Source organism: Triticum aestivum, chromosome 2A (assembly GCF_018294505.1).
Source record: "Triticum aestivum cultivar Chinese Spring chromosome 2A, IWGSC CS RefSeq v2.1, whole genome shotgun sequence".
NCBI lineage: Eukaryota > Viridiplantae > Streptophyta > Magnoliopsida > Poales > Poaceae > Triticum > Triticum aestivum.
The window spans coordinates 269,510,880-269,582,968 of record NC_057797.1 but is presented as its reverse complement, the minus strand read 5'-3'; positions in this window follow the sequence as shown (position 1 = coordinate 269,582,968).

The window sequence follows — 72,089 nt, the reverse complement described above, 5'->3', positions numbered from 1 at the left end:
GATACTTATTTGTGTTTAAATATGTTCAAACTTGTTTAAATCATAACAGTAATATTTTTTTATAAGACAGTAATAATTTTTTAAAAAATATCATCAAACAGTAATGCCGGTGGAGCGGGGAGGGTGCGCGGGGTGCGGGGGTCGGCGGCGGTTGAGTAGGGAGGGTGCGGGGGTCGGCGGCGGCGGTTGAGTAGGGGAATCGAGGGTGCGGGGGGTCGGCGGCGGCGGCCGGTGGACCGGGGGGTGCTCGGCGGCGAGGGGGACCGGATCTGGCGAGGTGGGATAGCGATCGAGATGGAGGGGGATCGAGATCGAGTGTCCATGAAATTTAAAAATATTCATGATAGTTCAAAAAGTGCCCATGAAATACAATCGAGAAATGAAGGCTACGATTTAAATACAATCGATCTTAGCTAGCTATCTGTTCACAATCTTCTTGCCCTTCTTTTTCGCAAATGGAGTTCTTCTGTGGAACGGACGTCCTTTAGGTAGGGTGGTCCTGCTTCTTCTTGTGGTGTATGCTGCTACTTCATCATCGTCGTCATGTTCGATCCTCGGGTCGCCGTACTTGTCGAAGTCTTGCTCATTGGCTACTCCATCCATTCCGATGATCTTCCTTTTGCCTCTCCTCACGACAACACGACTGGGCTTTGACGGGTCGGTAATGAAGAAGCATTGGTCCACTTGGGAAGCCAGTACCCATGGCTCATTTTTCGCGGTGACGTTTGCGCCCGCGGTCTTGGATTTGGCTTCGGGTATAACCATGGTGGTGAAATACCGGTCTTCTTTTAGGACGCTCTTCGCCCATCTGACACGGAACATCGGGACCTTCTCTCCAGCGTAGCTCAGCTCCCAGATCTCCTCGATCCTTCCGTAGTATCTGTCCTTGTCGTTACCGGTGTAGGATTCCATCGTTACCCCGGAGTTCTGATAACCATCGCTCTTCATGTCCTTGGCCTCGGTGTAGAATGTGTAGCCGTTGATATCGTACGCCTCATAGGTCATCAGGTTGTGCTCGGCGCCCTGTGACAAGGCGAATATGAGTTGTTCTTCCGCGGAAGAATCCTCATGTAAAGGGTACGACAGAAGCTTCTGCTTGAACCAACGCGTGAAACATGAGTTGTGCTCTTTGAGTATATCTCCGTCCGTCCTCTGTTGGCCTCGGTCATTGTACGTCTTCTTAATAAAGGTTTTGTGCTCTACCACCCAAGGATCGACCACGTCTATGTGTTGTAGCGCGACTAGGTTTGCTCTTTCAAAGTCGGCGAGTCGACCCTCGAAGTCGACATGCATTTCGCGGCGACCCTCACGGTGACCCCATCCAGCGAGCCTGCCGAGGTGCCTGTTGACGGGCAGACCAACGGGGTTCTCGATGCCTAGATAATTCGTGCAGTAGGAGATGCACTCTTTGGTCAGAAAGCCCCTGGCTATGCTTCCCTCTGGACGTGACATGTTGCGAACGTATCCTTTGATGACACCATTCATCCTTTCGAACGGCATCATGCTGTGCAGGAACGTCGGCCCGAGTTGGATGATATCGTCCATGATATGGACCAGCAGATGCACCATAACGTCGAAGAATGCGGGCGGGAAGTACATCTCAAGCTCGCATAGTATCACCACGATCTCTTCCTGTAGCCTTCTGAGTTGCCTCACGCCAACAGACTTCCGAGAGATGACGTCGAAAAAGTTGCATAGGCCAAATAGCGTTTCACGGACGTGCGCGTCCATGATCCCACGGATTGCAACTGGAAGTATCTGCGTCATCAGCACGTGACAGTCGTGAGACTTCATCCCGCTGAACTTCTGCTTCGCTGGGTCTAGGTATCTGCTTATCTTCCCCGCGTAACCGTAAGGAAGTTTTACTCCTAGGAGGCAGGTGAAAAACTGCTCGATCTCCTCCTGACTTAGAGTGAAGCACGCGGGAGGGTAGTCATTTCCGGTCTTCTTGGCCTTTTTGCCTTTGCGACGACTTTCCGTGTCCTGCTTCGCCTCATCATCATCATCATCATCATCATCATATATAGCGTGAAGCTCCTGCCTGATGCCCATTGATTTCAAGTCTGCCCTTGCTTTCGGCCCATCTTTGGTCCTCTCTGGCATGTTGAGCAGGGTACCAAGCAGACTCTCGCACACGTTCTTCGTGATATGCATTACATCAAGGCTGTGAGGCACACGGTGGATCTTCCAGTACGGCAAGTCCCAGAAAACAGACCTCGTTTTCCATACCTTCACCAGCGGCTCTGGCGCCTTTCGCTTCTTTCCCGGCTCTGGCGCCTTTTGCTTCTTTCCCGGCAGTGGGCAATCTTTCCAATTTTTCAACAGCTCGTCTATTTCCTCGCCGCTCCTCGTACGCGGGCGTCCTCGGGGTTCGGTTTCACCATCGAACAGATCCTTGCGTTTTCTCCACGGGTCATCGTCGCGAAGCCACCTTCGATGTCCCATGAACACGGTTTTCGAAGACCCGGGATCTCTATCTAGCTGGCGATACGTTGTGTCATCCATGCACCTGACGCATCCAGAAAATCCGTGGACCACCTGCCCCGCGACATATCCGTAACCGAGATAGTCGTGCACCGTCGTGAGCAGCACGGCTCCCATAGGGAAATATTCTTTCTCTGCGGCGTCCCACGTATTGGCTGGCGTTTTCCACAGCGTGTCAAGCTCCTCTTTCAGCAGCCCCAGATACAGATTGATGTCATTCCCTGGTTGTTTCGGTCCTTCAATTAGCATACTCATGTGAATGTACTTCCTCTTCATGCACAACCAGGGGGAAGGTTGTACATCCACACAAACACAGGCCAGGTGCTATGTGTGCTTCTCTGGCTGCCAAACGGATTGACTCCATCGGTGCTCGCGCCCAGCACGATGTTCCTTGGATCGTTCCCAATTTCTAGGTCTTTGAAGTTCAACGCTTGCCACTGGCTCGCATCCTTAGGGTGACTCAGCATCTTGTCTTTTTTATCTATCTACGGATCATTTGCGTCATCTTCTCGCTTCTTCTCCTCCCTATCCGCGTGCCAACATAGGAGCTTTGCTACCTTAGGGTCCGCGAAATACCGCTGCAGACGAGGAGTGATCGGAAAGTACCACACCACTTTTCGAGGAGCTTTCTTCCTCTTCTTGTATCGAGTGACGCCGCACACCGGACATATGGTAGACTCCGCGTGCTCGTCCCGATAAATGATGCAATTCTTCATGCACACATGGTATTTCACGTGCGGTAAATCCAGAGGACACACGATTTTCTTCGCCTCCTCCAAACTGGTCGGGCACTTGTTCCCCTTGGGAAGACGTTCGTGCCAGAATGACATGTTCTCGTCGAAGCATGCGTCGGTCATTTTGTGTTTTACCTTCATCTCCAGAGCCATGAGCGTTACTTTCAGGCGGGTATCCTCGGGCCTGCATCCTTCATACAATGGAGTAACCGCGTCTAACTCAAGTTGATCCATCTTGGCTTTCTCTCGGGCGGCAGCTCTTGCGTTATCCGTCTGCTTGAGAAGCAGCTCTTGAATATGAGGGTCCTGCACCCAGCCCATCGATGGTCCAGCGTCGTCTGCTCCGCCGGCATCATCATCTTCATGATCATGCCCGTCGTCTGCTCCGGCATCTTCCTCATCATCATGTCCTGCATCTTCTACATGATGACTGTGTACAGCATCACCGTCGTGATCATCTCCTGGGGATTCTTCGTCTTCTCGCCCGCCCGAGCCGCGGTGGTTGTCTTGCTGCCCTTCCTCATTTCTTGCCCGGCCCCCATGGACGACTTCGTAGTCATCTTCATCACCTTGCCACCGATAGCCATCCATGAAACCACGCAAGAGCAGGTGGTCCCGCACCTGCCCGGATTCCGGGTCCGCAATAAGGCTCTTCAGCTTGCATCTTCGACACGGACATCTTATCTCCGTCTCGTTCTTTTGAAGCATCTCGGCCTTCGCGGACCTCAAAAACCTATTCACGATGCCTTCGGTCATCATGCGGACCATGGTCGCCTGCGGGGTAGAGCAAAACGATATTTTAGAACCAAGAAAAAATTTGGCATGACTTTCCCTAAAAATAGGACCAAAAAGAATGCTTAATGCCAAAATTCTCGCCGAAACGGAAATGAATCAACATTCCGGCAAAATATTGGCAACTATCGCATTTCAAATACCGGTACACCTCCAAACACAAACACATATGCAACACCACAAACATATGCAACACCACGAACATACATAGATCTAGCTAGGCCATAAAAAGTGCATGTGCACATTGTTGTAGGGAGAACAACATAAATATAGCTTCCCCCCTTACTTACCTATCAAAACAAGGTAATTTAACCACTTAAATTGAATGAATCTATGGTGGAAATGAGGTGAAAAAGAGGAGGCACCCGAGACAAGGAGGAGGTGGAGAGAATGAAGTGGGGAGAAAGTGAGTGTGGGTAGGAGAGGCTGTCCAAAATATCTTGTTGCGGCCCACTTACTAATGGCGCACCAACTCTAAATGCGCCATTAGTAATCCAGGTTACTAATGGCGCACCTTCTGGTGGTGCGCCATTAGTAGTTTTGCAAAAGAAAAAAAAGAAAACATACTAATGGCGCACTGTTCCACAGTGCGCCATTAGTAGTTTTGCAAAAAAAGGAATAAAAAATATAATAAAAAAACAACATTAGTGGCGCACTTTCCGACCGGTGCGCCATTACTAGTTACAACTAGTAATGGCGCACTGTATCTGGATGCGCCATTACTATGTTTGGACAGGCGCACTAGTTCAAACTTTTTTTTGATACTAATGGCGCACCCTGGGCCAGGTGCGCCATTAGTAGTTTCAACTCTAATTATGTATCAGAAGGTGGTGCGCCATTAGTATATACTAATGGCGCACCGCTTGTCTGGTGCCCCATTAGTGTCAATCCCATCTATAGCCCTTTTTCTAGTAGTGCATCACACTTATCTAGACAAAATAGATGATGTGGCATGCAATTAATGAAGAAAGAGAGGCATGTGGTAACATAGCTAGTTACTGTAACATCACACATATCAAAAAAGATGAGTCTACAACCTAATAAATGGAGTGATGCATAACACAACACATATGTTACTACCCACTCTAGAGGTAGTAACATAGACTAGTAACATGTGCATGTTACTACTCTAAGTTACTCCACACTGTGACTAGTCTAAGTCGAGGCGTGGATACCAAGGAGGGCCTGGTTGTGTCTATACTTGGACAACTCACCGACTGTAGGCGCAACAGGCAGATGAAGCTCGTGTCGTGTTCGTGCCGTGTGCGGCCCGCACATTAACCAAAACCTCGCACCTCCATCTTAGCCTCCGCGTTTTAAACTTCTCAATCTCAAGGCTAAGGAGCAACATGAAACCTATGATAGAGCCAATCGGAGGGTTGAGAACACTACAATTCATAGCTACATATCCGTGTGTGAGAGAGGACGACTGCGTGCGTGCACCTCTTCTCTTCCTGTATAACGTACTAAACTCAGAGTACAAGTGTATGTGGGTGGCATTGACCTAGGGAGCTAGAGATGGTGCGTGCGAGAAGTCCCGAGAGATAGGTGTGTGCGTGGGAAAGAGGGAGAGAGATGATATGTGTCGATGTAATGGGTGTGAAAAAAAGACTAGTCTATAGCTCGCCACGAGGCTATTGCTGTCGAACACCCCAATAACCGTAAGATATGTATTCGACGGTGCTAGTTATTGCACATACACGGCACTAGAAAAAGAAGTAGTACCATGGCATATGCTATAGCATGGCCGAGAACATGTGCCCACGTTACGCCATCCGGGAATAGTGCCGCACTTCGAAACTAGAATCGTCAATAAATTTTGAGCTTGTGTCTCATCACATTCCAAATTACTACCACGCTATATTTAATTGCAAACCTATTCACACCGATCACAACCTAAACGGTTTCCCACTTAGGAGCGTATTAGTAGTACTCGGTAATAAATACTACTATGCCAAGATGACTGCACATTCCTCCTCAACTCCTCATCCACAAAAAACAATCAAGTCATTCAACATCGTTCCTTTGCGTCTGCCATAGCTAGTGTGAGTTCTGGGTCGAGAGATTTCCACCAGGGAGAGGCGAGCATGGAAGAGGAAGCACGAGAGATGTCCTGCCTCACCGCAAAAGTAGTCGACATGTCCAGCCAAGAAGCAGTAGCAGCACAGAGGTCCCGCCGTGCCGCCGAAGCAGCACAGAGGTCCTACTGTGCCATCGATGTAGCAGATTGGTCCGGCCGCACCGCAGAAGTAGCAGAGATGTCCCTCCGTGCCACCGAAGCAGCACGGAGGTCCGGCCGCGCCGCGGCGGCCTTTGAAAATTTCTCGCCGGCAGGCGAGGACTCTTATAGGCGCATGCATGCGATCGTCCATAGCAGATGGATCAGATATCCGGCTGGGCGAGGTTGCAGGATGAGGCTACCGGCGTCATCCGACAACTAGGGGAGGGAAATGTGAAGCTCCGAGCCAAGCACGACCTGTTGAGGGCAAAGATCACGGGAAATGCGAAGCAGGCGGAGGAGACCGCTGCCTTCTTGCAAAGGACGGGCGTCATCATCAAGAAACTTATGGACGAGAATGCGATGCTCTGCATCCAGCACGAAAGGCTGGTGGAGGAAGCACAGGATGCTACCAAGCAGCGTATTAAGGACAAGAAACTGATGTAAGAGAACATCGCTGCTTGCCGTGAGAACTAGTCTCCGCGACCTGCAGCGCATAAAGAAAGTAGAGATCAGCGAGCCAGATCGTTGTATGTGTCTTCCTTCTTCTTTTGCCCTTGTGTATTTTAGACGTGTCCGCATGTGGCTTTTTTAATTATCTTCCTAATTATGTAACACAAGTATTATCCACTCTCGTCGTCCTTATATATATATATTCATCAATCTTGCCATAAGTCGAAGTAGATGCTATATAGGTCCGTCGGATCTTACATCAAGATCCGTGCAAAATTTTCTTCTAAGATTTTCTTTTTCCTCTCTTAAATCTCAATCGAGAGAGACATAGCCACACCATTAAACAGAGGCCCGGGCGCCATTAATGGAGACCTTGGGAGAGAGGTGCACGACAGATGGAGGTCAAAGGGCTCTCCTCCCGATAAGCACGCGCAGGGGTCTGATCGCACGCCTCCCGTACTCAAATAGCTACCCTGCACGTCGCCTCCTAGCTAATAAAAAAAGGGGACGCGTGGTGGCATGTAAATGGTAAATAGAACGCCCACAGTTTCGATAATACTTGTGTTTCCGATTGTAACGTGACAACACTTGTTCCAAAATGACTTTGTTGGTTGTTAATGTGTGCGCCTTCGCAAATCGGATAGCAAAATTACCACAACATGTTGGTGCCATGTCATGACACCAAGCCAAGTTTCATGATTTTCATGCGTGTTTTGGATTTAGAGAAATTAAAAGACCAAGTTTCTCAATGTTTCCAGCCGAGCCACGACGCCCAGATGTTTGAACTTCATTCCCATTTCTTGCATGGGACCTAGAAATTTACCCGAGGACACACATGTGATTTTTCAACCAGCTTTGGTGCACTGGAGCATGTGCTTGTATTTAAAATTTGAATTATGCACACAAAGGTGACACGTTCCCTCTCAGAACCACGAGGCTTCTTGAGAGAAGCTCGAGTTTGCCAGAAACTTATACCAAAACTTGTTCCTATTCTGTCATTTTTTTACCACAACATGGTAGTACCATGACATGACACCATGCCAAGTTTCATGATTTTCAGGCGTGTTTTGGATTTACAAGAATTTTAAAACCAAGTTTCTCAATGTTCTTGGCCGAGCCACATTGCCCAGAGGTTTGAATTTCATTCCCATTTCTTGTATGGGGCCTAGAAATTCACCCGAGGACACACATGTGATTATTCAACCATCTTTGGTGCACGGGAGCATGTGCTTGTAGTTCAAATTTGAATTATGCACATCAAATGACCAGAAACTCAATTAATGTATAAAAAAGGCCAAACGAACCTGGAATAATTCCAAAATTTGAAAGGGCACTCATGTAGTTCTATGTTGCCTCTATAAAGAAACTCAACGGGGCAGCGTATATTGTTTCGCACTCAAAGGTGACACGTTCCCTCTCAGAACTACGAGCCTTCTTGAGAGAAGCTGTGGTTTGCAAGAAGCTTATACCAAAAACTTGTTCCTATTAGGCCAATTTTTTACCACAACATGGTAGCACCATGACATGACACCGTGGCAAGTTTCATGATTTTCAGGCGTGTTTTGGATTTACAAGAATTTTTAAACCAAGTTTCTCAATGTTCTCGGTCGAGGCACGATGAACAGATGTTTGAATTTCATTCCAATTTCTTGCATGGGACCTAGAAATTCACCCGAGGACACACATGTGATTTTTCAACCAACTTTGGTTCATGGGAGCATGTGCTTGTAGTTCAAATTTGAATTATGCACATTAAATGACCAGAAACTCAACTAATGTATAAAAAGGCCAAACATGTGACAACCTAGTTTTCGCCCTCCTTTATTTGCGTGATTTTCAGTGGATTGATTTTGAAATTTGGGGTTTTTGAATCCTTTCATATGGACTTAAACACTTGGGTACCCCTTGGCTTTCACCCAAGTGTCCCATTTCCCTCTCTAACCATCGTTACCCTCTGGTTCATCTCAAAATAATATTTGGAATATTTTTCCTTAATGAAAAATATTCATTTCCCTCTCTTAAACCCTAGCTAGATCAATGTGCTCCAAAGCAACCCCAATTTTTCTTGCCCACAAAAATCTGAGAAAATTCACAAATATTCGTGGTACCCTAGGGCACCTTCCTGAGCAAAAGTACTACATGACTTTTTGGAATATTTTTGCTACAGCAACTACCATTTTACTTGCTCCTTTGGGCCTGATTTTTCTTGTGCATCATCACCTTAGTAGATGATTGCTACCCTCCAAAACATAGCTCCCAACTCCCATCCGTTTGACCACAGTAAGCTCTCAAAGTTACCGATCAGAAACTTACTAGGCTTGTGAAATCTTTTCTACTACGTCATGATCCAAACCAAACCGTGGTAACATTCAAAACTACCACGAACAACATGCCAGACATGAAGTTTGGGCTTTGGTCGGCATAAGCTCAGAGTTCACGCGGTGACTGTGTTCATCCAGGTATGCTGGCATGTGGCCGACACACTTTGCGACGCGCCCGAGCCTCTATTGATCGCGTGCTCGCTTCCCCACCTGCCTAAGCGTGCCAAACCTCGCCACCATCTTCGTCTTAGCCCCATTAACTCTCCCCTTGCACTCGCCGACGCTGGAGCTCGCCACAACGAGCACGGGCACAGTCCGACCAACGAAATAGTGCGGTGCGCACTATGCTCGTTGTCAGCCCAGTGCCCAGGTGCTCGTCCCCGTTCGCCCAGAGCCTCCGCGTGAGCTCCGTCTCCTTCTCCCTCTCTCACCGACGCCACTCATCGCCGGGCGCCGTGTCCAGGTGTCCACCGGTGGATCGCGAACCCCCCTCGATGCTCGGCTATAAATAGAGCCACCCCAGCCTCCTCGAGCATCATCCACCACTCCCACACACTGCACAACCTAGTAGAGGACCGTAGCACGGTCGGGCAGGCCGCAGGGAACCGTCCCCGAGCTCGAGCTCGCCGGCGATGCCCTTGGGTCGTCCCCGTAGCTCCGGCCCCTCCCAGGCCTGGGCAACCCTTCCAGGGCCTCCGCCACTCTGCGGTGGTGCCATTCCACTCAGTTGGAGCCCTTGGAGTCGCATCTGCTCGCCGTCGTCTTCGTCTCCGGCGAGCTCCTCTTCCTGTCTCCACTAGAGAGGAAGATTCTTACACCGTCCGACTACCCCTAGCTACTCTACGGGTACGGGCAGGTGTGCCTCATTCTCCTGTCTCGATCCCTCCCTCTCGTTTTGTCTAAGGAGACCTCGTCGCTGGCGTTTGCTCCGGTGAAGCCGTGCCGCCCCCTGTCTCGTTTCCCGTCTCCCCCTCATCTGACTAGCGGGGCCCGCTAGTCAGCAACTCAGTACTCGTGCGAAGCGATACGAGTGGTGGTGCCCCGAGGCTTTACGCCTTGGACGTCACCCCCTTCCAGTCTGTTTATTTAAATTCAAATTCATATTTATCTAGAGAGCTTGAAACAACTATAAATTTTCAACCATAAGTCCAAATGAATTGATTCTTTTTGCATTGTGTTCTTTGCAAAGAAATCTAGCAGCTCACCAAAAATGGGATTTTCCCCTGCTGTCTAGATTTTATGGTGATTTTCAGAAGGGTTCTTGATGATTTCTTTTTGTGTTTGTAATTGTTTTCAGAGCAGTGAAGCTTATCTTGAGGATCACCAGGAGGTTTGTGAACCTCATCTGCACTAAGGCAAGACACAACAACATTTTCATGGTGCCACTGCAATATTTGTGATTTTCCTACTTGAATGAATGATTTAATCCATGCATATAGATCATTTTTGTGTTATTCATATTCTGTTAAGTGCTTGTTCAAGTTAATATGCTTGTGTTACAGAAAGTTTAGAGCTAACTAAGTTAACAAAAGAGACTAGAATTAATTTTTGCTATGGTAGAAATAATATGGTTATGTATATAAGTAATTAATTGAAGTTATTTTTCTTGCATGAGAAAAATGATAAAACATGTTAGAGAAGATTCTGTTTAATGTGAGGTTTAATCTTGACCATAGGAGTGTCAAGAGTTGTTGATGGTTAAGCTTAGTGTGGATATAGTTGACTCAGTCTTTTCCATTAATATGTGATGCATATGTTATTGTTGCACTTCATGGCATACTATGACACCGGTTAGTTTCAATTTAAGTTGAACCTGATAATAATACAACTTGAATATATCATTGACCGGGTCATGGTGCCACTGAATCGAGTTTTTCCCAGTGCAACCACATTTGCCTGTATGTGAAGGCCTTTATTCAGTCCGTTGTCATGCCTCTGGTCAGTGCCTCCAAGTAGGGAAGGTTATGGGCGTGCGGTACCCTGGCCCGGTAAGCAGACATAACCTTGTGTGCCCATTGTTGAGTTTTTTGGTACCGGTCCCCGTGAGGGACGTTTTGGCCACGATGGTGGTCGTTGTGTCTTTGGTAGACACGGGGCCACCTAGGACTAGGCCCGTTAGGAGTGGGTCGGAGTGGCCGAGAGAGTGTCATGGCAATGGAGTGGTTTCGTCGGAATGCCGTTTGTCCACCCGAATGGGAGTACGAGGCCATGGGTTCCGTGGTGTGGGTATAGTGCGCTACCTCTGTAGAGTGTATTAATCTATTGATAGCCGAGTCCACGGTTATGGACACGCTCGAAAGTAGGTCACACCATGGTTCAACATTTAATAATAATTGCACACTAAGTTATGAACTCTGCACTGTTGATGATGGCGGGAAGGCCATCGGGTTGGACAGGACCAAGTGTTGGTCGTGGTTGTGATCGCCGGAAGGATCACTATTTTAGACCTAGTATGGCTTGAGGTTGTGATCGCCGGAATGATCACGAGATATTCATGGTTAAGATTTTGAGGTTGGTACGGTGGTGATCCAAGAAGTGATCACCGTTGGTAAGAGGATTTTTTTCTCACAAGGATATGATCACAGCATGTTGAATATATTGTTGCATTATTAATAATTGGTTAAATATCATGATATTGTTTGTCATTATGTTTATGTCTATTGTGAGCTTGCAAGTACATTCAATGTACTGACCTGGCGTGTCATGCCAGCTTTCAGGAAAAGCCTTGTTGGAGAGGAATGCTGTCCGAGTCTAGATTGTGTCCACATCGGTGTCCCTGTGCTATGGAGCTTCCGCTACGACGTTGTTCCGCTGCCGTGTAGTTGTTATGATCGAGGCCTTTATGTTCACTAAACAATGTACATATTGTTCAGCCGCACCGTGTGTGCCACTTGCCCTCGCTACCTGTTGTAATGTAAACTTTGATCCACTAGCATCAATAAAGCAGTTGTTTTCTATAACAAGATGTTATGTGTTGCTAGAAGACATGGTCTCTCGGCTGGCAATGCATGGTAAACCGGTTGCTCTGAGCCGGGGTGCCACATAAGGAACCCCGAATAATTCCAAAATTTAACAGGGCACTCATATAGTTCTATGTTGCCTTTGTAAATAAACTCAAGGGGGGAAGCATATATTGTTTCGCACTCAAAGGTGACATGTTCCCTCTCAGAACCACGAGCCTTCTTGAGAGAAGCTCCGGTATGCAAGAAGCTTATACCAACATTTCTTCCAATTCGACCAATTTTTTTACCACGGCATGGTAGTATGATAACATGAAACCATGCCAAGTTTCATAATTTTCAGGCGTGTTTTGCATTTACATGAATTTAAAACCAAGTTTCTCAATGTTCTCGGCCGAGTCACGACGCCAAGATGTTTGAATTTCATTCCCATTTCTTGCATGGGACCTAGAAATTCACCCAAGGACACACATGTGATTTTTCAACGAACTTTGGTGCACCGGAACATGTGATTGCAGTTCAAATTTGGATTATGCATATTAAATGTCCAAAAACTCAATTAATGTATAAAAGAGGCCAAATGAACCCGGAATAATTCCAAAATTTAAAGGGGCACTCATATAGTTCTATGTTGCCTCTGTAAAGAAAATCAGGGGGAGGCAGCGTATATCATTTTGCATACAAAGGTGATACGTTCCCTTTCGGAACCACGAGCCTTGCTGAGATAATCTTCGGTTTTGCAAGAAGCTTATACCAAAACTTGTCCCAATTCGCCAAAAAATATACATATGAAAACATGGTTTAGATTATCCTGAACATCTCGCTACCTAGACTAATGTACTCAGATTTGAATTCAACATAAAATGGATACAAATATTTGAATTGGAGATCGTATGGTACATGTAGTTCATAGTGAAATATGATTACTGTTATATGCATGTATTTTGTTATCAAGATAATATTTAAATTATTGTATAACTTGACAACAATCGTATTCAAGTAAGGAAAATTGATTCAAATTTAGTCCATATGGTAGACGACAATATATATGTTCATAGGGCGGAGTAAAATGTTCATATATGATGGAAGATCAAAATGTAGGACTACATCCATTATAAACCACAAGGTCACCTAACGATATATTCTAATTCAACATAACGTGAATTCAAAAATTGAAATTCGAGATCCTGGCATTTGTAATCATATAAAAATGGACATGACTCTTTCTTTTGGTGCGAATTGATTTGTTTTTTGTTGTTGTTGAGGGATGTGCAAATCGATTTGGTACTGTACAGGGTAATCTTGTTCTCTCAAATTTTTTTACATTTTTCTTGTAGTTTTTTCAATGACATCTATAGCAATTTATTAAAAGGGGACATGACTCTCTTGTGTCTTGTATGAATTTTTTTGTACACGTTAAGTTTGTTCTTCCCAACAAGGAATCCGCGCCTTGTTATCCCGAAATTTTCAAGCTTGAATTTCTTTTGTCTCATCTGCTTTGAAACTCCCGCCTCTTCAACCCACGCCGCGCCTTGTTATCCTGAAATTTCGACCCGCACGAAAACTCCCTCCTCATCCAAAATCGGTCCCGCAGCCCAGACACGTGAAATCCCCCTTCTACCCCTAAGACGGAAATGCCAGCTCGACGTCGCGGTGGCAAAACCGGTGGGGGTAAGCTGGCAACTAACCCTAAATTTCAGGCAAGTACGCCCCTAAGCCATGGCTCCCCTACCTTCCCCTTCGCCCCCTATTCGTACACCGAGGCCGCCAAAACCCGCGAAACCCCACGCTCCTTCGTCAGCCTCTCGACCGCCGCCCAGCCGAAGACTCTTCCCCGACGACGTCGTCCACCGCAACATCTCGCCATCCCTCATTGACCGCACCGGATGAGGATCCGTCATCGATCTCGTCGTCCTGCAGGATCAGCTGCCCCGTCCTCCACCTCCAAGGAGCTGACCCGATGTTCGCCTCGTCTAGCGCGCCACCTCAATCCCCACAGCGCCGTCTTGACCTACCCCACCGGAACCACAGCACCCTCACCAATTCATCCGATGAAGCCGAGGCCCACTCGGCGCCAGCAAGGAGGTTCTGCACTCACCACTGCATTTTATCTTTTATTCAATCTGACGAGGCTGCCGGTTCTTGATACCGAGTAGCCATGGCGGGTCTCCATCGACGGCGCCGTTGCTACATCTTGAGCATGCGTTGGTTTTCCCTTGAAGAGGAAAGGGTGATGCAGCAAAGCAGCATAAGTATTTCCCTCAGTTTTTGAGAACCAAGGTATCAATCCAGTAGGAGACCACTCGTGAGTCACCTCGTACCTACACAAACAAATAAGAACCTCGCAACAAACGCAATAAAGGGGTTGTCAATCCCTTCACGACCACTTGCAAGAGTGAGATTTAATAGAGATGATAATAATAGTATAAATATTTTTTTGTATTTTTATGATATAAATTGAAAGTAAAGATTGCGAAATAAAATAGATTGGAAACTTATATCATGGAAAATAGACTCGGGAGCCATAGGTTTCATCAGTGGCTTCTCTCAAGATAGCATAAGTATTACGGTGGGTGAACAAATTACTGTCGACCAATTGATAGAATTGAGCATAGTTATGAGAATATCTAGGTATGATCATGTATATAGGCATCACGTCCGTGACAAGTAGACGGACTCCTTCCTGCATCTACTACTATTACTCCACACATCGACCGCTATCCAGCATGCATCTAGAGTATTAAGTTCACAAGAACGAAGTAAGGCTTTATGCAAGATGACATGATGTAGAGGGATAAACTCATGCAATATGATATAATCCCCATCTTTTTATCCTCGATGACAACAATACAATATGTGTCATTTCCCCTACTTTCACTGGGATCAAGCACCGCAAGATTGAACCCAAAGCTAAGCACTTCTCCCATTGCAAGAAAGGTCAATCTAGTAGGCCAAACCAAACTGATAATGCGAAGAGACTTGCAAAGATAACCAATCATACATAAAAGAATTCATAGAAGATTCAAATATTGTTCATAGATAATCTTGATCATAAACCCACAATTCATCAGATCTCGAGAAACACACCACAAAAAGAGTTACATCAAATAGATGTCCTAGAGAATCAAGGAGAACTTTGTACTGAGATCTAAAGAGAGAGAAGAAGCCATCTAGCTAATAAGTGTGGACCCGAAGGTCTGAGGTAAACTACTCACACATCATCAGAGAGGCTATGGTGTTGATGTAGAAGCCCTCCGTGACCAATGCCCCCTCCGGCGGACACCGGAAAAGGCCCCAAGATGGGATATCATGGGTAAAGAAGGTTGCGGTGGTGGAATTAGCTTTTCGTGGTGCCCTCTAATGTTTTCAGGGTATGTAGGTATATATAGGAGGAAGAAGTAGGTCGGTGGAGCCACGAGGGGCCCACGAGGGTGGAGGGCGCGCCCGGGGGGGGGGGGGGGTAGGCGCTCCCCGGCCTCGTGGCTTCCTCGTTGGTTGCTTGACGTCCACTCCAAGTCCTCCGGATCACGTTTGTTCCAAAAATCACGCTCCCAAAGGTTTCATTCCGTTTGGAGTCTGTTTGATATTCTTTTTCTACGAAACACTAAAATAGGCAAAAAAGAACAATTTGGGCTGGGCCTCCGGTTAATAGGTTCGTCCCAAAACAATATAAAAGTATATAAATAAGCCTATTAAACATCCAAAACAGAATATATAATAGCATGGAACATTAATAAATTATAGATCGTTGGAGACGTATCAAGAATCCCCAAGCTTAATTCTTGCTCGTCCTCGAGTAGGTAAATGACAAAAATAGAATTTTTGATGTGGAATGCTTCCTAACATATTTTTCAATGCAATTTTCTTTATTGTGGAATTAATGTTCAGATCCTAAAGATTCAAGATAAAAGTTTAATATTGACATAAAAATGATAATACTTCAAGCATACTAACTAAGCAATCATGTCTTCTCAAAATAACATGGCCAAAGAAAGTTATCCCTACAAAATCCTTTAGTCTGGCTATGCTCTATCTTCATCACACAAAATATTAAATCATGCACAACCCTAATGACAAGCCAAGCAATTGTTTCATACTTTTTATGTTCTCAAACTTTTCCAACTTTCACGCAATACATGAGCGTGAGCCATGGACATAGCACTATAGGTGGAATAGAATAGTGGTTGTGGAGAAGACAAAAAGGAGAAGATAGTCTCACATCAACTAGGCGTATCGACGGGCTATGGAGATGCCCATCAATAGATATCAATGCGAGTGAGTAGGGATTGCCATGCAACAGATGCACTAGAGCTACAAGTGTATGAAAGCTCAACAAAAGAAACTAAGTGGGTGTGCATCCAACTTGCTTGCTCACGAAAACCTAGGGCAATTTGAGAAAACCCATCATTGGAATATACAAGCCAAGTTCTATAATGTAAAATTCCCACTAGTTTATGAAAGTGAGAACATAGGAGACTATCTATTATGAAGATCATGGTGCTACTTTGTAGCACAAGTGTGGTAAAAGGATAGTAGCATTGTCCCTTATCTCTTTTTCTCTCATTTTTTTATTTGGGCCTTTTTTTTCTTTTGGCCTCTTTTTTTCGTCCGGAGTCTCATCCTGACTTGTGGGGGAATCATACTCTCCATCATCCTTTCCTCACTGAGACAATGCTCTAATAATGATGATCATCACACTTGTTTTTACTTATGACTCAAGAATTAAAACTCAATACTTAGAACAAAATATGAATCTATGTGAATGCCTCCGGTGGTGTACCAGGGTATGCAATGAATCAAGAGTGACATGTATGAAAAAATTATGACAGGTGGCTTGACCACAAATACTATGTCAACTACATGATCATGCATGGCGATATGACAATGATGAAGCATGTCATAACAAACGGAACGATGGAATGTTGCATGGAAATATATCTCAGAATGGCTATGGAAATGCCATAATAGGAAGGTATGGTGGTTGTTTTGAGGAAGGTATATGGCGGGTGTATGATACCGGCGAAAATTGCGCGGTAATAGAGAGGCTAGCAAATGTGGAAGGGTGAGAGTGCGTATAGTCCATGGACTCAACATTAGTCATAAAGAACTCACATACTTATTGCAAAAATCTATTAGTTATCAAAACAAAGTACTACGCGCATGCTCCTAGGGGGATAGATTGGTAGGAAAAGACCATCGCTCGTCCCCACCTGCCACTCATAAGGAAGACAATCAACAAATAAATCATGCTCCGACTTCATCACATAATGGTTCACCATACATGCATGCTACGGGAATCACAAACTTCAACACAAGTATTTCTCAAATTCACAACTACTCAACTAGCATGACTCTAATATCACCATCTCCATATCTCAAAACAATTATCAAGTATCAAACTTCTCATAGTATTCAATGCACTTATATGAAAGTTTTTATTATTCCTGAAAGCAAATTACCATGCTGTTCTAAAGGACTCTCAAAATAATATAAGTGAAGCATGGGAGATCAATTATTTCTATAAATTAAAACCACCATCGTGCTCTAAAATATATAAGTGAAGCACTAGAACAAAAACTATATAGCTCAAAAGATATAAGTGAAGCACATAGAGTATTCTAATAAATTCCGATTCATATGTGTCTCTCTAAAAAGGTGTGTACAGCAAGGATGATTGTGATAAACTAAAAAGCAAAGACTCAAATCGTACAAGACGCTCCAAGGAAAACACATATCATGTGGTGAATAAAAATATAGCTCGAAGTAAAGTTGCCGATGAACGAAGACAAAAGAGAGGATGCCTTCCGGGGCATCCCCAAGCTTAAGATTTCTGGTTTCCTTGGATTTTACCTTGGGGTGCCTTGGGTATCCCCGAGCTTAGGCTCTTGCCACTCCTTGTTCCATCATCCATCAAATCTTTACCTAAAACATGAAAACTTCACAACACAAAACTTAACAGAAAAATCTCGTGAGGTCCGTTAGCGAAAGAAAACAAAACACTACTTGAAGGTACTGTAATGAACTCATTATTTATTTATATTGGTGTTGAATATACTGTATTCCAACTTCTCTATGGTTCATAAACTCTATTACTATCCATAGATTCATCAAAATAAGCAAACAACACACGAAAAACAGAATCTGTCAAAAACAGAACAGCCTCTAGTAATCTGTAGGTTTCGACTACTTCTGGAACCCCAAAAATTCTAAAATAAATTTCTGGTCTTGATGAATTTATCTATTGATCATCTTCAAAAATAATTTACTAAATATCACTCTCCAATGAAAAATGGCAGTAATTCTTGCGAGCAGTAAAGTTTCTGTTTTTACAGCACGATCAAAAAGACTTTCCCCAAGTCTTGCCAACGGTTCTGCTTGGCACAAACACTAATTAAACACAAAAAACACAACCAAAACACAGGATATATGAATTATTTATTACTAAACAGAATAAAAAAGCAAAAAATAAAAATAAAATTGGGTTGCCTCCCAACAAGCGCTATTGTTTAACGCCACTAGCTAGGCATAAAAGCGAGAATAGATCTAGGTATTGCCATCTTTGGTAGGGAATCCACAAGTGGCTCTCATAATAGATTCATATGGTAATTTTATTTTATTTCTAGGGAAGTGTTCCATTCCTTTCCTTAATGGAAATTGGAATCTAATATTCCCTTCCTTCATATCAATAATTGCACCAATCGTTCTAAGGAAAGGTCTACCAAGAATAATAGGACATGAAGGATTGCAATCTATATGAAGAACAATGAAATCTATGGGCGCACAATTCCTATTTCCAACAATAATAACATCATTAATTTTTCCCATAGGTTTCTTAATGGTGGAATCTGCAAGGTGCAAGTTTAGAGAACAATCATCAAATTCACGGAAACCTAGCAAATCACACAAAGTTTTTGGGATCATGGAAACACTAGCACCCAAATCACACAAAGCATAGCATTCATGATATTTAATTTTAATTTTAATTGTAAGTTCCCACTCATCATAAAGTTTTCTAGGGATAGAAACTTCCAACTCAAGTTTTTCTTTGTAAGATTGCATTAAAGCATAAATGATATGTTTAGTAATACTTTATTTTGACTATAAGCATGAGGAGAATTTAGCACAGATTGCAACAAGGAAATACAATCTATCAAAGACCAATTATCATAATTAAATTCCATTAAATCCAAGATAGTGGGTTCGCTGCTATCTAAAGTTTTAATCTCTTCAATCCCACTTTTACCAATTTTAGCATCAAGATCTAAAAACTCCGCATTTTTGGGACGCCATCTAACTAAAGTGGACTCATCTCCAGTCCCATCATTATCAAGATTCATATTACAAAACAAGGATTTGATAGGGGACACATCAATCACTTTTATATCTTCATCCTTATTATCATGAAAACTAGAAGAACACACTTTCACAAAGCAAGCCTTTTTTGCACGCATCCTAGCGGTTTTTTACTTTCACTCATCAATGGAAATTCTCATGGCTTTGAGAGACTCATTGAAATCATGCTTAGGTGGAATAGATCCAAGTTTCAAAGAATCAACATCAAGAGAAATTCTATCCACGTTCCTAACCAACTCATCAATCTTAAGCAATTTTTCTTCAATCAAAGCATTGAAACTCTTTCGTGAACTAATAAATTCTTTAATACTATATTCAAAATCAGAGGGCATCTTATTATAATTTCCATAAGAATTGTTGTAGGAATTACCATAATTATTAGAGGAATTACTAGGAAACGACCTAGAATTAAAATTACCTCTATATGCGTTGTTACCAAAATTGTTCTTACCAACAAAATTCACATCCATAGATTCATTATTATTCTCAATTAATGTAGAAAAAGGCATATCATTGGGATCAGTAGGAGTACTCTTATTCAAAAACAATTTCATTAGTTCATCCATCTTTCCACTCAAAACATTAATCTCTTCAATTGGATGCACCTTTTTACTAGTAGATCTTTCAGTGTGCCATTGAGAATAATTAACCATAATATTATCTAGGAGTTTGGTAGCTTCTCCTAAAGTTATTTGCATAAAAGTGTCTCCCGGGGCCGAATCTAGAAGATTTCTAGAAGCAAAATTCAATCCGGCATAAAAAATTTGTATAATCATTGATAAATTCAAACCATGTGTAGGGCAATTATGTATTATTAATTTCATCCTCTCCCAAGATTGTGCAACATGCTCATGATCAAGTTGCTTAAAATTCATAATATCGTTTCTAAGAGAGATGATCTTAGCGGGAGGAAAATACTTAGACATAAAAGCATCTTTGCACTTATTCCATGAATCGATACTATTTTTAGGCAAAGACGAAAACCAAGCTTTAGCACGATCTCTAAGCGAAAACGAGAATAGCTTAAGTTTAAGAATATCATTATCCACATCTTTCTTCTTTTGCATATCACAGAAATCAACAAGGTTGTTTATATGGGTAGCGGCATCTTCACTAGGAAGGCCAGAAAATAGATCTTTCATCACAAGATTCATCAAAGCAGTATTAATTTCACAAGATTCAGCATCGGTAAGAGGAGCAATCGGAGTGCTAATAAAATCATTATTGTTGGTATTGGCAAAGTCACACAATTTAGTATTATCTTGAGCCATCGTGACAAGAAAGCAAGCCAGCACACAAGCAAACAAGCGAAGAAAAAGTGAACGGAAAGAGAGGGCGAATAAAACGACAAGGGTGAAGTGGGGGAAAGGAAAACAAGAGGGAAAATGGCAAATAATGTAATGTGAAGGATAAGAGTTGTGATGGGTACTTGGTATGTCTTGACTTGGCGTATATCTCCCCGGCAACGGCGCCAGAAATCCTACTTGCTACCTCTTGAGCATGTGTTGGTTTTCCCTTCAAGAGGAAAGGGTGATGCAACAAAGCAGTGTAAGTATTTCCCTCAGTTTTTGAGAACCAAGGTATCAATCTAGTAGGAGACCACGTGCGAGTCACCTCGTACCTACACAAACAAATAAGAACCTTGCAACCAGCGTGATAGAGGGGTTGTCAGTACCTTCACGGCCACTAGCGAGAGTGAGATCTGATAGAGATGATAATAATAAGATAAATATTTTTGGTATTTTTATGATATAACTTGAAAGTAAATATTGCAAAATAAAATAGATTGGAAACTTATCTGATGGAAAATAGACCCGGGAGCCATAGGTTTCACTAGTGGCTTCTCTCAAGATAGCATAAGTATTACGGTGGGTGAACAAATTACTGTCGAGCAATTGATAGAATTGAGCATAGTTATGAGAATATCTAGGTATGATCATGTATATAAGCATCACGTCCATGACAAGTAGACCAACTCCTGCCTGCGTCCACTACTATTACTCCACACATTGACCGCTATGTAGAATGCATTTAGAGTATTAAGTTCATAAGAACGGAGTAACTCTTTAAGCAAGATGACATGATGTAGACGGATAAACTCATGCAATATGATATAAACCCCATCTTTTTATCCTCGATGGCAACAATACAATACGTGTCATTTCCCCTACTGTCACTGGGATCGAGCACCGCAAGATTGAAGCCAAAGCTAAGCACTTCTCCCATTGCAAGAAAGATCAATCTAGTAGGCCAAACCAAACTGATAATTCGAAGAGACTTGCAAAGATAACCAATCATACATAAAAGAATTCAGAGAAGATTCAAATATTGTTCATAGATAATCTTGATCGTAAACCCACAATTCATCGGATCTCGAGAAACACACCACAAAAAGAGTTACATCGAATAGATCTCCAAGAGAATCAAGGAGAACTTTCTATTGAGATCCAAATAGAGAGAAGAAGCCATGTAGCAAATAACTATAGACCCGAAGGTCTGAGGTAAACTACTCACACATCATCGGAGAGGCTATGGTGTTGATGTAGAAGCCCTCCGTGATCAATGCCCCCTGCCGCGGAGCGCCGAAAAAGGCCCCAAGATGGGATCTCACGGGTACAGAAGGTTGCGCCGTGGAATTAGGTCTTCGTGGTTCCCTCTGATGTTGTCAGGGTACGTAGGTATATATAGGAGGAAGAAGTAGGTCGGTGGAGCCACGAGAGGCCCACGAGGGTGGAGGGCACGCCCCCTGCCTCGTGGCTTCCTCGTTGGTTGCTTGACGTCCACTCCAAGTCCTCTGGATCACATTTGTTCGAAAAATCACGCCCCCGAAGGCTTCATTCCATTTGGACTCTGTTTGATATTCTTTTTCTGCGAAACACTAAAATAGGCAAAAAACAGCAATTTGGGCTGGGCCTCCGGTTAATAGGTTAGTCCCAAAAATAGTATAAAAGTGTATAAATAAGCCCATTTAACATCCAAAAGAGAAAATATAATAGCATGGAACAATAAAAAAACTATAGATACGTTGGAGACGTATCAGCCGTCGCCGGCCTCTTCATCCACGGCGTCTCTCCCCCATGTCGTTGCTTCCTCGGTGGCGACTTCCACACTGGAACTAGTTGTAGCTGCTCTGGCTCTCGCTCGCACTGCTGCTGCTCCGGCTCTCTCTTGCCTTTTGGCTCTTTTCTTGCTGTTAGTCGCGCTGCTGCACTGCTCTTGCTTTCATTCATGTTGTTGCTCTTCTTTGCTATTGTTGTCGGTCGCGCTGCTGCTCCGCTCTTGCTCTTGTTCGTGCTGCTGCTATGTTCTTGCTCTCGCTCGTGTTGCTGCTGCTGCTGCACGACCTCCGGCAGCTACAGGAGTTGCTGCTTTAGCACTCACTCATGGTGCTGCTGCACGACTTCCTCTCTGCTAGTCTGTTCCCTGCTAGAGCATCTGCTGATTTAGATCACTGCTTCTCTGCTACTAGTGCTCGAACGCACTAAACATCTATTGCAATGCTTTGCTAGTCGTTCAATAAGTTTCGACAGTAAAATTTAGTTTCGACTCTAAAGTTCATTTTCTTCAGTTAAGTTCAGAGTGAACAGCATTTACAGCATCTGTCGGAGCGGTCGTGGCACGATTGATGTGTTTTACATCTAGCACTTTTTGGTGCTGTATTTTACATCATCTATTGCAGATGATATTAGAATCCCACTTCAGATTAACGTTGTCTGTCTTGTCCTTCTTTAGCGTCGCCACCGTACACCTCATCAGAGCTGCTCCAACGACGGAACCATCCATCACAGCGGAGCAGTACCCTCGGCGTCATTTCCAGAGGCCTCAAATCTTCTTCCCCTCCTCCGACAGTCACACCAGCATCACCATCCTCCACGTCCAACCCAATGATGTTGAGGTCGACAAGGCTATGCCAAAGAGGTTGTACACTTGTTGCATCACTTTGTTACTCAGCATTCATGTCAATCCCTCAGGGATCCTTTGCTATGGAACTAGTATGGTACTACTATTCGTGCATTTGGTTAGAAGGAGTGGAGCAATGCAAAACTGGAGGATTTTTTCCTTTGGTGTCTCTTTCAAAGAAAATACGTAGGAATTTTACCACTTGGACATCCTTTTCAAATTAATATGCATGAAGAACATGACTAATTGCATTACTAGCATAATAAGATTCTTATTTTTTCATTTTCACGTGGTTTGACTTTAATTTGACCATGTTTCTCCACTCATGTGTTCTTCCAATTCATGTGAACCAAACACCCAGGTTGACAGAAATCCTATGTTTCCAAATACTCTGTTTTGCACGTGCATTCCTATCCTATTCCTGTGTTTTTCCTGTCCCTGTGTTTATAGAACCCTCCAATTCCAAGGAGCCCTTATAGATTTACTACATTTTCAGATAAGCGTCAAAGAAAACTATGTGTGTTATGTCCAGCTCTTACCGTGCCATCATCCACCCCACCCGAGGTGCACCATCAACAAAAGCATTCACTACAATAGAGATCCCCCCTGTAGACTTTCTTTCACCGCCTCAGATCATCTTCCCCATTGCCGGCAGCCACGCCAACTGCATTACCATCATCGACTGAGCAGATGAACCCGAGGACTACATAGTTCCGGAAGAGAGGTCGAATTCTTTTGTGTTTGCTTACGTTATACATCATTCATTATTACCTGCTACTTTATCATTCAAACTTGAGTTTAAAATGACCATGGGTCTCATATTGAGGCAGCAACGAATAGTATCTGTCTACTATCTGGTTCATCTGGGGTCTTCTATGTGGTTCATGTTGGGTGGGCAACAAACAGTAGATGATCCATTCTCTATCTTTTTAAAACTGAAGCTATAATCTACCTGCTATAATTAGTTTTGGATCTATCCACTCGTTTGCTACCATCAGTCTTGATTTCTGCTTGCATCCCTTAGGCCTTACAAAATCTAACTATTTTTTATTATGCATATCAGCTATTGTACACAATCGTACTGATCATGTAGAGAAAAAGAGAAGACCATTGCGTGGGAATATAATGTCATGTAGACGCCACGGCACGGTGGGCGAAGTGCCCCCCTCCCGCCATTCCAGATTGTATTCCAGAGGAGGATAACTGTTCTGATGGGGATTCAGAGGGAGCCGACCACTCCTATTTACCACCCGAGGTGTTTGCTCTAACCTGGCATGCTGATGTTGGTCATACCATGCATATGGTGCCTCGCATTGCTTACATTATACATCTTATATGTCATCAGCTGTGACGCCCCCAATTTGTCCATACACTAATCATACACGCAAATGTGTACGACCAAGATCAAGGACTCACGGGAAGATATTGCAACACAACTCTAGACATAAATAAAATAATACAAGCTTTATATTACAAGTCAGGGGCCTCGAGGGCTCGAATACAAAAGATCGAATGCACAAGAGTCAGCGGAAGCAATAATATCTGAGTACAGACATAAGTTAAAAAAGTATGCCTTAATAAGGCTAGCAGAAAAGTAGCAACGAGCGAAAAGGCAAGGCCTCGTGCCTCGGACCTCCTAACTACTCCTCGAAGCCAAACTCCATTGAGAACCATCCTTGGAATCCTCTGGCTCCTGGACTCCATCATATGGTCGCAACTACCCGGTATAGAAAGGGGAAAGGGGGGGAGCAAAGCAACCGTGAGTACTCATCCAAAGTACTCGCAAGCAAGGAGCTACACTACATATGCATTGGTATCAATGAAAGGGCTAGTATATGTGGACGGAACTATAGAATGCCAAAATAATAGGGGGTGTAGCTAGTCCTATCAAAGACTACGCTTCTGGCAGCCTCCATCTTGAAGCAGGAGAAGAGAGTAGATCGTAAGTAAACCAAGTATCATCGCATAGCATAATCCTACCCGGCGATCCTCCCCTCGTCGCCCTGTGAGAGAGCGATCACCGGGTTCTATCTGGCACTTGGAAGGGTGTATTTTATTAAGTATCCGGTTCTAGTTGTCTTAAGATCAAGGTACAACTCCGGGTCGTCCTTTTACCGAGGGACACGGCTATTCGAATAGATAAACTTCCCTGCAGGGGTGCACAACATTTCCCAACACGCTCGATCCCCTTTGGCCAGACACACTTTCCTGGGTCATGCCCAGCCTCGGAAGATCAACACGTCGCAGCCCCACCTAGGCACAACAGAGAGGTCAGCACGCCGGTCTGAATCGTAAGCGCGCAGGGGTCTGGCCCATCGCCCATTGCACACCTGCACATTGCGTACGCGGCCGGTGAGCAGACCTAGCAACCTCCATTACAAAGGAAGTTGCATTACGCGGTCCAACCCAGCGCGCGCCACTCAGTCGCTGGCGTCACGAAGGCTTCGGCTCATACCACAACGTCGAGTACCCATAATTGTTCCTGTGTAGTTGGCTAGTGCATATAGGCCATTGGCCAGACTCAGATCAAATACCAAGATCTCGTTAAGCGTGTTATCTTGAAGTAACCGCGAACACCGACCAGGGCCAGGCCCACCTCTCTCCTGGGTGGTCTCAACCTGCCCTATCGCTCCGCCACAAAGATCCACACAGAGGGCCGTCGGGAAAGTATGTCCTTCAGCCCCCAATTTGTGAATCAACCGCGGGTACTCAACGAGCCGACACGACTTTAGTCACAATATTTATCATGTGTATTATGTATAATATATACCCGTGATCAACACCCGACGTGATCACGGCCCGATAGTATAGCATGGTAGACTGACAAGATTATAGGGCCACTGATGATAAACTAGCATCCTATACTAAGCATTTAGGATTGTAGGTAACATATGAACAACTGTAGCAACAATGACAGGCTATGCATCAGAATATGATTAACGGAAAGCAGTAACATGCTACACTACTCTAATGCAAGCAGTAAAGAGAAGAATAGGCGATATCTGGTGATTAGGGGGGCTTGCCTGGTTACTCTGGCAAGTAGGTGTCGTCAACAACGTAGTCGATCGGGGCACCACCAGCAGCGTCAGTCTCGTAGTCTACCGGAGAGAACAGGGTGAAGAAATAATGAATACAATGCAAACAGATGCATATCGATGCATGAAATGACAATGAGCGTTACTAGGTGTGCCCTAATGCGGTGTTTCACGTTTTCGAACAAATGAATCGGAGGGGGAAAGTTGCATGTTCGTTATGCTAGGGATGTGTGGCGGACGAACGGGCTACGTATCCGGATTCGTCTCGTTGTTTTGAGCAACTTTCATCTACAAAGTTTTTCCATCCGAGCTATGATTTATTTTATATTAATTTTAAAAGATATAATCATTTTTTAGAATTTATTAATTATTTTAATTCAACATTATCCAGAATAGTGTTTGCTGACATCAGCTTGACATCAGCAGTCAACAGAGGTGTTGACTAGGTCAAACTGACAAGTGGGTCCCACTAGTCATAGACTGTTGACTAACTATTTGTTAACATTTAATTAGCAGGTTAATTAGTTAACTAAACAATGTTAATTAAGATAATTTATTTATTAATTAATTGTTATTTATTTATTTATTGAATTCTTTTATTTTTTTAAACAAACGTTCTGGGGCCATGGGCCCCATGTGTCATAGGGCCAGGGGGTTTAGCGGGCGCCGGGTGTAGCGGGGCGGGCGTGGGCGCCCGCGGAGGACGAACCCGCCGGGGCGCGAGGAGAGGCCACCCGCGACGGGAAATCCTGCCGGGCGAGGCAGTAGGGGGGCGTGTGGGGAAGCCATGCGGCCGGGCGGCGCGGGCGGAGGCGGGGCACGCCGGGAGTGGCGGCTAGTGATGGGTGGAGCATCAGGGTGGCCCATGGCGGAAGCAGGCGGCCCGCAGCAGAGGAAGCAGCGGCCGTCGCCGGCAAGATGCGGCACGACGCACAGCTGTGCGGGAGCGCGTTTGGGTGCGATGGTGAGGGGAGCAGAGGCGCGGTGCGATAGGGCAAGCGCGGGCACGGGCATGCAGTGGGGGGAACAGCGCATGCGCGCGGTTGGTCGCGGCGATGCGAGCGGCGTAGTGGGCGGCTGCGGGCGCGCAGCAACGGGCATGGCGTGGACGGGAGACGATGGCGAACGGGCGGCGTGCGGAAGGGCGCAACGAGGCATGGCCAGGGGCTCGGTCAGCGCATGCGCGGAGCGGCCAGGGCACGAGCTAGGGCAGGCGAGAGCACGACAGGTGGGTAGGGACTGTGATGGGTGTGAACTCGCGCGAGCACGGCGGCGGCAGTGAACAGCGTCTACGACATGAATTCGACCGAGAAAAAAGGGGGAACAGACCGAGGAGCTCACCATATGGCTGGGAGTGAGGTCGGAGAGGCGGGGGACAGAGGGGAGCAGTGTCAATGGGCGGCGAGGTCGACTACCGTGGGCGAAGGCGATGGGGATGGCGACGGCGTAGCGGCGCCTCCGCCCGATTCGAAGCAGGGAGAGGACGAGGTGGACCACGACGGTTCTCCTGGTCAGCTCGCAGCAGATCAAGGAGGCCCCGAGCACGGCAACGACGACGTGGCGGCGGCGGCTCCGTTTGGTGGAGTGCGTTGGAAGAGGACGAGGAGCGGGGGAAAGGAGGCTAGGGTTCGCAATGGAGAGAGAAGGGGACTATGGAGTTGACTTGTAGGCGTGGGGGGTGGGGGGATGGGGTCCGGATGGCCGGCGCGTGGCCTAAGTGCCATGGATGCCCTCCACGCACACCCTGCCTCTCTGTAGCTGAACATTGGGGATAAGTCTCCTATTGGGATGGATCTCCTTCTATTACTAAATGGGCCAGCTGTATAGTGCACTCTTTTTCCGCCTTCTTTTTTTGTCTTATTTTTCCAGCATCACTTACTATTTTCTTTTGGTATCAAATGATTTTTGGTGAACATGAAAGTTGGCACAAAAATCAAATGCAACACTTTGAAAAAGTGCCCAAAGTTTGGGGGTATTAGGAAATTTATAACCATTTGTTTATTTTGAAAATGTTACTTTTGTTGTTTTTGGACCACTTATAATTTCCTAGGGATTTATCTGTGAGCCAAATGATGTTGGATTCTACATGATACTGGTCGGCGGAATTTTTAAAATAATATGAACAGTTTAGTTTTTCTGTTTGAAGAAAAAATAATTTGACTTTATTTTAAATTTAAATTTGAATTCGGTTTGGATCAAAGTGAGGTTTTATAAAATTAATTGCGATGGTGTGGCACCATTAGTGTGTGGTTACTGTAGCTTAACTAACGGGGTGTTAAAAATCTTCTCCACTATAAGAAATCTCGTCCCGAGATTTTAAGAGGTGGAGTAACAGGAAAGATCTAGTTATGAAATTCTAACGATTCTTCTCGGTCTTGGTTGTCCTTCTCGAAGAGGTCGATCCATTACGTTGATGTCTTCATTCCTCTGCTTCAGGTCATCATGATGAAGTCATCATCCTTTTTTCGGAAATTTCATTATACTTACGAAAGGACAAGGGGTAACTCTACAACGATAGGATGTTATAAGGGAAAATCATCTAGGGGTATCCCAAGAATGAACATATGAGTATCTCTTGAGTTGAACAAATGAAACATACCGAGAGGAAAGTAAGAAGGTACCATACGAAGTTTCAAGCGGGTAGGCAAACGTTCGATGCCTGAAACAGGGCGTGAAAGGGGTTCAAAGCAACGGAATAAGTATTGTGTCTAATACCAAAATTGATGATCTCACAGAAGGTGGCTCGTGAATTACATACAAGCCCACGCGCGAGGAACAACCTTGGGAACAGGGGGTGTACAGGAGAGTCAGGTTTCGATCTTGTGGAACTGTGGGTTATGGGCCCGCCATGTGGGTTAAAAGTAGGAGGAGTGGTGACATCTTGCATGGTCATGATAGCAATGGCATGTCAGAGGGTAGCCCGTCGATTATGTAGGCAACAATGTCGGTACCAAGGGCGAGGGATGAAGAGAACCATTCTCCTTCTCGTTGAACGAGGCAGACCAATAGGCATAGTTCTCGTCCATCGGTGGTACCTGAATGTCATCAAAAATAGTAACAGGGTCTTGCTGACAGAATTGTACAGCGAGGGGTTTACATAAGCAGGAGAATATTACTACTTAGATCATGTAGATCACAAGAAAGGTTAAACCAAACAATGGAAAGGAAAATATGATTATCAGATTAAACTGAACAATGGAAAGGAAAAGGTGTTAAAACACATATTCCAGGGGTATATCCTTCCCAAGGTCAAGCAGAGCACGATATCCATGTTAGGATAGAAAGTAGAAAACCCTTTAGGTAATGGGAGATGAATTTTCATGGCATTACCCATACAACGGTGTTTGGATAATGGATAAAGAAAACTTAGCATTGCGCTTTCAATGCTCTTATTGAAAATCGGAGTACCACAGACATGCTCCAAGATAGCTTGGACATGGCCAACATGTGAAGATCAGACTTTGGAAACACAAAGGATCCATCAGGAATAACTTGTAGAATAAGTCTTACAATTTATCATGGAAGAATGGATAACCTTGTTGAAAAGGGAACTATAACAATAGGTCATCCGGCCAGGTGTGCTAGGCATGACATCATCTTATCGGGTCATATAAAGACCAATGTTATAACTCTTGGAAATATGTTCCAACCATTATATCTGACCAAGATCCGGTTCTGATTGCCATCAGGATACCGCAGACTCGGGATGCCTGAGAAGAGAGGTGTAACACAAATTATCGAGATGACATTGTAAGATTATCGGGAATTGAACTGTGGAAGCGAGTTCCGAAACAAGAGTTCATCATAAAATCAAGGAGAGGTGAGGAGGTGCCTGATTGACTCAGCGACAATTCATTGAGATTTTCAAAAGATGGATTTCCACACTTATGTGAACAAGGGGATATCATTTGTCAGATCAAATGATATAAAGAGGTATGCTCAAGGAAAACATACGTAGCTAAACATTGGTTGAAAGGTCCACCCGAAATATGGGTTTAGGTAGCATGATCAAAGTTAGAATGGTGATTCGATAACCAATGGTCTAAGAATGAATTATCGACCATTAATTTCAAAGCAATAGGGTTCCTAGAAGTTTTTAAACTCGCACAACATAATTCAATTATCGTTTTTCCGGTTTGAAACAATGCGGGGACCAAGGAATGAATGTATATGGCAAGAAATATAACCTATATCAAGAATTCTAAAGAGGTGGTGAAATTCCCATGATGTTCTTGACATAAAAAAGAAGGTAATACTCCAAGGTAAAGGACAACAAATGCTGGATAGCAAGGATCTCCAGGTATACCCAAAACACGAACACGTTTGTGTTGAACGGAAGGATATAAAGTGGTCGATGATAACAGCAATCATCGAGGACAAGGTTGTTATTTCTCATCATGAATTCAATTGATATCTTAGAAGACCTCAGAATGTTGATGATGATCATGACACATTTGTCGAGAGGTTTCAAGAAGATGTAACCGATCACCGATGACATCAAGTCAACAGAATGATGAAGCGAAAAGTTACTGAAACCATGGGTACGACACAAACTCGGAATCAAGCTTGTTTTTCAAGGCGAAATGACATGACGAGGAAAGTAGACGTATGCTTAGCTTATTGTCCAAAGATGTGCTTCGGTAATAAGGAACGGGTGGCACAGTTAAAATTTAGTACGATAATGATATAGCCAATCAGGCTAGGCATGACTTGAAGGGTTATTAAACTCATATGCAACGAATATTATTGTAGCTTAACTACTAGGTTGTTACATTAGCTTAGTTTAGATTTACTTTGTGTGAATGCCACCTGTTTGGTTTCTATATCACACTCCCACCGTTCCTAAACATTTTTCTTTTTTATAGATTTCAACAAGTGACTACATACGGAGCAAAATGATTGAATATACACTCTAAAATATGTCTATATACATCCGTATATGGTAGTCCATTTGAAATATCCGAAAAGAAAAAAATTTAGAAACGGAGGGAGTATATGGGAATTATGGAATGCCATCTTCTTTAGCCAGGTATCATATATGTGAATCATGCAATGCCATCGTGTTTAGCAACTCATCGTATATGTTAATTGTATCGTGCCATATTTTTTTCATAATGTATTCCATTTGTCAACAATGTTTATACATTCATCTACTATTCCTGTGCATCAGCCATTTGAGTCGGTCATGGGAAAATTTGGAGTGAAAACAAGGTCTTCTGAGCAGTCAGTGCTACCTGTCGATGCAGATTTCTTGCTGTTTACGGATAGCTCCTTAGAGGAGGATTCAGAGACAGATGACTAGTCGTATTCCCCCCTCCCCCCCCGAGGTGCATGCTCTAACTTGGCAGGGTTATATTGCTCATATCATGCATACGGTGTCTTGCATTGCCATGCCATCTGCTTAGATTAGACGTGCTTTGTGTGAATGCCTCGTGTTTGCTTTCTATATTAGATATGTGAAATATGCAATGCCATGTTTTTCAGCCAGTTATCATATATGTGAATTATGCACCGCCATGTAGCCAGGCATCATATATGTGAATGATCTCATGCCATCTTTTTTCATTACCTATACCATTTGTTGACAATCTGTGTATATTGAACTACTCTTCATGTGTATCAGCCATTTGAGCCGGTTATGGAAAAATCAGGAGTGAAAACAAGTTCTTCAGAGCAGGCAATGGTACCTGTTGAAGCATATATCTCGATGGTTACAGGGAGCTCCTCAGAGGAGGATTCAGAGACAGATGACCAGTCCTATATCCCACCTAAGGTGTATGCTCTAAGTTGCAATGTTTATATTTCACATATCATGCATATGGTGTCTTGCATTGCTTAGTTCAGACATCATATGCACAATATTGAATTCCATTTGCTTAGTTTAGAGATCATACAAGAGAGTGCCAGCTGCTTAGTATATGAATCAATTATGTCAATTCTATCATGCCATCCTGTATACTTAGACAACATGTATGTGAATTATTTCATCCCAACCTATTTTAGAAAGACATCATATAGTTTTGTCATGTCATCCTGTTTAGATACTCATATTATGTTGAATTATGCCATTATATCCTGTTAGGTTATCCATCATATATCTGAAACTGTGTCATGTTATCCTGTTTAGTTAGGCATCATATATTTGAAATTGTGTCATGCTGTCCTGTTTGGTTAGACAACACATTTGTGAAGTACCACATCTGTCTATCATACAATTTTTGTATGTTCAATTTCTTTTCTTCTTTATCAGCCATTTGAATTGGAGGGGGTGATCGCAGTATCTCAGGGAGCAAAAACCTGTTCTTCACAAAAGACAGTGCTACCCGTTGATGCAGATAGAACCATGGTTGTACTGGCCCACAAACTAGCCCCACCACACATAAATCGAGACTCTTCCAGATTGCACACTTACACCGTTGGGCAGAGAACCAGCTACAACCATCTAACCCCAACCCAAGCGGATAGTAGCCCACTTCTAGTTGACAAAGCACCATGTCCACCACAGAGTAACCCCACACGAGCTGTTTGTAAAGCAACTGCAGTGCCCAAAGCACGAAGACCACCACAATGAACCCAAACTCCATGTTTAGAGAAGAAGAGCAATTGTTCTTAGGTCAGATTTTGTAGCTATGGTCCATACTCCTTTGCTGTTGCATCACTGTATTTACTCATACCAACTACTATCGAATTTGAAGGATCCAATTGGAACTCCAATGGTGCAATAGGTATGTTTTAAACCTATTTCTTTAACTGGATTGTTGTTCTAACTTCTTGCTCTATGTCGATTTCAGTTTTAGTTGTATAAACAATTATGTTCTCATGTGATGCACATTACAAGTGTTGCCAATGTTGTGTAGTTTCTCACACTTATATTCTGTCTATGCTGTTGTGTCTTAAAAATATATGAGTTGAACTGTGTCTCTGTCTTGATTTGGCAACATAAACTAGAATGATATGGACAATACAGTGACCATAGTACATAGATATATGTTTGTTTCATGTTGTTATCCTGTCCACCTTACTACTAAACATGTTTACCAAAATGAGTTTCGTATACTACATGCTAAACATGTGATGTGTATGCTTGTTTCTCTTGTAGTATGCGAAAAAAATATTGGAGAAGAGCACCCCACTATGCAATGGTAAAGAAGTAATGCAGATAAGGTTCAAGATAGTGAGACAGCCCTGTTGGTCTCCAAGAAAGGTGATAACAATGATCTTGTAGACAATGAGAAAACCCCACAGTCCCGCTTTGATGTAGTGTTTGAGTTACTGGCCAGTACTACATAATCACTTCAGCTTCTTTAGTCTCAGCTACAAGCTGAAAGGCATCAGTCAGCTGTGCTGCGGCAATAAGCCGAAGGACTGAGGAAGTCCCTGCAGAATTCAGATGCATAATTTTTGTGCAATAGAAAATGCTGGAGGATTTATGCGCCAAACAAGAGAAAGTTAACAAGCTTGCTAAGCATCTTGCCAGCATTATGGGTACCCATGATATTATTCCTTGAGCTCTTCTAAAGTGGTTTCAGTTCTGGACTTGTTTTGCTACGACGTTTATTTGCACTGGTTGCCAAGTTTGACAACCATTGTATATGATATGCGGCTTTGTTCCCTATATTTGCACTGGTGGCGAACTTTGATGCCTAGTGGATGCAATATGTGTAATAGCCGTCGTAGCCTAGAATAAGTTGCTTGCTTATTTATTTCCTTGTTGTCTTGTTTATTTGTTTGCTTGTATTCAATGTAGTTCTTTTTCCGCAGTTTGCTAGTGGCCGCAAGAATCTATTTTTTGAAACTAGTCTACAATAACCATGGACTACATATTTACTATAGATACCATGGGCCTGCTACGGGCCGTAGAAACAATGGGCCTTCTAAGGGCCGTAGAAACAATGGGCCTTCTATGGGCCGTAGAATCAATGGGCCTTCTACGAACCGTTTGATCTATTGGCCAAACATGGGCCAATAATAGACAACATTATGTGCCGTAAACGGGCTAGATTTGGAATCGTCCGTTCATGGGCCGACCATAACGGGCCATCATTAATCTGCCGTATTCGATAATGCTACGAAAACGGCTCAACGGATTAACGGGCCACAAACGGGCGATTGTAACCACGGGCTGAATTAGGCCCACAAGCAGAAAAGGCCAGTAACGAGCCGTAAGTAACCGAATGCTGGAAATAAGCACAAGAATAAATGGTCCCTTAATAGGCCGAAAAATAACACGGGTTGGAAACGGCCCAATGGAATAATGGGCCGTTAATGGGTATAAAGCGGTACACTGTTCATTACAGGCTAGATTCATCACGGGCCGTTAATGGACCAAGAGTTACAAATTGCCTCATATGGGCCGAAAGAGATCATGGGCCATATATGGGCCGGAAGTTACAACAGGCTGGGATCATAATGGACGGCCCAGATGAAGCTACTGAGCTTAATTCCGGTAGGCTATAACGGGTCGTGAGTTAGCGGGCCGTAAATGGGCTATATACGAACATGTCGTTAACAAGCTTTTTGTGGGCCGGCCCATTACTGTTTGACCAAGTCAAATGGGCCGTCCTTTTCACCGGAATGGGCCTCTGTTGGGCCATGCCACGTGTCGACGTATCATAGGTGGCTCATGTCCAATGATTGGATGACATTTGTCCCAACGGTGAGCCAAGACGTGTGTCCTCCGACCAATGACAATTTTACACGTGGAAAATCCTCATTGGTCCGGGCTGTTAGCGGGTTATCGGATCCAAAACCGGACCCGATAGCTTAATAGAGAACCGTTATGGTGGATGCCACGTGTCGGTCACCCTTGACAAAAGCACTTCCATGACGCCTGATTTATCGTCATGGAAGTGGACACTTCCGTGATGATAATTTTGGTAATGTCATGGAACACTTCTACGACAGCACAGGTATGACTATCCTGATTCTGTCATAAAATTGTCATGGATGTACATGCGTGACTGAAAATGTGACCTACTGTGAGAAACACTTATCATCACGGAAGTGTCTTTTTTTGTAGTCAAAGCTGAAGAAGAAACTGGCTGATCTGGAATGTACAATCAGTACGATGAAGTACGAAAGAACCAATCATAGGCAACAGATGAAAGCAAGAGACAAGAAGGAACTAGCATGTGTAGTTGTGGTTGTCGCATTAGCCATGTTCTATGTGCTGTTTGCAATGATGATTAGGGGTTTTGTTTGATAATATTGCTAAAGCACATCTAGATGTGCTCTAAGTAATGCACATCTAGGTCCTATGCCATTGATGTTACGCGGAGATTCGTGCAGATATTTTTCTTTGTCTTCTTTATTTTCCTTTCTAGTTTGATTATTACTAGATTTATCAATAAGAAGAGCTCAATGTACTACTTGCCAACTTTCCTACTCTGTTTGTACCGGTACCGGTGCATAATCCCAAAACTCGTTCCTTGTTTTTGTCCTGAAAAAGGAAACCAGTCAAATTGCCAATAGAAGTCCTGCGCAACCCCGGGAATTTGGAGCGACTGGGTACAGATAATTGCGGTTGATTATATCAGCGGTTAGATAATACGTTATACCTCGCTTCAATCCCCTCCCCCCACGCAAAAAACACCGTTTCAATGGGCAGTTCCTCTTCTCTCCATACCCCTCTTAAGTGTCCACCATCTTCATCATCCCCATTAGGTCGCGCTACACATTGGCACACTCTCTGCAGCTATTTCCAGCGACAACGAGGACGACAGTTTGGCCAGCAGTATGGCGCCTGATGATAGGTCAACATCGGAATCATCCCGCTCATATTCCATGAGTCTGGCGTCGAGCCCAGGCCTCGATTATATCTGGTTCATGGAAGGGACGCCGCCTCCGGAGTCATCAGACGACAACCAGATGGACGAGGAGCCATCGGAGGACAAAGAAGAGGTCGACGATGATGATGATGAGGAATGGTCGAACGAGGAGGAGGAGGACGACAGCAACGATGATGACGACGGCTGTGGCGATGAAAACCAATGGTCAGAGGAAAGAAGCGTCCTCACCAAGATGATGTCGCGGGGCCATCCAACAACAACAGGAAGAAGAAGATGGACTAAATTAAGCAGACTGTATATATCACTATTTATCCTGTCAATCTCATTGCAAACGGTTAGTGATATGTATTCGACAGAGATCTTCTACATTATTTGACAAGCACACAATTCACAAAAAAGACCTTATGGGCTGTCTATAATGATCGCACACAATTCTGATTGCCGACCTGTTTGCCGGGTATCACACACATCTTGTGATGCCGAATCATTTGTGTTCATGTCAATCATCACAAACGGTTCATCAAGGTGAACTGTATGCCGTATATCGCACACACCTTGATCTGGCTGCCCATTTATGTTGTTCCGTCTCATTTCTAGCAGTTCGTATGGATCAACCGTATGCCCCTCGTTGCACACGCAACTAAATTCTGAACCATGTTTGATGTATCACTCGTCGCAAACATTTGTATCTTTTTGACGGGTGTTTTACGTCACCGTTTGCGATTAATGCATTGCACACAGTTTCGTCAAAGGGTCTCTCATCGTAGTGTCATGTTAGCAGCATCCTGCATGAGTGAATGTTCGTTAAGTCTTATTGCTATTACTTTCTTCATGACTTATACATATTCCTCTGACTATGAGATTACACAACTCCCGAATACCGGAGGAACACCTTGTGTTCTATCAAACATCACAACGTAACTGGGTGATTATCAAGATGCTCTACAGGTGTCTTCGAAGGTATTTGTTGGGTTGGCATAGATCTAGATTAGGATTTGTCACTCCGAGTATCGGACAGGTATCTCTGGGCCCTCTCGGTAATGCACATCATGATAAGCCTTGCAAGCAATGTGGCTAATGACTTAGTTATAGGATGATGCATTATGGAACGAGTAAAGAGACTTGCCGGTAACGAGATTGAACTAGGTATGATGATACCTACGATCAAATCTCAGGCAGGTTACATACCGATGACAAAGGGAATTACCTATGTTGTCATTCCGGTTTGACAGATACAGATCTTCGTAGAATATGTAGGAACCAATATGAGCATCCAGGTTCTACTATTGGTTATTGACCAAAGATTTGTCTCGGTCATGTGTACATAGATCTCGAACTCATAGGGTCCGAATGCTTAACGTTCGATGACGATTTGTATAATGAGTTATGTGTTTTGCTGATTGAAGACTGTTCAGAGTCCCGGATGAGATGACGGACAAGAAGAGCAGTCTCGAAATTGTTCAGAGGTAAAGATTGATATATTGGACGATGACATTCGGACACCGGAATGGTTCGGGTATATTTTTGAGAACCGAGGGGTTACCGGAACCCCCGGGGAAATATTGGGTCTTCATGGGCCATAAGGGAGAGGGGAGGCAGCCCACAAGGGTTGGCCATGCCCCCCTCCCATAGGGAGTCCGAATTGGACTAGGGGAGGGGGGCGCGCCCTTTCCTTCTCCCTTCCCTCTTTCCCCCTCCATGAGAATGAAAAAGCGGGGGTCCTACTAGGAATGGAGTCCTAGTAGGACTCCCCCCTTGGCGCGCCCCTTGGTGGCCGGCATCCTCCTCCCCTCCTTTATATACAGGGGCAGGGGGCACCCCAAAGCAAAATAGTTGTTCTCTTAGCCATGTGCGGTGCCCCCCTCCATAGTTTATTCCTCCGGTCATAGCGTCGTAGTGCTTAGGCAAAGCCCTGCGTGGATCACGTCACCACGCTATCGTACTGGCGAAACTCTCCCTCGGCCCTCTGCTAGATCAAGAGTTCGAGGGACGTCATCGAGCTGAACATGTGCTGAACACGGAGGTGCCATACGTTCATTACTAGATCGGTTGGATTGTGATGACGTTCGGCTACATCAACCGCGTTAACCTAACGCTTCCACTTTTGGTCTACGAGGGTACGTGGACACACTCTCCCCCTCTTGTTACTATGCATCTCCTAGATAGATCTTGCATGGTTTTAGGATTTTTTTGAAATTACATGCTACGTGCCCCTACAGTGGCATCCGAGCCAGGTCTATGCGTAGATGATATGCACGAGTAGAACACATAGAGTTGTGGGCGATAATAGTCATACTACTTACCACCAACGTCTTCTTTTGATTCGGTGGTATTGTTGGATCAAGTGGCCCAGACCAACCATACATGACCATGTTCATGATACCGGTTCCACCGACTGACATGCAACTTGTTTTGCATAAAGGTGGCTGGCAGGTGTCTATTTCTCCAACTTTAGTTGAATCAAATTTGACTACGGCCGGTCCTTGTTGAAGGTTAAAACGGCACACTTGATGAAAAATCGTTGTGGTTTTGATGCGTAGGTAAGAACGGTTCTTGCTAGAAGCCTGTAGTAGCCATGCAAAACTTGCAACAACAAAGTAGAGGACGTCTAACTTGTTTTTGTAGGGCATGTTGTGATGTGATATGGTCAAGACATGATGTGATATAAGTTATTGTATGAGATGATCATGTTTTGTAAAAGTTATCGGCAACTGGCAGGAGCCTTATGGTTGTCGCTTTATTATATGAAATGCAATCACCATGTAATTGCTTTACTTTATCACTATGCGGTAGCGATAGTTGTAGAAGCAATAGTTGGCGAGATGGCAACGATGCTACGATGGAGATCAAGGTGTCAAGCCGATGACGATGGAGATCATGACGGTGCTTTGGAGATGGAGATCAAAGGCACAAGATGACGATGGCCATGTCATGTCACATATTTTGATTGCATGTGATGTTTATCTTTTATGCATCTTATTTTTCTTAGTACGGCGGTAACATTGTAAAATAATCCCTCACTAAATTTCAAGGTATAAGTTTTCTCCCTGAGTATGCACCGTTGCGATTGTTCATCGTGCCAAGACACCACGTGATGAGCGGGTGTCATAAGCTCTACATTCACATACAACGGGTGCAAGACAATTTTGCATATGTAGAGTACTCGGGTTAAACTTGACGAGCCTAGCATATGTAGATATGGCCTCGGAACACTAAGACTGAAAGGTCGAACACTAATCATATAGTAGATATGATGAACATAGAGATGTTCACCATTGAAAACTACTCCATCTCACGTGATGATCGGACATGGTTTAGTTGATATGGGAGTTCTTAAGTAATATGATTAATTGAACTTAAATTTATCATGAACTTAGTCCGATAGTTTTTGAATATCTATGTTGTTGTAGATCAATGGCCCCTTCTACTGTTCCCTTTAATTTTAATACGTTCCTAGAGAAATCTAAGTTGAAATATGATGGTAGCAACTACACGGATTGGGTCTGTAACTTCAGGATTATCCTCATTGATGCATAGAAGAATTATGTCCTGGAAGCACCGCTATGGACAAGGCCTGCTGCAGGAGAAACTCCAGACGTTATGAACGTCTGGCAAGCTAAATTTGATGACTACTCGATTGTTCGGTGTGCCATGCTTTACGGATTAGAATCGTGACTTCAAAGACGTTTTGAACTTCATGGAGCATATGAGATGTTCCAAGAGTTGAAGTTAATATTTCTAGCAAATGCCCGAATTGAGCGATATGAAGTCTCCAACAAGTTCTATAGCTGCAAGATGGAAGAGAACAATTCTGCCAGTGAACACATACCTAGAATGTCTGGGTACCATAACCACTTGACTCAGCTGGGAGTTAATCTTCCTAATGATAGTGTCATTTACTAAGTTCTTCAACAAGTACCACCAAGCTATACAGGCTTCGTGATGAACTATAATACGCAATGGATGGAAAATCCAATTCCCGAGTTTTTCGCAATGCTTAAGGATGCGATGTCATTGACTAAGTATCGGATTTCGGGTGCCGGCAGACCCTTGAGGTTCGAACACTGGGGTGCGCGCGGAGTTTTCGTCTCCTACCTACCTGCACCCCTTCGCCTTGCTAGGATCTAAACTAAGGAAAGAACAAGACAAGAGACATAGGGTTTATATTGGTTCGAGCCACCATTGTGGTGTAATACCCTACTCCAGTGTGTGGTGTGGTGGATTGCCTCTTGGGCTGATGATGATGAACAATACAAGGAAGAACAGCCTCGCGAGGGTCTGTTCTTGGCTAGGGCGATGAACTGCTGGGAGGAGCTCAGTCGCCGTTCTCTCTCTCTCTATCTCTCTCTCTCTTTCTTTTTGCCCTTGGTCCATCCTCCCCCCTGTCTAGCGGGTGGCTGGTCCTATTTATAGGGGCCCTGGTCTTCTTCCCAAATATCGAGCGGGAAGGGAGCCAACAATGGCGGGCTAATTTGAAAGGGGACAACTAGTACTAGCTATCCTGACAAAAGTAGTCTTCGCCTGCGCAAAGCTCTGGTGATGACGCCGTCTTGGGCTCCACAGTGATCTCCGTCTCATAGTCCTCCTGGACTTGGTCTCGTTGCACCGAAATGGCAACCTTTGCCTAATGCCTCGGTACTCTGCGGCTGCGTTTGCCCCCCTTGCACCAAAGAGGGAAGGAGGACACTACGCGGGCTGGCATCCGCCTGGAGCCCTCGGTCGTCATGGCTTGCGTCATGGGCACCTCGTGAGGTACCCCACCTTGATCTCTCTGCCTCCTCATGAGCCAGCCTGACGAGGCCGTGCCTGAGGAGGCTTCGTGTCGTCCGCCCCGCGAGGCTTGGCCCCTCGCGAGGGTCTTGGGTTTGTGTTGGTGAAGATGGGCCGTGCTAGGCCTCCCTTCGAGCCACGCCGCAGGCCGCAGCCAGGCAAGTCTGGGGACCCCCGTTCCCAGAACGCCGACAGTAGCCCCCGGGCCCAAGGCGTGCCCGGACTTGGCCGTGCAGGGAGGCGGAAGGGCAAGGGCGAAGCGCCGCGGGCCCTAACAGCTCGCGGCCTTGGCCGCCGCGTGGCGGCTGATTGGATGTGGGCGGCACTGTTCCCCCAAGCCCTCCTTATTTTGCGCCATGCTAGGCGGACCCATAGTTGTACACAGCCGTTCCCCTTTTTGGTTGCTCGTGCGCCCTTTGTCCTTCCTCCACTCGAACTCCGGTTTCTGTTCTCAACTCAACCTTGAACGTTCCTCCCCCCTTCCCCTCGCCATGGCTCCGACAAAGAAGGGAAGAGGGAAGAAATCCGTGTCTCCGCCTTGCCTGCCGCCGTTGGCGGCCCCCGCCGAGGGCTTCGGCAAGGTCAGCTTGGCCCTGGCCAACATATTCAATGAATGCGAGAGGACGACGGTCTGGCCCGCATCCCACTTCTCCATCGATAGGATAGCCACCGAGGTCCCGTATTTTGCCGACGCCCTGTGGGCGGGTCTGGTTCCTCCTTTTTCTGATTTCTTCAATGCCGTGCTTTCCCATTATCAGATCCACATGATGCATCTGGGTCCTGAATCCATCACTCTCCTTTCGGTCTTCGCCTTTGTTTGCGAGGCTATGATGGGCATCCTTCCTTCGGTTGCCTTGCTGCGCCACTTCTTCTCGCTGCGCCTTGTTGACCCTACCCAATGTTGGGCGTGTGTGAGCTTCGTTGCAGCGCCTGAGACGGCGGCCTCTGGGATTGACTTCAAGCTCCCTCCGCCCGCGGCCGGGTTCCGCGAGCGGTGGCTGTATGTGGATGCTGGGGTGCCCAGCCCCCTGCTGTCGGAGCCAACTTCACCTGCTGCTCCCAATTCAGGGTGGGGCCAGGAGACGCTTGAGAGCCCCCGGCTCGTCTTCGTCTAGCACCGCTTCGCGTTCTTGAGGTCGCTTGGCGCGATAGCACCCAAGGTGTTGAAGGAGTTCCTGCTACGCCGCGTTGCTCCTCTCCAGCGTCACTCCCACCGGATGTGGGCCGTCAGCGGGCGCGATGATCGTATGAGGCTCCAGGAAGAGGACCTGACGCCTGAAGTGCTGAGGACGGTGCTCTTGACCGTGACGAGGGACCCCAACCCTGGCAGTATCGAGCAGGGAGGGGCCTTGCTGTACCTCTGCCAGAGCGGGGGCGATTTCGTGAGGCAGATGCCTATCTTCGATGAGTGGGGGCCGTGCCCCGCTGGCCTTCAGGGGCCTCGCGAGAAACCAGTGGTGGTGACTGCCCTTCCAGTCGGCCAAGGCGACTCTTCCTCAAGTGGCGGAGGAGGGGGGCACGAGGCGCCAGAGGCCAATGGGGCTCCCGGCGGGGTGACAGCACTGGGCGAGGCTCATGAGGAAGCAGTTATCGGGGCCTGTGCCGTCGAGGCTGAGGGTGACAAGCAGCTGCCCTCCGTGCCTATGATCGAGGCCACTGAGGCTCTAGCGGCTTCTCTTGGCGAGGCGATTGGCGGCGCACGTCAGGCAGGCACCCCTGACGCAGATTGCCTTGACGCTCCATCTTCGTCGCTGGTTGATCCCTGCACCCGACTCTTAGGCCGCTTCCGCGTGGACTTTGAGGCCCTCCGGAAGAGAAGGAGGCCCTGGGCGATGATTACCCTTGTCGCCTGCTGAAGCGTAGGAAGTACTTCGCCACTAACGAGTAAGCCTTCTCCTTTCCCAGCTCCCGATCCTTCTGTTGCTCTTACTAACCATTGCTCTGCAGGCCCCTTCCAACCGAGCTTGCGGAGACGGCTGAGGAGCCGTCCCCCTTGGCCTCGCCCCCTCCATCGTCCTCAAGCGCTCCAAATAGTGGAGCCCTTGTGGTGAGGGCAATCGACGAGGCGAGCCATCCCGAGGCGTATTGTGGCCCCGCGCGCCTCGCGATCCTTCGCGGGCCTTCTCATGGCATAACCAGCCTGCCGTGGGCTTCTCGCTTGGTCGTGGACTGCGATTGGCTGAGGCGCTTCCTGCTTTCTTCACCTGGGGACGGGCTGGCCCCAGGACGGGCTTCTGACGCGGCGTGCCCGGCCGTCGCGAGGGTGCCAGCCCCCAGCCCCCAGCCCAGAGGGGGGGTGCTGACTCACGGCCTCCGGCGCTTGCTTGGGGCAGATGGTGGTGTGGTGACGTGCTTGAGTGCGCTCGGGAGCGTCGCGCTCTTCGCCAAAGATTCCTTCGGAGGGCGGCTGACGCGGTAAGCCTGCTTGGAGAGGAGCTTGCCGATGAAAACGCGCACCTTGAGGCCGAGGGCCTGCGCCTGGCTGTAGAGAGGCGTGAGCTAGAGGGCGCCATCGCCCTCGCGCGCCGTCAGCGCGATCTTGATGAAGCAGAGGCCAAGGCGTCGCTGGTGGCCTCTCAGGAGGCCCGATCTTGGGCCGCTAAGGAGGCTCGGGAGGCTGACCGGCGGAGAACGGCGGCGGAGGAGCGGGCTCGGGAGCTCATGGCCTGGTGCCACTCGCTGGAGGAGCAGGTGGAGCTGCGCGAGGCAGCCCTCACGTCGATGAAGGTGTCCTCCGGCGACTCAGCAGAGCTCCAGAAGCGTGAGGAGGCACTGACGGTCGAAGACGCCAAACGTACCCGTGAGTACGAGCGCCTGGAGACGAGGGAGCGCTTGGTGACACAGGCGGAGGATGATGTTGCTGCACAGGAAGCCCGCGTCCAGGAGGAGGTCGGACATCGAGTGGCGATGGCGAATTTGAACCTCGAGCACGAGTTCGAGGAGAAGCTGGGGTTGATCCAGGCCGAAGCTGAAGGCAGGACTGCTGCCTTGAGGGCCAAGCTGGAGGAGGCGACACAGCGGGCCGACGCTTTCTGGGCCGCTCTTGAGGTGTCACAAGGTGAGTTAACGGCCTCCCAGGCGGAGGTGCTCCTTCTCCGCCTGCGGGTGGAGGAGGCTAAGGTCGTCGCGGGCCAGAATGCAGACGAGATCCGTCAGCGGCGGATCCTGGAGCATGAGCACGGCCCCATGCTTGCCACGCTCTGGGAGAGAGCCAACGCAGCCTTGGGCAACATCTGCGAGGCGGCTGTTGGCGAGCCGCACGCAGTCAACTATGCTGGCAATCTTCAGTTCTTCACTGACGTGGTGACGCAGCTGGAGGCGCGGTCGGTCAGGGCTGACAGGTTGGTGGAGGAGAGGAGCCGCGCCCTGCTTGGGCGCGCCTTTTCTCGCGTCTTCAGCCACCTCCAGAACATGGATCCCCACTTTGATTTTGACGCCGCCATCGACCCAGTCCACCGGGCCGTCCGAGGCGACCTGGCGCACTGGGTGGAAGACAATGTGGAGGCTATTATCAGGCCCTTCGCTTCGGACAACGACGACGCGATCGTGGCGGCCGTCGAGGGCGGTGTGGTGAATGGCCCTGACGTCGCTGACGGCGACGCGGACAGTGATGGCAGGTTCAGTGACGCCAGCAACGGCTCGGGTGGAGCTCCTGAGAACGCATTGGGGGATTCATCCGACTGATTGTGCATAGCTCCTACTTCCTTACCCTGCATGAATAGAACTCAGGTTTCGGCCTGATTGCAGTGAGAGCATTTTGAAGGGGGAGCCCCTTATGTAAAACTTGTGTTCATCGTATTAGTAGACGCGACATTGCCCATGCGCCCGCGCCAAGTGGTTGGCCCAAGCGATGCGCCGGTCGGCTAGTTTACCTTTGTCCCGTGCTGGCCCTGAGGCAGCCTGTGGGAGGTTGTGGTGTCTTGAGTGTTCCCTGACTGGGTTCGTAGGATCTGCAGTAAAACACCCTCCTGAGAGGTCACGTTCGCGGTGGTCTGGGCTGCGCGCAAGCTAGGCCCATCCCGGCTCGCGAGGGGCTCGCGAGGGGAGGAAGCTAAGGCGAAGCGGTAACCAAAACGCGAGAAATTGCTCGAACGAGACTAAGCACCCCTTCCCCGAACACACGCAAATCTCAAATTCGAATCCAACTTGAATCCAGCGGGAGAAACCGACAACCAAAGGGAAGAGCAACGAAAGCAAACAAAAGGCCGCGTCCGGCACCTAGTCTAGTCTTGGACGTCTTCTCAACAGCGTGGAGCTAAGTGCTGCCACTGGGCGTGGGAGGGAGCCCCAGGGCCTGGGCCGGCACCCCAGAGACTTCGGGGCGTGTACAGCCCCACTCATTATTACGTGAGAGTGTCACGGGGCGGCGAGCTTCACATGCACTGGGCCTTCTTCACAGGTACTGGCCTTGCTTCATATCGCCAGATGAGGGCCGCGCCTTGCGCCACACTCTAGTGCCATCAACGATGACCGGAAACCAGGACGCCGCCGATGGGGTAGAGCGGTCGCCAGCGGTTCCCCCGACGACCAGGGGTCCTCCGCCGGGGGCAGGCTCCGAGGCACCTCCCCAGCGAAGGGCCTACCTCCTGAGAACACCTTGCTCCGAATGCCGCGGTGGTGATGTCGGATCCTGGCCCCTCTCCTGCAGCCCCTGCGCCCTCCTCCCTAGGGGCAGGAGACTGTGGGAGCGGGGCAGCTGCTCGCTATGGCGACCTGCACCTTCTGCGATCCATGGTTAGCGTATACCTGCTCCTGAAGAGTTAGTGGTACCCGATAATCGTTGCCCCCGGCGGGCCAGTAGGACCGTCCCGGGGCTCCCGGAAAGGCTTAGCTTCTGGCGCCTCGTCCCCCAGCCTGGGCTGAGGAGCGAGCCTTGTTCGCTCTCGTGTGGGTGTCCTTGGTCCATCATGAGGGGCACGTATTCCTCCGGCGCCGTCATCCCGAATGCCACGCCGTAATGCCCCGCATGCCACGCGGTCCTTCCTAACGCGCCCACCGTGGGGTGGCAGCGCGGCCGCCCACTGGGGCCGCGGCTCGCGTAGAGTCCTTCTTCTTCGTGGACCGGGAGCGGGGGCAGCGCTGCTGCCGGTCCGGCGCTGACAGTTTCGCTAGCGCGCGCGGAGCCCCCGCGCGGGCCGCCCTGGGCTTGAGATGGGAGCTGGGTGGAGAAGGGGTGAGCCCCCGAGGCGGCGAAGCCCAGGAGCTCTGCTACTCGCTCCAGCAGCACGCCGTGGCCGCCCTCCAGCAGCCTGCACTGCAGCAGCTCTTGGGCCACTGTGAGCGCGGCCCTCGAGTTCGCCTGCTCCCTGCGAGTGTACCGCGTCGTGGTCGCGGCGTGATTGGAGGCCCTTGCTGCCGACCGCGGCTGCCGCGGCGTGAGAGCTGTCGAAGCCTGTCCGCGTCGCCCGCGGCCTGCAGCGCCCTGCGGACCGTGAGCTGCCTGGGGCACGGGGTCGCCCGAGGCAAGCGGCTCTGCGCAGGCGGGACACGCCGCCCACGGATCTGGGCTGCCTGCCTGGTCGCCGGACATGGTGATGACGACGCGACGGGGCCAAAGCGGTAGAAGGTGGACTCTGGCGCACCCCTACCTGGCGCGCCAAATGTCGGATTTCGAGTTCCGGCAGACCCTTGAGGTTCGAACACTAGGGTGCGCGCGGAGCTTTCGTCTCCTACCTACCTGTACCCCTCTGCCTTGCTAGGATCTAAACTAAGGAAAGAACAACACAAGAGACACATGGTTTATACTGGTTCGGGCCACCGTTGTGGTGTAATACCCTACTCCAGTGTGTGGTGTGGTGGATTGCCTCTTGGGCTGATGATGATGAACAATACAAGGAAGAACAGCCTCACGAGGGTCTGTTCTTGACTGGGGCGATGAACTGCTGGGAGGAGCTCAGTCGCCCTTCTCTCTCTTGATCTCTCTCTCTCTTTCTTTTTGCCCTTGGTCCGTCCTACCCCCTGTCTAGCAGGTGGCTGGTCCTATTTATAAGGGCCCTGGTCCTCTTCCCAAATATCGAGTGGGAAGGGAGTCAACAATGGCGGGCTAATTTGAAAGGGGACAACTAGTACTAGCTATCCTGACAAAAGTAGTCTTCGCCTGCGCAAAGGTCTGGTGATGACGCCGTCTTGGTTTCCATGGTGACCTCCATCTCGTAGTCCTCCTGGTCTTGGTCTCGTTGCACCGAAATGGCAACCTTTGCCTGATGCCTCGGTACTCCGCGGCTGCGCTTGCCCCCTTTGCACCAAGGAGGGAAGGAGGACACTCCGCGGGCTGGCACCCACCTGGCGCCCTCGGTCGTCATGGCTTGCGTCACGGGCACCTCATGAGGTACCCCGCCTTGATCTCTCTGCCTCCTCGTGAGTCAGCCTGACGAGGCCGTGCCTGAGGAGGCTTCGTGTCGTCCGCCCCGCGAGGCTTGGCCCCTCGCTAGGGTCTTGGGTTTGTGTTGGTGAAGATGGGCCGTGCTGGGCCTCCCTTCGAGCCATGCCGCAGGCCGCAGGCAGGAAAGTCTGGGGACCCCCGTTCCTAGAACGCCGACAAAGATGGAAGAGAAAAATTCTGCCAGTGAACACATACCCAGAATGTCTGGGTACCAGAACCACTTGACTCAGCTGGGAGTTAATCTTCCTAATGATAGTGCCATTGACTAAGTTCTTCAAGACCTACCACCAAGCTATACAGGCGTCATGATGAACTATAATACGCAATGGATGGAAAATCCAATTCTCGAGTTTTTCGCAATGCTTAAGGATGTGGAGGTAGAAATCAAGAAGGAGCATCAAGTGTTGATGGTTAACAAGACCACTAGTTTCAAGAAAAAGGGCAAAGGGAAGAAGGGGAACTTCAAGAAGAATAGCAAGCAAGTTGCCGCTCACGGGAAGAAGCCCAAGTCTGGACCTAAGCCTGAAACTGAGTGCTTCTACTACAAAGGGACTGGTCACTGGAAGCAGAACTACTCCAAGTATTTGGCGGATAAGAAGGATGGCAAAGTGAACGGTATATTTGATATACATGTAATTGATGTGTACCTTACTAATGCTCATAGTATCGCCTGGGTATTTGATACTGGTTCTATTGCTCATATATGCAACTCGAAACAAGGGCTACAAATTAAACGAAGATTGTCCAAGGACAAGGTGACGATGCATGTCGGAAATGGTTCCAAGGTCGATGTGATCCCCGTCGGCACGCTACCTCTACATCTACCTTCGGGATTAGTTTTAGACTTGAATAATTGTTATTTGGTGCCAGCGTTGAGCATGAAAATTATATCTGGATCTTGTTTGATGCGAGACGATCATTCATTTAAATCAGATAATAATGGTTGTTCTATTTATATGAGTAATATCTTTTATGGTCATGCACCCTTGATGAGTGGTCTATTTTTATTGAATCTCGATCGTAGTGATACCCATATTCATAACATTGAAGCCAAAAGATGCAAAGTGAATAATGATAGTGCAACTTATTTCTGGCACTGCCGTTTAGGTCATATTGGTGTAAAGCACATGAAGAAACTCCATGCAGATGGACTTTTGGAACCACTTGATGCTTGCGAACCATGCCTCATGGGAAAGATGACTAAGACTCCGTTCTCCGGAACAACGGAGCGAGCCATTGACTTATTGGAAATAATACATACTGATGTATGTGGTCCGATGAGTGGTAAGGCTCGCTACGGGTATCTTTATTTTCTGACCTTCACAGATGATTTGAGCAGATATGGGTATGTCTACTTAATGAAACATAAGTCTGAAAAATTTGAAAAGTTCAAAGAATTTCAGGGTGAAGTGGGAAATCATCGTAACAAGAAAATAAAGTTTCTACAATCTGATCGTGGAGGTGAATATTTGAGTTACGAGTTTGGTCTTCATTTCAAACAATGTGGAATAGTTTCGCAACTCACGCACTACAAGAATCAAGAACTTTGCCGTCAGCCAGGGCGGACGGCAAAGGCACACATGGAGGACGGCAAAGACCTTTGCCGTCAGCCAGCTGACGGCAACACGTCCGGCTGAACAGGCTACGACAAAGGCTTCTTTTCTATCTGCTGGCAGATGGCCAAGATACACAGGTCTTTGCCGTCCGCCAGCTGATGGCAAAGAGCCTGGACGACACACATGTCATCTTAGGCCCGTTAAGGGGTTAATGGCGTGCATTGTCGTCGACTGGCGGACGGCAAAGACGTTTGTATCTTTGCCGTCAGCCAGCAGATGGCAAATAGCATTGAATCATTGTCGTCGGCTAGCGGAAGGCCAAGCATGCCACGTGGTAGCACCTGGGGGGCTGGCCTATTTGGTAGCTTTGCCGTCAGCTGGCTAACGACAAATATTAAACGTTCTTTGCTGTCCGCTGGCGGACGACAAAGCAACAAAATAGGCAGCATACTGCCCCAGGTTGCACAAGTAGCTGACACATGGCATGTTTGCCATTCGCTAGCTGATGGCAAAGCTCTTTGCCGTCCACCAGCAGACGGCAAAGAGTCTATATATCCCCTAGTTTTCTTGAAATCATTCAATTTGACAGAATTTCACATACACACACACACACACACACATATGAAAATACTTTCGACAAGCATACCAACACATATACATACCAAATCATATCCCTGCCATATGGATATGATCATCCAACACATATACATAGCAAATGGTTTCATCCAACACATATACATAGCCAACAAATCCAACAACAAGCATACAATGGTTTCATCCATCCATACATATATAGGTAGCAAGTTTGACATTGTTCATCGTACGAAATCAAAACAAGAAGGAAGCATAGAAGAGAAGAGTAGATTCCATCAGCGCAAGCTTCCTCATCTAAAGAAAAATTTTAAATTGGGAAAGAAGCAAGTTAGAATAAGAAGACTATCTAGAAAAAGAAGAAGAAGAAGAAGAAGAAGAAGAAGAGGAAGAAATAGAAGAAGAAGAAGAATTTTTCTTCTCTTTCTTTTTCTCCTCTCCTCTATTTTATCTTCTTCTTCTAACTAAGGTAGGTAAAATGCCATTTTATTGCTAAGCTTGGTAAAAATGGTATGTGTAGGTCATTTTAGAGCTAAGCTAGGTAAATAGGTCATTTTGGAGCTTACTAAGGTTATTATGTCATTTTCGAGGAAAGTAAGGTAAGTCTATATCATTTTGGAGTTAACAAAGATTATCAAGACATTTTTGAGGAAAGAAAGCTAAGTATAGCTCATTTTTTGTCTAACTTAGGTAGTTATTCTATTTAGGAGGAAAGTAAGCTAAGTATGCATTTGTTAAGCAAAACACTAGAGAAAACTTACCCTCATCACAACTAATGCGATGAAGATCGCAACTAAGGTAAAGATTGATCCAACGACATACTGATACCAAGACTCATTATCATTGGCATATTTTCTAATCTTCTTAAGCTTCAGGCGCATTGCATCCATCTTCAAGTGCATTGCATTCATCTTCATCTTGTGATCATTGACGACATCGGCAACATACAACTCTAATGTCATCTTCTCTTCTTCAATTATTTTAATTTTTTCTTTCAAATACTTATTTTCTTTTTCAACTAAATTTAACTTCTTGACAAGAGGGTCGGTTTAAAATTCCGGTTCACATACCTCCTAGATTAAAATATCTCTATGTCAACTTGATGGCCATAATTGTCATAAATGAGAAATGCAACAAATAGCTATGAAAGAGGATGTACCACATATGAATCATAAAGCGGGCGAGGGCCAACGGGGACGGACATCAAGACCATGGAACTATGTATAATAAACAATCATACAAAGTAAGAAAAATATACAAGTAACTATATAAATCATGCAATCATACAAGTAACTATATAAATCAAGTACAACATAAAAAATTGAATACCTAGTCATAATCTGGTTCAGTAAATGCTTCGGGATCAATAAATGCATCATCATCATCATCACTATCAGTAATGACGTTCTCATTATCATCATTAATAAATGCATCATCATCATGTGGAAGGCCACCTCTACGTAATATGTCAATCATTGACACGTCACCCACAGCAGTAAGCTCTTCTAGTTCAGGCTCTTCTTATTCCGGCTAAGGGGTGAAGTCGGGTTCACTGTCGCTGTCTACTTCAATGTTTTGGGGTGAAGTAGAGCGGTTCTTGAAACTTTTTTGGAAAGATGCATTTCTTGGAAGAATTCTCCTTCATATGTGTCTGGGTTAATGTGAGGTGCATAATCATCTTAATTGGGGGGAGGTGGTCTAACATGTGGCGACACTTCATAAACAACATCCTAACCATTAAGATTAGGATCACTTTGACACGCCCACGATAGATAGAAAACTTGGGTTGCCTGTTGAGCCATAATATAGACATCGGGAACATCCAAATGGATGCTTTGATTGACTTCCACTAGCTCTATACGTTCATGAGTCCTTCTTGTCTCCTTCGGTTGGAACCAATAACATTTGAAGACTACGACGTTTGGTGGGTTTGCACCATAGAATTGAAGTTCATAAATTGCTTCAACTCTTCCATAGTACTCAGTATCTCCTTCGGCGATAGTAGAGACACAACAATTTTTAAACTTTCGGTCGGCCATAGATAGCACTTTGCCATAGGTACGAAAGCGATACCCGTTGATGTCATATTTGTCAAATTAACGGAGCTTATAGTCAAAACCATTAGCGACTTGTCTTAGTTTGGCGTCCATAAGCTCTGAATTAGCCTACAAGTTCAATACGAAAGGGGTTATTGCATTAGCCACAAATTAGACGAAGAAATGAAATTGTCTAATGGAAATTACCGTTTGTTTGAACCAAGAGATGAAACCGGGATAGCTGCGTCCATGATTTGCCAGAAGCTCATACTCTTCAACGAAATCCTTTTGGATCACCGCTCCATACGAGAATACGGCGACGTATCGAATGTATCAAATTTATCTGCGAATAAGAGTAGTTCAAAGGAATTAGAAGTTACGAAATAATGTACCGAGAACTTATTCGATGTACGGCCGCACTTCTGTTAGGTTGGTGAAGATATACGACGAAATGATCTACCATTCTTCGAAATCCAACGTTAAGGAATTAGAAGCACTGACTGGTGCAAGATCCCCTTTGAATAGGCTGAGGTTGGATCCACCCTTTTTAGGTTCATCAGCATTGTATCGAGCCTTCGCATTATGCAAATGACAATTTTTGGCTTCATAGTGTGCTGTCACGAAGTTTGTCAGCTCCTCAGCAATGAATGCCTCAGCCATCAATGCTTCAATTCTTTGTTGATTTTTACATTTTGCTTGTAGCGTCTTGTGAATCCTCTCAGTGGCGTAGCACCAATGATTTTGCACAGCCCCCCCCCAATCTTGCCTCGGTTGGGAGATGCAAAATCAAGTGCTGCATTGGATTATAGAAGCCCAGTGGAAAGATCTTCTCTAACTTGGAGATCAACTCCGGCGCCAACTCTTCTATATCTTCTAGTAGGCCAGGCGATAGTTCTTTCGCACATAGAACATGGAAGAAATAGCTCAGCTCTACCAGTACTAGCCTTTCATCCTCAGGGATGAAGCCACGCAACATCACCGGCATTACTCGCTCAATCGATATGTGCCAATCATGACTCTTGAGACCAGATATCTTCATTTTATCAAGACTCGATCCCCTCTTTAGATTCACTGCATACCCATTGGGGAACATCAACTGATGTTGCACCCACAAGATAATTTCCCTCATAGTTGGCCTTCCAAGATTGAACCATGCCTTTGGCTTTGTCCAATTCTGCTTTCCTTTCAGTTCTTTCATGTTTTGTAACGGCATATCACGTGGCACCTCCAGATCGATTCTAGCCTTAGTATTATCCTTTGACATCCCATCTACGCCGAACAATGTATGAAAAAGTGCCTCGGCGATCTTCTTCTCAGTGTACTTCATGTCGATGTTGTGTGGGCAAAGGAGGTCTTCGAAGTAAGGTAGATCCCACAAGGATGTCTTGTGATTCCAGGTGTGTTAGGAATTATACCCCGTGAAATACCCTGGATGCTCTGGATCTGGCTCGAGAGCGTCTAACTGATCTATTGTCTCTTGGCCTGTCAATGCAGGTGGTGCAGAGTTTTTGCAACTCTACCTCTGATGTAGTTCTTCTTGTCTTTCCTGAACTTATGGCTAGGATCCAGGAACTGTCTATGCATGTCGAAGCATGAAAACTTGCGACTGGCCTAAAGCCAACGAAACTCCAGAGCTCCCATGCATGTGGGGCACGGGAACCTTCCATGCACACACCAGCCAATGAATAGCGCATACACTGGCAAGTCATGGGACGAGTACATGTACCAGACACGCGTTATGAAGTATCGTTTGCTAAAGGCACCGTATGTCTTGAACCCATTATCCCAGGCTTCTTGAAATTCGTCCTTCAGCGGCTGCATGTACACATTCATATTCTTCCCTGGATAGTTGTGCCCTGGAATTATCAATGTCAGGAAAATGTTCTTTCTTTGCATAATCTGTCCGGGGGGGAGATTGAGTGGAAAGACAAATATGGGCCAACAACTGTATTGGGCTGCCGCTAGACCAAACATACTGAACCCATCCATGCCGATGCTGACTTGAGGATGCCTCGGATCTTCCGCTTTGTCATCATGTAATGCATCAAAGCTCTTCCATGCTTCACCGTCCGATGTGTGCACCATCATCAGCTTCCCATCTACATCTAGCTGGGTTCTTTTGCCCGTTTTGTGCCATGTCATCTGTCTTGCCGTCTCTTCGACCATGAGAAGACGTTGAAGTCATGGTATGATTGGCATATACCGAAGAACATTAACGGGGATTTTGGTCTGCATCTTCTCACTCATGCCGTTGTCTACCACAGCATACCTGGATGACATGCAAATGGGACAATAGTTCAAGTCCGCATACTAAAGCCTAAATAAGACACATGCTTTCTCACATGCATATATGTTCTCATAGGGCATCTTAAGAGCACAGAGAATTTTGTCTGACTACTACAAGTTTGCAGGTAGTACATGGCCTTTGGGTAGAAAACGTCCAAATATTATCATAATTGCGTCATAGCATTCTCTGCCCAAGTTGAATTGAGCCTTCAGACCATTATTTGTGAGATGGCATCGAGCTGACAAAGCTCGGTGTGCTCGTGGAGAGGACGTTTTGAAGACTCAAATATTTCATTGAAGGCCTTTGCAGATTCCTCCATCTCATCGTCCGAGTCCCGAGCATCATCAAAGTCTCGCACTATGTCTTGCATCCCGGTACCATGCTCGTGGGTGCCACGACAAAGCACCTTAGCTTTGGCACATTGGGCAGACTCGCCATGAAATGTCCACACCGTATAATCTGGCGTAAAACCCCACTTCTGCAGGTGTTTGCCCATTTCATCCTCTGTCCTCTTGTGCCAATTGTTGCACCCGACGCAGGGGCACCATGTTGTCCTCTGGCCATTTGCAAATGCAGCTCTCGGAAACCCCTTGGTTTTTGTTAACCATTCAGTGGTCATGTCTTTCTGACTAGTGTGACCGGTGTACATCCACACACGATCAGTCATCTTTCCTAGCTAATGGACATATAAGAAATATATATCAGCATGAATATATTCATCAGTTAAAGGAGTTCGTCACTTTTATTACGTCCATGCAACCTAGTTGCTAATAGGTAAAGATAGGTCCTAATCCCACCCGAGTATCTGTAGATTGGGTTCGTTTTCCCATGCTCTGCTCCAGATCCGACGCAAAATTTCGGCAGCTCCTCCCCGCTGTTCTCCTGATACACGTCTCAGCAATAAGTAGAGAGGATGTCTACCCAGAGAACAACAGGGAGGTACTGACAAAATTCTGCATCGGATCCGGAGAAGAGCATATGGGAAAACGAACCCAATCTACACATACTTGGGCTGTCCATGGATAACGTTGGACAATTCAAAAGACTCATGGTTATAAATATGCAAATGCATGCATATTTATAGATGTAACCCTTTCGAATGGGAGATGCATAATGGTCACGCATACTGATGATTGAAGACACCTATAGCTAGCAAGTTTCATCGGCATGAAGACCGGAACAGAGCAAAACAAGGGAGGGGGAGGAGATGTCATTTGTGCTAACCCACGAACGCAGGGGCGGAGCTCGTCGAACACTGGACCCTCGCAATGACAAAAAAGCTGCACATTTAAATTGAAAGATGAGTTTCATAGCAACATTGTTTTTTCGTCAACCTAACTAAATATGTACAACACGTCTCACAAGTGACGCCGGTGCCCGGCGTCCCGCAACAATAGTTCTGGTGGCCGATGACGGTCGAACACCTTGGCAAATGTCTCTGGCAGCCTCTGCCATGAGGATTAAAGCCATGTTTTGAAATTTCAAACAACCAAACCAACTTGACTCAGTTTGGGTGTTTCAAGTTACAACACTTAGCATTTAATCGTCATCTTTAAGGCTGCTAGACAAATTCGCAATGGTGTTCGACGGCCATCGACACCGAGAACTATAGCTGCGGGATGTAGGAACCATGTGTCACTTGTGGGACATGGATGTAGTATTCGACACCGACGGCCACATGTATCTCGCACTGACGATACTTGCTATTTTGGGTACCATCGATACTAATGAACCACCTAACCCGCTCGTCCCCGGTAAACTAAATTAGCATGCATTCAATAAGAAAAACTACACCATCTCTTGCATCCGCACATCATCGAATATTATCACTAATACATCTCGAATCGTATCATACGTATAGCATCCCTAATACAGCTAGAACCGTAGTGAACGAGTGGTATCAGCGCGGGCGGTGGACACCCAAAGAGAAGGAACCATCACAGGATTATAGCTGCAATGAGATCCGTGAAGAACCTGCCAGGCATTGTCCAACCTGCCCTCCAACGCAACCATCTAGCGACGGACGTGCTCGTCCTCCTCGCCGACACGATGATCTAGCACCTCCGCGGTGTTTGAAAGCCTCGGCACCGTCACTGGCCCACGCGAACGCCACCAAACAAAGTTCGGGTCAACGACGGGCTGGCTCCTCACCAGCATGCGCCCCCCGAAAGGTAGAACCTCCTAGTACTAGCCCTGCGGAGCCCAGTCTCGGACATAGCCCGTCTGATAAGCAGGCCTCCTCCATCGAGTCGACGACGTGGGTGCGCGATAGGCATCGTCGACGTCGAAGAGGGAATAAATGTTTGAACTAAAAATAACAACAAATTTCACATGTTCAAAATAAACCAGGAACTTAACCTAAAGTGAACTAAACTAAACCTAAACTAAACTAACTAAACTAAACCTAAACTAAACCAGAAACTTGACCTAAACTAAACTAAACTAAACCTAAAGTAAACTAACTAAACTAAACAAAACATAAATTAAATTATACTAAACCTAATTAAACTAAATCTCAAAAAACAAAAAAATGAAATGTCTCACCTTGGAGCGGCCGGGCGGCCGGGGCGGCGAGGCGGCGCGGGGCAGTGAGGCAGCGCGACAGGGCGGTCCAGCGGGGCGGCCGGGGCGGGGCGTGTCGGCGTTCTGGGAACGGGGGTCCGAAGACTTGCCGCCTGCGACCCACAGCGTGGGTCCTCCAGTGGCCTGGTACAGTCCATCTTCACCAGCAAATAATCAAGACCCTCATGAGGGGCCAAGCCTCGTGAGGCAGACGACGAAAGACCTCCTCAGGGCGGCCTCACTAGGCTGGCTTGCGAGGGGTGGAGAGATCAAGGAGAGGGGCACCTCACGAGGTTCCTGTGACGCAAGCCATGACGACCAAAGCCACGCGGGCAACAGACGGGTGCCAGCGCGCATTGTATTCATTTCCTCTTTGGTGCTAAGGGGGCAGGCGCGGGCGAGGAGTCGGGAGGCATCAGACAAAGGTTTCCATATCGGTGCAACAAGACCAAGACCAACAAGACAGCAGGATGGAGGTCACCGTAGAGCCTAGGACGGCGGCACCACCAGAGCCTTTGGCAAGCAAAGACCATCTTTTGTCTGGATAACTTGTACTAGTTGTAATGCCCCGAGACTGATGCGCCAGGTGTCTTCCAGTTATTCGTTGTTGTTGCCATGTCATTCGATTTTGTGTTGCATCTTGCCATGTCATCATGTGCATTGCATCATCATGTTTTAAAAAAACTTGCATCCGTCCGGGTTCCCCTGTTCTTTCCGTTATCCGTTCTGAGCCCAGACACACTTGCACCCGCCCGCGGCACGTCCGGAAAAGTATTTCATAAGTGGCCGGGAAATGTTCTTGGAATGGGAGGAAAGTTGGCGTGCGGTGTTGTTTTGTTGTAGGTAGACTGCCTGCCAAGTTTCATCGCATTCGGAGCTTGTTTGATAGCCCAACCGTTAAACTATAGCGGCATTATAGACGGTTTATCGTCGGACGTTTTCGGTCTCCGGAAACCGTGCCGGGCTGCATCTCTCCCCTCTTCTCTCAGACCAACCCGCTCTTCACAATCCACTAGATCCAACCTAACCTCTCTTTTCAGCCCGCGGTCCTCCTCGTGCGCGCGTCCGAAAGCTTTCCCGGACCCGACCCGGACTGTCGTCACCGCTGGATCCGGATCATCCCCAAACATCTATAAAACGTCTCTGTTTTCTTAATTGAGCTTCCTAGCCTAGTTATTCGCGACCGTCCGATTACGATCGGAGGGACGAGGTAGCCCCTAAACTAAATTCATCTGTATATTTATAGCCCAACCCTAGATCCTAGGGAGATGTCCCATCTCGCCGCCACTCCACCCAGATCCTCTCGGGATCCCCTCCCTCGATCCCCGCAGCCTCCTCCCACCTCTCTTCGAATCCAGATCCAGCCAAGATAAATACTCCACGACCCTCTCCCTCGTTTTGCAGGCTTGACCAATCGGTCGCCCAAGCCCCGTGATCCTCCATCCCACCTCGTCGGCTGACGACCGGCACCGTCGCCGGCGACCACAAGTACAGCCTCGTGACTCTCCAGCAGTTACGCCTGCCGTCGTCCCCGACGAGCAGTTCTGCCGGCGTCCACCAACATGCCAGGTCGCCTCCCCTGCTTTATCCCTTCTCCATCCTTCTCTCTTCTCTGATCTCTCTCTCTGACCAGGAGCCACGAAGGACCCCGATGCCATGCTCGCGCTCGATCTGCTCCAAGGCATGCCGCTCCGCCAAGTTTCCTCGCCTGCGTCTTCCCGTGGAGCACCGGGTATAATTGCAGCACCTCGTCGCCACCCAAGTCCGTCGCCCCGCCAAGCACCTCGCCCTTGCCTCGCGCTCCTCTTCTTCCTCTTTTTCCTTGCGCAGCTGCTGACCCGTCTGCCGCCGATGTTTGACGCCACAGGGCTCGTCGCCGACCTCCCCTACCGCCTGGACAAGTCCGGCCTCCCGCAGCACCTTTCGTCCCTGACCGCGGCCGCGCCGCCGATCGCCAGCAAACCAGCAGGGAGCCGCCGTCACCGTTAGCCTTGTCGCCGGCCAGCTACCTCCATTCCTCCTTGAGTCCCCTGCCTGGATCCATGCCGCCCCGGCCTTCAACGCGCCATCGCCGGAGCCCTCCTGCGGCCGCTCCCCTGTTTTCCCTGTGTTGAACGCCTGGAACTGCTGCGTCGACTGCCTGTCTCACGTGAAGCCCAACTCCATCAACGCGTTGACCGCGTCGCTGCCCAAGCCGCCTGCTGTTTTCCGTCGAGGCCGCGTCAGGCCCAGCCAGCGCCCGCCGGCCTGCCTCTTCCACCGTATGGGCTTGGCCCATGGTGAGAAAACCCCAAGCGCCCCTCCTTTTTTTTCTTACTGCTGGGCCAGTTCAGTTTTGTCCCAGTGGATGTTTTTTTTTGGTTCTGCGGATTTAGCTAATTTCCAGGGATTTGCATATTTACAGAAAACCCCTTAGCCTTCATGCATTTAATATCTCACAAACGGTGCATCATATGTAAAAACTTTAAATATGAAACTTTCTTAGAATTTCATCTAGTTTAATAATTTGCCACTTTCATCTATGTTTGAAATGCTTAAAATGATGTTTGGTTAAATTTACTCCTATGCCATGTTAAGATGCTTTAATTCATAACTAAATAACTGTAGCTTGGTTTCAAATAAATTATATATGTAAATGGGGTAGAAAAATGCCTAGTTTAACATGGTGGCTTTACTTTGCATGTTTAATAACTCTAAAATTGTGTTTAGGGCAGAACAGTACCAAATCCTTAAATTGCACATGAGGAGTTTCCAGACTTGTTCTTTGTCGTTCCGGCCTCATTTAAACTTGCCTAGATAGGTAGTTTTCATTTGCTTCAACCTCTTGCCATGTTTAACAACATTTAATATTGTTGAGTACATAACCGAGAGATAACTAAATAAGTCATGTGGTGTTTCGTCAATATGCAACTTGTTGCATGTTGAGCTCCATTTAATTTGTAGTGTTGTTTGTTGCACTTTGCCATGCCATGCTTCTTTAAACCGGACATGCATCATACTTGGTTGTGCATCATGCCATGTTTATGTGATGGTTGTTTACCATGTTGTTTGCTTCTTTCCTGTGTGCTTCTTCGGGTTAGTGCCGATAACGCCGCGTTTGTGAGGATTCGTTCGACTACGTCCGCTTGTCTTCTTCATGGACTCGTTCTTCTTCCTTGCGGGATTTCAGGCAAGATGACCATACCCTCGAAATCACTTCCAGCTTTGCTTGCTAGTTGCTCGTTCTTTTGCTATGCCTATGCTGCGATACCTACCACTTGCTTATCATGCCTCCCATATTGTTAAGCCAAGCCTCTAACCCACCTTGTCCTAGCAAACCGTTGTGTGGCTATGTTACCGCTTTGCTCAGCCCCTCTTATAGCGTTGTTAGTTGCAGGTGAACATTGAAGTTTGTTTCCTTGTTGGAACATGGAGATGTTGTTCCTTGTTGGAACATGTTTACTTGTTGGGATATCGCAATATCTCTTATTTAATTAATGCATCTATATACTTGGTAAAGGGTGGAAGGCTCGGCCTTATGCCTGGTGTTTTGTTCCACTCTTGCCGCCCTAGTTTCCGTCATACCGGTGTTATGTTCCCGGATTTTGCGTTCCTTACGCGGTTGGGTAATAATGGGAACCCCTTGACAGTTCGCCTTGAATAAAACTCCTCCAGCAATGCCCAACATTTGTTTTACCATTCGCCACCTAGCCTTTTCTTTTCCCTTGGGAGTCGCGCTCCTGAGGGTCATCATTGTTTTAACCCCCCCGGGCCAGTGCTCCTCTTAGTGTTGGTCCAACCTGTCAGCTGCCGGTGACCACCAGGGGCAACTCTGGGCTGGCCTACCCGTACCTTGGACAATCTGAGTGTGCCCTGAGAAAGAGATATGTGCAGCTCCTATCTGGATTTGTCGGCACATTCGGGCGGTGTTGCTGGTTTAGTTTTACCTTGTCGAAATGTCTTGTAACCGGGATTCCGAGTCTGATCGGGTCTTACCGCTAGAAGGTTTATCCTTCGTTGACCATGAGAGCTTGTGATGGGCTAAGTTGGGACACCCCTGCAGGGATTTGAACTTTCGAAATCCGTGCCCGCGGTTATGGGCAGATGGTAATTTGTTAATGACCGGTTGTAGAAAACCTGAAGTTGACCTTAATTAAAATGCATCAACCGCGGGTGTAACCATGATGGTCTCTTTCCGGCGGTGTCCGGGAAGTGAACACGGTGTTGGAGTTATGTTTGACATAGGTTGTTCTAGGATCTCTTCTTGATCATAGTTTCTCAATCGTGCTTTGCCTTCTCTTATCGCTCTCATTTGCGTATGTTAGCCACCATATATGCTAGTCGCTTGCTGCAGCTCCACCTCATACCTTTACATTACCCATAAGCTTAAATAGTCTTGATCGCGAGGGTGTGAGATTGCTAAGTCCCCGTGACTCACAGATACTTCCAAAACCAGTTTGCAGGTGCCGATGAGTCCGCGTAGAGGACGCAACCAAGCTCAGGAGGAGCTCGATGAAGATCTTGTCCTTTGTGTTGTTTCGTTCTAGTTGATCAGTAGTGGAGCCCAGTTGGGGTCGATCGGGGACCTTGTCGCATTTGGGGTTCTTCTTTTATTTTGGTTCCGTAGCCGGACCTTGATTGTATTTGGATGTTGTAATGTTGTATTCATGTATTTGTGTGAAGTGGCGATTGTAAGCCAACTATGTATCTTTTCCCCTATTGTATTACATGGGTTGTTTGCGAAGATTACCTCACTTGCGACATTGCTTTCAATGCGGTTATGCCTCTAAGTCGTGCTTCGACATGTGGGAGATATAGCCGCATCAAGGGCGTTACACTAGTTGTCTCCCTTCATTTTTGGCCATTGTTGGATCCCTTCCCGCCTTCATTTAGGAAGATGACCAGGGCCTCTATAAATAGGACTAGCCACCATAGTAGGACGAAACTCATCTTGGATCGGATCCATTCCATCCTCAACCACACAAGCTCATCGATCCCAAGAACACCTCTCCTTAGGAGGCTGTTCTTCCCTTGTACTTGTTCATCCTCAGCCCAAGAGGCAATCCACCACACCACACTGGAGTAGGGTATTACACTAGATCGTTGGCCTGAACCAGTATAAACCCTGTGTCCTTTGTTCTTCGGGGTCGGCGAGTTAGGTTCTGAGATCGTTGCGAGAGCGTGAGCTGGGGGGAAAGATCTTTATGTGCACCCCAATGTTCGAACCTCAAGGATTTTGCCAGAACCCGAAATCCGACATTTGGCGCACTAGGTAGGGGTGCACTGAAGCTTTCCTTCCGTGACTCCACCACGTCCATGTCAAACGCTCGCCAAGCTCGCGCCGAGCGCCGAGCTGCCCTGGCCGCTCGCGTCGCCCAAATGGCGCCCGTTGGCGGACCTCCGCGCCGTTCTCCATCACCTATTGCCAACACCAATGATACGTCTCCAACATATCTATAATTTTTGACATGAAACCTTCGGGAGCGTTATTTTTGGAACAAACATGATCCAAGAGACTTGGAGCGGATGTCAAGAATCAATCGAGGAGATCACGAGGCAGGGGGGCACCCACCCCCCTGGGCGCGCCCTCCACCCTCATGGGCCCCTCATTGCTTCACCGGCGTACTTCTTCCTCCTATATATATCCATATACCCCGCAAACATCAAGTAGCACCACAAAACCCTATTTCCACTGCTGCAACCTTCTGTACCCAAGAGATCCCATCTTGGGGCCTTTTCGGGAGCTCCGCCGGAGGGGGCATTGATCACGGAGGGCCTCTACATCAACTCCATGGCCCCTCCGATGATGTGTCAGTAATTTAATTCAGACCTTCGGGTTCATATCTAATAGCTAGATGACTTCTTCTCTTTCTTTGGATCTCAATACAAAGTTCTCCTCAATTCTCTTGGAGATCTATTCGATGTAATCTAATTTTGCGGTGTGTTTGTCGAGATTCGATGAATTGTGGGTTTATGATCAAGTTTATCTATGAATAATATTAGAATCTTCTCTGAATTCTTTTATGTATGATTGGTTTATCTTTGCAAGTCTCTTTGAATTATAAGTTTGGTTTGGCCTACTAGATTGATCCTTCTTGCAATGGGAGAAGTGCTTAGCTTTGGGTTCAATCTTCCAGTGCTCGATCCCAGTGACAGAAAGGGAACCGAAATGTATTGTATTGTTGCCATCGAGGATAAAAAGATGGGGTTTATATCATATTGCATGAATTTATCCCTCCACATCATGTTATTTTGGTTAAGGCGTTAATCTATTCTTATGAACTTAATACTCTAGATGCATGCTGGATAGAGGTCGATGTGTGGAGTAATAGTAGTAGATGCAGAATCGTTTCGGTCTACTTGTCTCGGACGTGATGCCTATATACATGATCATTCCTAGATATTCTCATATGTATTTTCTTATCTACCAATTTCTCGAGAGTAATTTGTTCACCCACCGTAATACTTATGCTATCTTGAGAGAAGCCACTAGTGAAACCTATGGCCCCCGGTTCTATTCTCCATCATACAAGTTTCCAATCTACTTTATTTTGCAATCTTTACTTTCAATCTATATCATAAAGATACCAAAAATATGTATCTTATTATTATCATCTCTATCAGATATCACTCTTGCATGTGGCCGTGAAGGGATTGACAAGCCCTTTATCGCGTTGGTCGCGAGGTTCTTATTTGTTTGTGTAGGTACGAGGTGACTCACGCGTAGTCTCCTTCTGGATTGATACCTTGGTTCTCAAAAACTGAGGGAAATAATTAAGCTGCTTTACTGCATCACCCTTTCCTCTTCAAGGGAAAACCAACGCAGTGTTCAAGAGGTAGCAAAAAGGATTTCTGGCACCGTTGCCATTGAGATCTACGCCAAATCAAGACATACCAAGTACCCATCATAACTCTTATCCTTCGCACTACATTATTTTCCATTTGCCTCTCGTTTTCCTCTACCCCACTTCACCCTTGCTGTTTTATTTTCCCACTTTTTCCGTTCCCATTCTCCTTTCCTATTTGCCTCTTTTTGCCTTTTTGTTGTTTGCTTGTGTGTTGGATTGCTTGCTTGTCATGATGGCTCAAGATAATACTAAATTGTGTGACTTTGCCAATACCAGCAATAATGATTTTATCAGCACTCCGATTGATCCTCTTACCGATGCTGAATCTTGTTAAATTAATACTGCTTTGCTGAATCTTGTCATGAAAGATCCGTTTTCTGGCCTTCCTAGTGAAGATGCCGCTACCCATCTAAACAACTTTGTTGCTTTGTGTGATATGCAAAAGAAGAAAGATGTGGATATTGATACTAAACTTAAGCTATTTCCATTTTTGCTTAGAGATCGTGCTAAAGCTTGGTTTTCGTCTTTGCCTAAAAATAGTATTGATTCATGGAATAAGGGCAAATATGCTTTTATCTCTAAGTATTTTCCTCCTGCTCAGATTATCTCCATTAGAACCGATATTATGAATTTTAAGTAACTTGATCATGAACATGTTGTAGAAACTTGGGAGAGGATGAAATTAATGATACGTAATTGCCCTACACATGGTTTGAGCACTACGTTGAAAGTAAAGATTATACAAAATTTGGATGATTATACAAAAAATTTATGCCCGACTGAATTTTGCTTCTATAAATCTTTTAGATTCGGCCGCGGGAGGCACTTTAATGGAAATCACTTTAGGAGAAGCTACCAAACTCCTAGATAATATTATTGTTTATTATTCTCAATGGCACACGGATAGATCTACTAGTAAAAAAGTTCATGCAATTGAGGAGATTAATGTTTTGAGTGGAAAGATGGATGAACTTATGAAATTGTTTGCTAATAAGATTGCTCCTACTGATCCTAATGATATGCTTTTGTCTACTTTGATTGAGAATAATTATGAATCTATGGGTGTGAATTTTGTTGGTAGGAACAATTTTGGTAACAATGCATATTGATGTAATTTTAATTCTAGTCCATTTCCTAGTAATTCCTCTAATAATTATGGTAATTCCTACAACAATTCTTATGGAAATTATAATAAGATGCCCTCTGATTTTGAATCTACTATTAAAGAATTTATAACATCGCAAAAGAGCTTCAATGCTTTGATTGAAGAAAAATTCCTTAAGATTTATGAGTTGGCTAGGAACGTGGATATAATTTCCCTTGATGTTGGTTCTTTGAAACTTAGATCTATTCCACCTAAGCATGATATCAATGAGTCTCTCAAAGCTATGAGAATTTCCATTGATGAGTGCAACAAAAGAACCGCATGGTAATTTATAGAAATAATTGATATCTCATGCTTCACTTATATTATTTTGAGAGTCCTTTAGAACAGCATGGTAATTTTCTTTCAGGAATAATAAAAACTTTCATATAAGTGCATTGAATACTATGAGAAGTTTGATACTTGATAATTGTTTTGAGATATGGATATGGTGATATTAAAGTAATGCTAGTTGAGTAGTTGTGAATTTGAGAAATACTTGTGTTGAAGTTTGTGAGTCCCATAGCATGCACGTATGGTGAACCGTTATGTGATGAAGTTGGAGCATGATTTATTTATTGATTGCCTTCCTTATGAGTGGCGGTCGGAGACGAGCGATGGTCTTTTCCTACCAAACTATACCCCTATGAGCATGCGCGTAGTAATTTGTTTCGATAACTAATAGATTTTTGCAATAAGTATGTGAGTTCTTTATGACTAATGTTGTGTCCATGGATTATACGCACCCTCACCCTTCTACATTTTCTAGCCTCTCTAGTACCGCGCAACTTTCGCCGGTACCATAAACCCACCATATACCTTCCTCAAAACAGCCACCATACCTACCTATTATGGCATTTCCATAGCCATTCCGAGATATATTGCAAGCAACTTTCCACCATTCTGTTATTATGACACACTTCATCATTGTCATATTACTTTGCATGATTATGTAGTTGACATCGTATTTGTGGCAAAGCCACTGTTCATAATTATTTCATACATGTCACTCTTGATTCATTGCATATCCCGGTACACCGCCGGAGGCATTCACATAGAGTCATATTTTGTTCTAAGTGTGATGATCATCATTATTAGAGCATTGTCCAAGTGAGGAAAGGATGATGGAGACTATGATTTCCCCACAAGTGGGGATGAGACTTCGAATGAAAAAAAGAGAAAAAAGGCCAAAAGAAAAAAAGAAAGAAGGCCCAAATAAAAAGAGAGAGAAAAAGAGAGAAGGGACAATGTTACTACCCTTTTCCACACCTGTGCTTCGAAGTAGCACCATGATCTTCATGATAGAGAGTCTCCTAGGTCTCCGTGAGAAAGCAAGTTGGATGCACACCCACTTAGTTTCTTTTGTTGAGTTTTCATACACTTACAACTCTAGTGCATCCGTTGCATGGAAATCCCTACTCATTCACATTGATATCAATTAATGGGCATCTCCATAGCCCGTTGATACGCCTAGTTGATGTGAAACTATCTTCTCATTTGTTGTCTTCTCCGCAACGACCATTTTATTCCACCATAGTGCTATATCCATGGCTCACGCTCATATATTGCATGAAGATTGAAAAAGTTTGAGAACGTCAACAGTATGAAACAATTGCTTGCTTTTCATCGGGGTTGTGCATGATTTAATATCTTGTGTGATGAAGATAGAGCATAGCCAGACTATATGATTTTGTAGGGATAACTTTCTTTGGCCATGTTATTTTGAGAAGACATGATTGCTTAGTTAGTATGCTTGAAGTATTATTATTTCTATGTCAATATTAAACCTTTATCTTGAATTTTTCGGATCTAAACATTCATGCCACAATAAAGAAAAATTACATTGAGAAATATGTTAGGAAGCATTCCACATCAAAAATTTTGTTTTTATAATTTACCTACTCCAGGACGAGCAGGAATTAAGCTTGGGGATGCTTGATACGTCTCGAACGTATCTATAATTTTTGATTGCTCCATGCTATTATATTATCTATTTTGGATGTTAATGGGCTTATTTTTACACTTTTACATTATTTTTGGGACCAACCTATTAACAGGAGGCCCAACCCAAATTGCTGTTTTTTTGCCTATTTTAGAGTTTCACCGAAAAGGAATATTAAATGGAGTCCAAACAGAATGAAACCTTCGGGAGCTTAATTTTGGAACAAATGTGATCCAGGAGACTTGGAGTGGACGTTAAGAATCAATCGAGGAGGCCACGAGGTAGGGGGGCACGCCCTCCACCCTCGTGGGCCCCTCGTTGCTCCACCGACATTCTTCTTCCTCCTATATATATCCATATACCCCGCAAACATCCATGAGAACCAAGAAACCCTATTTCCACCGCCGCAACCTTATGTACCCAATAGACCCCATCTTGGGGCCTTTTCCGGAGCTCCGCTGGAGGGGGCATTGATCACGGAGGGCCTCTACATCAACTCCATGGCGCCTCCGATGATGTGTGAGTAGTTTACTCCAGACCTTCGGGTCCATAGCTAGTAGCTAGATGGCTTCTTCTCTCTATTCGATGTAATCTTCTTTTGCGGTGTGTTTGTCGAGATCCGATGAATTGTGGGTTTATGATCAAGTTTATCTATGAACAGTATTTGAATCTTATCTGAATTATTTTATGTATGATTGGTTTTTCTTTGCAAGTCTCTTAGAATTATCAGTTTGGTTTGGCCTACTAGATTGATATTTCTTGCAATGGGAGAAGTGCTTAGCTTTGGGTTCATTCTTGCGGTGCTCTATCCCAGTGACAGAAAGGGAACCGTCACATATTGTATTGTTGCCATCGAGGATAAAAAGATGGGATTTATATCATATTGCATGAATTTATCCCTCTACATCATGGCATCTTGCTTAAGGCGTTACTCTGTTCTTATGAACTTAATACTCTAGATGCATGCTGGATAGCGGGCGATGTGTGGAGTAATAGTAGTAGATGTAGAATCGTTTCGGTCTACTTGTCTCGGACATGATGCCTATATACATGATCATTCCTAGATATTCTCATAATTATTCGCTTTTCTATCGATTGCTCGACAGTAATTTGTTCACCCACCGTAATACTTATTCTATCTTGAGAGAACCCACTAGTGAAACCTATGGCCCCGGGTCTATTCTCCATCATAAAAGATTCCAATCTACTTTATTTTGCAATCTTTACTGTCAATCTATATCATAAAAATACAAAAAATATTTATCTTATTATTATCATCTCTATCAGATCTCACTCTTGCAAGTGGCCGTGATGGGATTGACAACCCCTTTATCGCGTTGGTTGCGAGGTTCTTATTTGTTTGTGTAGGTACGTGGTGACTTGCGCGTGGTCTCCTACTGGATTGATACATTGGTTCTGAAAAACTGAGGGAAATACTTACGCTACTTTACTGCATCACCCTTTCTTCTTCAAGGGAAAACCAATGCTGTGCTCAAGAGGTAGCAGCCGCTACCGGCTCGACAGCAAACGAGCAGCAAGCATCATCACTGCGCCCCTCTGTGCAGCCTGACGGCCGCACCGCCACCCCGTTGCTGACTCTGCTGGCTCATCATCCCACGCTCGCCGTGCGCCCATGGACGCGCTGATCATGGCACGCGAGCTCCTGCGCTACCGCCTAGTCGATGACTTCTAGAAGGACTGGCTGGACTGCATAGCCGAGCTCATCAGCGCCGCTCGGGACTCTCCTGCACCATCCCTCTTGCTGCCTCGCCCGCCTCCGTCCGCGGGATACGTAGCTCACGGGGCGCCTCCGCCGCCCCTGCATCAAGACGGCGCCCTCGCGCCGAGACGCGTGGCACATGGAGCACCCCCACCTCCTCCACACCAAGAAGGCGTCCTCTCCCTGAGACACGATCTGCCATGCCATGTGCCCGCGCACGAAGAAAGAAGCTGCCAAGAAGTTCCCCGACCGCAGGAAAACACTCCTGCACTCCCCGCACCACCACGTCAAGACTGAGCGCCGCCTACAGTGGCGGTGCGTAGGTACCAAGACCAGGCTCCTCCAACACGACGGGCTCCGGTGACCAGAGCAGGCTGCCGAGCCTTCACTCCTGAGTTGCACACCGTCGTTTGGCCAGGCAAGTTCAAGCCGGATTTGCCATCGCGCTATGATGGCACCCCGATCCCGCGGACTTCCTGCAGCTCTAGGAGCTGAGCATCGAGGCGGCCAACAGCGACGAAAAAGTCATGGCGAACTGGTTTCCCATGGCTCTCAAGGATGGCTCCTGAACCTGCCAGCGGGATCAATCTCCTTGTGGGATGAGATGTGCGACCGCTTCATCGCCAACTCCCAGGGCACTCGTGACCACCCTTCGGCCGTAGGTGACCTGCGCCGCATCAAGCAACAGCTGGGAGAAACCCTACAGAAGTACATCCAGCGCTTCAACATCGTTCACCTCAAATCCCCTAGGTGACGGACGAGGACATCATCGCAATGTTTTCCGATGTTGTCCGCGACGTCAAGATGAAGGAGGAAGACAAAGTGGAGGACGCTGGGACGACCGCGGCCTCCGCCAGGAGTGGCGTGACCGGCCTCGTGAGGACCACTGACAGGAGCAGCCTCGTGAGGGAGCCTGGCATGACTAGCCTCGCGAGGACCGTCCTCAGGGCAATCCTCACCTCCCTCCGCTGCCGCCACCACCTAGAAGGAATGACGACCATCATCTGGACGTGGGGGCTGGGGGCTTCCAGGAGCCGCGCTCTATCGCCTGCATCTTGGCGGTGCTTAGGCCCCGACTTCCCAGCGCATCTTCAAGCAGTTTGCTTGTGAGGTGAACGCGGCCCTCCCCAGGCTCGAGGCCACACGCCTTCTCAAGTGGTCGAACTACGCCATCACCTTCATCTCGGCGGACTAGCTCAAATGCGCGGCAAGCGCCGACATCCTCCCGATGCTCTGTTCACTAGTCATCAGCAATGTCCAAGTCACCGAAACCCTCATTGACGGTGGCTCGGGGCTCAGTGTGTTATCCGTCGAGATGTTCGACAGCCTTCAAGTGCCCTACGATCAGCTACAGCCTACCAAGCCTTTCTCAGGAGTGACCGACCACTCCACCACCCCGATAGGGCAGGTCGGCCTCCGTGTGACCTACGGCCAACGCGACAACTACCGCATCGAGCTCATCGACTTCGACGTCACCGACATCCGTCTGCCATACAACGCTATCCTTGGGTACCCAGTGTTAGCCAAGTTCATGGCAGTGACCCACCATGGCTACAACGTGCTCAAGATGTCAGGAAGCGGCGGAATCATCACAGTCCCCTGCGAAGAAAGAGATGTAGTGTGCTCCCTGGAGTGCGCCTTCCAAGATGCAGCAATTGAAGACCTCGACAGCGAGGGCGTCCCGTACCCTCCTGAGGCCGTCCCCAAGAAGAAGAAGCAACTACTCTGCACAGGGCCTCAGGAGAGCAGCGTCTTCAGCGGCGCCTCCTCAGGATTGGCGCCCACACCTGGGGCGCCTCGCTCCCTCGCATAGGAAGGCGCGCCCGGTGCCCTCCTCGGGCGAGGCTCGGGGATCTCTTCTAGAGGGCCTCACATCTAGCCAACATCACGATGGAGGCGCTCGGGCACCACGTGGAGGCGTTCTTCGCTGCACACTTCCCTCATGAGAGCGCTAGGAAAGAAGCGCCCGGTGCTTAGGAGTTCATCACCAAGGCTACCCTGGAGCTTCAAGAAGCAAGGACCAGGCGCGGCGACTGCCGCCCACCACTCGGTGCATCTCCCTATCCTGGCAAGCATGGTGGGCTGCGCATCTCCGTCGACATTCCAGGGCTCAACAGGGCCGCATCTCAGGAGCGCTTCTAGCCTTCATGCGATGGACGGTGCGAGGGTCCACCTCACAGCTATGTTCGCATGCCGTTTGGCTTGCCGAACGCGGCTATCGCCTACCAGCGTCATCTCCGGAGCATCCTGGCGGCTTAGGAGGCCAGGCATCACGCACTCCGAGCGGAGATGGCGATCATCCTCAAGGAACCACCCGAGCCCCTAGAGCCTCCTAAGGCTCAGGGTTCTGGCAGCTCATAAGGAGCGACCCTCCAGCACACATCATCAGCTACTCCAACACTCCTTCAACAACAGAACCAGGTGACATTTTCTGGTTTACTCGGCTGGGAGCGCCCTCGGGCGGCATCATTCCCAGGTCGCATGGGCTTGCCCCTGCGGCATGTATGTTTCTACATATTTAGCTTACTATACTGGGGGCGCCCCTCGTGCTGCATCATCCCCAGGCTGCTCGGGTCCGTCCCAGTGGCATGTCTTGTTCTCGCATCTATCTAAGCTAGCTGGTTCCCATGCATGAGTTATTTATAGTCATCACTTTCTTGATTGTCACTCGCCGTGGCCACCCACGTCGCCGATCGGCCCCTTGCTCATCCCGCAATGGGGGCTACTCATGCTGGCATGGCGCTTGTGCTCGGGCCCGTCCCTGCAATGCCGACAAATCTGAGTGGTCGAGCTCTGGCTCGCGGCACACCTGCGCACGTCGCCTCACCAGGCCCTCAGTGCCTTCATCTTCTCGCGAATGACCAGTGGCAGGACGGCAAGTGTGGTTGCAATTTGTACCGCTCTTCGCGCTAACCTGCAGGAACCTCCTGAGGGTGACAGCAGGCGGTACCGTGGGCTCCCTATTTACCCATGCAATTCGCTTGCTGATTAAAGAGGGGGGGGGGGGTTCCTGAGCATTGCGACTAAGGAGCTCTTACTGGCTCTCCAGCCCTCACCCCCTGGCCTTGACCACGGCATCGCAACCTGGAATACCAGCGGCGGCTGACCTCAATCGAGAGCCGGGACCCGAGGACGTAGAGCACACAGAAGAGTGTGGGAAAGAGGGGAGGCTCGCACGGGCCTAACCTGGCTAAGTTATGGCCATCGACGCACAAGTCTGGCGCTGCACGAGGAATCAACTCTGGACTGCCAAGATAAGTTTCACACACGGGTCGGCCGACGCTACGGCATAAGACACCACCTCCCTTTCCTACCTTTAGGTAACTGCTTGCACGCTAAAGGGGACCTCTTGAGAATCGCGCCTTAGGAGCTCTTACTGAACCTCGGGCCGCTCACCTCTTGGCCTTCACCACGACATCGCGACCTGGCATACCAGCTATGGCTGCAGCCTGCCTGGTGACCGGGACCAGTCGGCGTAGAGCACCAAGCTACCGCGAAGTTGGAAAGGGGAGATCGAGACAAAGCAGGACATGCACTCTTAAATCTTCATAATAAGGATGATATCAACAAAAGGCATTACAGACCCTTTACACGCCCCCACGGGGTTCACCTCGATTCCTCATAGGGAACAAAAGAAGAAGGTTTCTAGGAGCCATATCTACACGCGCCAAGCCACCGGCGCCATCATCAACAGTGGGCCACGGGAGGCCGGCGCCAACCCCATCCAGACCAGCGAAGGCGATGAAGCGAGGGAGAAGAAGCAAGCGGAGCAGGAAGAGATGGGCGACGGTGGATCCACCCTCCTCATTTATATCAGGAGAAGGCCAACCGGCGACCCCTACGATCAAAGGTAGTGATGAGTTTCTCTGCATGCATCAGGGTCTTGTCAAGTCGAGTGATTGCCGAGGCAGCGTGGGGAAGTGGAGACACCCATGTCCCATTAACCGCCATGAGTCAACTGAGGACGCAGGCTGTTGGGCCCTCCGGCATTCCACACTTGCCCCTTGGCTTCGCCAGGAAGCCAAGTCCGAGCGCGCCTTGGGTCCGGGGGCTACTGTCGGTGTTCTAGGAACGGGGGTCCCCAGACTTGCCTGCCTGAGGCCCATGGCGTAGCTCCTCCAGCGGCCTGGTACGGGCCATCTTCACCAGCAAACACTCAAGACCCTCGAGAGGGTCCAAGCCTCGCGAGGCGGACGATGCAAGAACTCCTCGGGGGCGGCCTCACTAGGATGGC